General features: G+C 42.2%; 4 protein-coding genes across 7 annotated transcripts; 2 read left to right on the top strand and 2 right to left on the bottom strand.

Moving 5' to 3' along the window:
• Positions 1-38,620: 38,620 nt before the first annotated feature.
• abhd14a (abhydrolase domain containing 14A) lies at positions 38,621-47,381 on the bottom strand. The gene is made up of 5 exons (XM_023997129.2): positions 47,222-47,381; positions 46,547-46,829; positions 46,129-46,244; positions 45,335-45,570; positions 38,621-40,327 (listed from the first exon to the last, which is right to left on the bottom strand). The coding sequence occupies exons 2-5, from the start codon at positions 46,807-46,809 to the stop codon at positions 40,145-40,147; spliced, it is 798 nt and encodes a 265-aa protein (XP_023852897.1). The 5' UTR covers positions 46,810-46,829; positions 47,222-47,381; the 3' UTR covers positions 38,621-40,144.
• A 103-nt stretch (positions 47,382-47,484) lies between these two features.
• Positions 47,485-49,542, top strand: LOC111970736 (zinc finger protein 136). Of its 2 annotated transcripts, none has more exons than XM_070445735.1 (3): positions 47,485-47,861; positions 48,320-48,532; positions 48,649-49,542. In XM_070445735.1, the coding sequence occupies exons 2-3, from the start codon at positions 48,334-48,336 to the stop codon at positions 49,533-49,535; spliced, it is 1,086 nt and encodes a 361-aa protein (XP_070301836.1). In that variant the 5' UTR covers positions 47,485-47,861; positions 48,320-48,333; the 3' UTR covers positions 49,536-49,542. The 2 variants fall into 2 exon arrangements, with proteins under 2 accessions (XP_070301836.1, XP_023853272.1); XM_023997504.2 differs by having other exon boundaries at positions 47,489-47,850.
• Positions 49,542-53,154, top strand: LOC139028404 (zinc finger protein 3-like; the record flags this gene model as incomplete). Its single annotated transcript, XM_070445734.1, has 1 exon — positions 49,542-53,154. A coding segment is annotated over one exon (1,923 nt), but the record flags the coding sequence as incomplete, so codon positions are not given.
• Positions 53,155-56,438: 3,284 nt separating this feature from the next.
• On the bottom strand, positions 56,439-67,687 carry LOC111970414 (hyaluronidase-2). 3 transcript variants are annotated; one of them, XM_023997127.3, is made up of 4 exons: positions 67,535-67,687; positions 61,449-62,418; positions 58,856-58,945; positions 56,439-58,315 (listed from the first exon to the last, which is right to left on the bottom strand). In XM_023997127.3, the coding sequence occupies exons 2-4, from the start codon at positions 62,400-62,402 to the stop codon at positions 57,923-57,925; spliced, it is 1,437 nt and encodes a 478-aa protein (XP_023852895.1). In that variant the 5' UTR covers positions 62,403-62,418; positions 67,535-67,687; the 3' UTR covers positions 56,439-57,922. The 3 variants fall into 3 exon arrangements, with proteins under 3 accessions (XP_023852895.1, XP_023852894.1, XP_023852896.1); XM_023997126.1 differs by lacking the exon at positions 67,535-67,687 and adding an exon at positions 65,147-65,391; XM_023997128.3 differs by lacking the exon at positions 67,535-67,687 and adding an exon at positions 64,343-64,589.
• Between the last annotated feature and the right edge of the window lie 4,402 nt (positions 67,688-72,089).

Here is a 72,089-nt window from a genome sequence, read left to right as displayed (position 1 = left end):
TGTTAGAATTATATCTGTGAGTAAAACAGAACTCATTTGGCAGGCAAACTTCCAAACAGGAAGTGAAAATTCTGAAATGGGTCTCTGTGAAAGGCTTTGCCTATTCAATTGTCTTTTATTTATGGATCTGTATGCACTTCATACKCCTTCCACTAGATGTCAACAGGCAGTAGAACGTGGAATGAAGTGTCTAGCTTTTTCTGGGACCGGATGGGACTCGTTAGAGTGAGAGGTCTGCCATATTGGTAGTACCTGGCTACGCACTAGGGTTTGTCACATCGTTTTCTGCAATGCGTTAGGTAGACACGAAGAAATGCTCTGTCTGGGACGTTATTGGATTGATTTCTGAAAAACATCCTAAAGATGGATTATCAACTGAGTTTGACCAGTTTATTCGACTATTATTATGACTTTTTGAATTTTTCGTTCATGCGTAAAATCTTCATGGACACATGAGCTCCACTATGCTAGCCAAAGTTGCTAATTCGACAGAAGAAATGGACATTCTAAAACAAAACAAAGATTTATTGTGGAACTAGGACTCCTTGCACTGCATTCTGATGAAAGATCATCAAAGGTAAGGGAATATTTATGATGTTATTTCGTATTTTTGTGGACTCTTTGGACTCCAACATGGCGGAGAATGGCTGAGCTCTGTCTCAGATTATTGCATGCTGTGCTTTGTACTAAAGTTATTTTTTTAAATCTAACACAGCGGTTGCATTAAGAACCAGTGTATCTTTAATTATATATGCAACTTGTATTTTTCATAAAAGTTTTATGATGAGTATTTCTGTATTTCACGTTGCTCTCTGTAATTATTCTGGCTGTTTTGGTGCCATTTGTGACCATGGCTGCGTTGTAAAACCCAGATTTGTAGCTATAAATATGCACATTTTCGAACAAAACATAAATGTATTGTATAACATGATGTCATAAGACTGTCATCTGATGAAGTTGTTCAAAGGTTAGTGATGAATTTTATCTCTATTTGTGGGTTTTGTGAAAGCTATTGTGGGGTTTTATAAGATTTTACATGCTTAACTAACTAGCTAGTAGGGCTTTTATGCATTAAAGTTTGAATTTCTGACTCATGTGAACCTGCATTTTCCATTGTTCTCAGGCTTACCAGTGCTCAAGGCCTAACCATGGGGCCACAGCCTGAAATATGTGTGTGTATGCAACAATGTATCTGAGTGTAAGATATGAACAGCAGTGTGAAATGTGTGTGTGTTAAGAAGGGCGCTGTACTGTGTGACCGAAACTGTGCTAATCTTCGAGAGGCACAGGAGGGGTGTAGAGGGAGGGGGGTGAATCAGGAGACTGCTGACTATGGTGTACAATAGACAATAACAGATAAACTATACACACGAAGATCATCTGTGAGGTTCTGAATTATGCACTACAACCCAATACTATATGTGATTGTGATTGAATACTCAATGTGATTGAATATTAGCAACTGTTGGCCTGGGCGCCTGGGTGTCTGTGTGTGTGTGCTGGAAGTAACAGTTAGYCCCAGATAAGTGTGCTGGGAAGCTGTGGTTAGCCTTGAGCGAGAACAGTGGGCTTTGTATACAGGTGCAAATAGCTCAGACAATGTTGCAGAGCTGTCTGACCTCAGTCTCTGGGGTAAGGGAGCGTAATCTACACAGCAACAGCGCCGGGACTCCAAAGAGCGCAAAGGGGCTAGGACTAGCTGAAGCGCCAACACCGGCGATAGGCTGGGTGAGTCTAAACCACGCCCAGTCTCTACTCTGACAGGCCGGCTCGGAAGCGGGAACTATCTCTGTCATGAGTATATTATAATATCTTTGTCAGGAACAAGTCAGTTCCTTGTTCCACCCTGCGGGGTGGTGCAGTGAACCCGTATATACGAAAAATGCATTTGCCATTTATTAACTTTTGAATAAAACAATTATTTTAACCAAGTTCAGGTGTGCTATTGTTCCTATCTCAGTTGAACCTTCGCAGCCTTAACACTATCTTTGCGGTGAAAAAATGGCGTTGTGTGTTGTGCTATTGTGGTGAGCTAACATAAATATRTGTTGTGTTTTCGCTGTAAAACATTAAAAAAATTGGACATGTTGGCTGGATTCACAAGATGTTTATCTTTCATTTGCTGTATTGGACTTGTGATTTCATGAAATTATATTATATGATATTCCCTGTGGCACTAGGCTAGGCTATGCTAGTCAGCGTTTCTGATGAGGAGGATCCCGGATCCGGGAGGGGGGGTCGGTAGAGGTTTAATTAAAAAATAAGAGCGAGGCAGAGGTGACCCGGGCCTTTGACTCTATCTTGAAGGAAGGAGGAGCCCCCAAGAAAGTGCAGACTGATGGCGGAAAATAATTTTTTTATAATACTTTTCAGAAACTCATGAAGAAGCATAATATAGTACATTTTGCTACAGGTTCGGATTTGAAAGCTTCCGTTGTTGAACACTTTAACAGAACTCTGAAGGAGAGGATGTGGAGATATTTTACAGCTCACAACACGCATAGATATATCGATATAGTTCAAGATTTAGTAAAGGGGTACAACAACAGCTACCATCAGAGTATACGTATGAAGCCCTCGGAGGTCTCTTCTGAAAACTCTTTTCAAGTCTTTAAAAATCTGTATGGTTTGTTCCCCCTTCGCCGTAAGATTATTATTATTTTTAATTCATAGTGGGGGACTTGGTGCGTATATCAAAGTTGAGGGGGGTTTTCGGCAAAAAATATGAGCAAGGTAACAGCGATGAGTTGTTCACCGTTACCGAGTGTCTGCCGCGCATACCCCCGGTCTACAAGTTAAAAGATTATGACGGGGAGTTATAGAGGGATCTTTTTATGAGAAGGAATTACAGAAGGTACAGTTGGGTAAAGACAAAGTCTTTCACGTGGAGGAGATTTCTAATCCAAAAGAGAGAAAAGGTAAAAAATGGTTGGGGTCCGCTGGAAAAACTGGCCCCAAAAGTTCAACAGTTGGGTATTGGAGCACAATGTGGTGGAGGCATCGGGGGTTAACTTAAACAATCATGCATGATAAATACCACATCATCGCGTGTACACAGGTGTGCATCATGGAACACAGCGGCTTCTACCTGACCTCCCCCAGTAATGCGTCTGCACATATATATCGTAATAATCAGAGTTCGAATTATACAACCAATTTTCCAAAGCCTATAGAGTTATCAGAGGCGTGGAAGTAGGTCTCAGCGAGATTACATACCCCCATAGTTGTATATATCAAAGATAAGGACCGTGATTTTTATTGCAAAAAGTTATCGGAACCTGCGAAACTTATTAACTTCTACCGAGTCAGAAACCCGGATCCGGAGCACCCCCCACCACCCACAGTAAAAAAGCTGAATAGCATAGCTAGCATAGCGTCACAAGTAAATAGTAGCATCTAAATATCATTCAATCACAAGTCCAAGATACCAGATGAAAGATCACTTCTTGTGAATCCAGCAATCATTTTCTGATTTTTAAAATGTTTACAGGGAAGACACAATATGTAAATCTTATTAGCTACCACGTTAGCAAAAGACACAATTTTGTCTTTGTCCACCATTTTTTCTCTCCACCAGTAGCTATCACATTCGGCCAAATAAAGATATTGATAGCCACTAACCAGAAAAAAACCTCATCAGATGACAGTCTGATAACATATTTATGTGTATAGGATAGTTTTTGTTAGAAAATGTGCATATTTCAGGTAGAAATCATAGTTTACAATTGCACCCACCACACAACGCGACTAGAATAAATACAGAGAGCAACGTGTATTACCAATTTACGTCATCATAAAACATTTCATAAAAATAGACAAAGCATAGCAATGGAAAGACACATATCTTGTGAATTCAGACAATATTTCAGATTTTTCTAAGCGTTTTACAGCGAAAACACAATAAATCGTTATATTGCATACCACATGTGCAACGTTACCCAGCATGAATCAAAGCAAGGGAGCGATAACGTTATGATCACAAATATATTAATTTTTTTTTCACTAACCTTCTCAGAATTCTTCCGATGACACTCCTGTAACATCATATTACAAAATAAATATAGAGTTTGTTCGAAAATGTTGCATATTAGCCACAAAAAAACGTGGTTATACAATGAGAATAGTAGCAAAACTGGCCTGAAAATGTCGGCGCTATTTTTGAGAGTGATCTAGTCTAATCGATAGCTAATCATAAACTTACTAAAAAATACAGGGTTGACCAGGAATCGAAAGACAAATTAGTTCTTAATGCAATCGCTGACTTACATTTCAAAAATTATCCTTACTGTGCAATACGGGTCCGCCAAGCGAAGCTACACATAACAAAATGGCGATATATGCGTTTAAAAAAACAGAACAGCGATTTATTCATAAATAGTTCTTACTGTGAGCTGTTTCTTCCATCAGTATCTTGGGCAATGTATCCTTTCTCCGGTCTAATCGTCTTTTGGTCGAAAGATGTCCTCTTGTCCCGTCGAAATGGCCAATAACGTTCGGTATGTACAGGAAACGTGCCCAGCTCATGGAAGAGGGTCACAAATAAATGCCTCAAAATCGCACTAAACGGATATAAATTGCTATAAAACGGTTTAAATTAACTACCTTATGATGTTTTTAACACCTATAACAAGTAAAAACATGACCGGCGATATATTACTGGCTAAACCAAGGCTTGGAAAGGGGTCGGTCCGACGCCCTTCATGCGTCCAGCGCAGGATCCAAAAGAAAGCTACTTCCGGTCTTTTCTGTTTTATACGGGCCCTGATTGCGCAATCGACTCCATTCAAATTGTCACCACTTACTGACATCTAGAGGAAGGTGTAGGCAGTGTTTGTATCCTCATAGCATTCACAGGGACATTAAAACTGACCTGGGACCAGAGGCCAAGATTTCTGAAATCTCACTCCCTGTCAGGGAAAGTGCTGTAGATAGAGTTCTGTTCCACTCAGAGACATAATTCCAACGGTTATAGAAACTAGAGAGTGTTTTCTATCCAATAATAACAATAATATGCATATTGTACGAGCAAGAATTGACTACTAGGCAGTTTAATTTGTCAATGTCAAAGAAAATAAAGTGCTAACAGCACCCCCTATTGACAAAAGGTTATTAAGCTTAAAAAAGGGTTCTATAGAACCGTCGACAGGATCGTCTCAGAGTTGAATGAAATCCTAACCCTGAACAATATGGAAATATTCCTATTCTACAACCCTATCCATAAAAATATACAAATCTCAGGGGATGCTAACGGGGTATAAAGACCAGCGGTAATTTAGCCTACATGTTGGGGATGGGTCCCAATAAATGGACAAATGTGAAAGATAAATTATTCCCATTCCCTGCGGATATACATGCAGGATTTTACAACATATTTGTGTATACCGACATCATAACCTATCAAAGGGTCGGAGACACCTGTGTGCCCCTCCTGAGAACAGTTCATATAGACGGAAAGGATGGGGACATCGTCACTGTCAATTATGCCAAGCCACACTACGTACATGTCAGCAAGAAATATATTGAAAACATTCTGGTTGAGCTTAAAACGGATCAGAACGAAAACATTGAATTTACTTATGGTAAAACGATTGTAAAACTCCACTTTAGACCCACCAAAACCTCTCTACATATATAATATTTGTATTATATATATTTATAAACATAATACAAATAAAGGGTTATGGACCACCAACATCTCGACCCTAACCGCTATGTCTCATACTATGTGGATCAAGTTGGTAATGGACTACCCGGCTATTATGGATCACCGACAATGTATGGTTCGGGGATAGGCGGTATATTCCGTAACCTCTTTAGGATGGTTTTACCGTTTATGAAGAGAGGCCTCAGCATAGCCAAGCCACATTTAAAATCAGCGGCTAAAAATATAGTAAGTGAGGTTGTAGCCAATGCTATGACCAGAAGGGCGTCCCCAGATGCGGAGCATCAAGAAGGCTCGGGGCTTATGATGTTGTCTCGAAAACCAAAAAAGAGACCTCCGGGTATAAGGCGCAGGCCTGCCCCTAAAAAGCGGAGGTTAACGGTTAAAAGAACCTCAGTAAGTCAAAGACGGGGTAAAGTGAGGAGGTCTGGACCAAAAACGACAAAAAGAATACTCGGAAGTATTTTCTAAAAGAACAAGCAACATGTCTCTTTTACACCGCATGTCCTCTGAAGCTATAAAGACAGAACTCGATCTTTTCACGGCCCCCTTAACCCAACATTCAATAGATAGGTCCTGGTATGTGGAGATAGCCCCACTCTCGGCTATTAACGATAACAGTCCTATAGAATTTTTCATACCAGGCCACGGTGACAACTATCTGGACCTCAACAACACCTTGGTGCATTTGCGTCTAAAAGTGACCAAAAGAGATGGCACTAATATTGCAGGCGATGCCAAAGTGAGTCTCATTAATTATCCAGTGGCCACCATCTTCTCCCAAGTGGACGTGACTTTGGGTGAACGCCTAATCAGTCAAAGCAGTGCCACATACCCTTTTAGGGCCATCATGGAGTGTTTACTCAACTACTCCGAAGATACTCTCAAAACACAATTCAGCGCCAGGCTGTTTAGCAAGGATACTGCAGGAGTCTCTATGGAATCGACAGACCCTTCCACCGGTGCAAACAAAGGACTGGCGGCACGCGCTCGCTACTGCGCTGAATCTGGAGAGTTTCATTTGCTAGGCCCTATACACTCTGACAATTTACTCTTAAATTCGGTTGATTTAAGAKTAAAATTAACCAGGGCCAAGGATGAGTTTGCCTGATGTCTCCCCAAGACGGGGACTTTAGTTTGAAAGTGTTGGGGGCCACACCTTTTATTAAAAAAGTGTCTGTATCTCCGGCAGTTCGTCTGGGTCACTCACAGGCTTTGATGAAAGGAAATGCCCTTTACCCTCTCCAAAGAATTACCATGAAAACCTTTAGCATACCTGTGGGCAGTAGAATCTGCAGTCAAGAAAACCTATTTCTAGGCCCTTTACCTCGATACGTGGTTATAGGTCTGGTTGATCACGCCTCTAATACGGGCAGCTTAGATTAAAAAAAACTTTMATTTTCAACACTTCAATGCAGAGTATGTAGCTCTCTGTCAGGACGGACGTCAGGTCCCTGCTAAGGCTTTCCAACCACAATTTAATAACAACATATCTGTGCGAGAATTTTACAATCTATTCCTGGCTACAGGGCGGCATCTTAAAGATCTCTCTTTGCCTATTGACAGAAATGATTTTGCAGAGGGTTACACATTGTATGCTTTCAATTTATCACTTGATGATGACACATCAGGAAATCTGTCTGTGTTGTCCCAAGGTAACCTCAGGCTGGAAATGCGTTTCCGTACACCTTTAGCCTGTACAGTTAGCATGATTGTTTACGCATGCTCTGATTCAATCTTGGAAGTGAATGCCTGAAGACAGGTCTTAGTGGATTATTATTAAGGATCGTTGAGCAAAGACATGAATACCCAAGAGTTGGAAGGGCTCGATTGATTGGAAAACAATTTTGTGGAGTGTTGGCTTGTGATGAATTACCTATTGAGAAATGGCCGGAGCGGCCTGCCATGTTTATTGTCAATACCCATCCTAAACACATGCCTGGTGAACATTGCTAGCTATGACATTAGAAGAGGAAGGTGGAAGAAAAATCTCAACTTTTTTTGATTCCTATGGCTTTCCCCCGGTTTTTCACATTTCCCTAAATCTAATAAAGATTTTTTGACCAAAAAACGGTTCAAAAATATACTACAGCATCAAACAAGTGCAAGATAACCTTTCCACTACATGCGGTCAACACTGTGTATTCTACCTATGCCAAAGAGCCCGGGGAGTTTCTTTTGAAGATGTTATGTCTCTTTATAAGGATGATTTAAGAAGTAATGATAACGCTGTAGCGTGTTTTGTTAGAAAATATCAAAAGTGTTCAAATGTGTGTCCTTTAAGACCGTGTAATCAAGGCGTATGCTCACGTCAAAATGTTTCAAGAATGCACAAATGTTAAATTGCTTATTTTTTCAAAATAAAATGTATTGAATTTAAATCATAGTCAATTCAAAAGTCATTTCAAAAGTCTAACCACCCTGAGAGATCGGGATTAGGAAAAGGTCCTGAGACGTTCAGGGGGGTAAATGAGTTATCATCAACCCTTTCATATGGGGGTGTGGTCGTTGGAGCATCTTTAGGGGTGCTGTATCTCGTTGAAGGTTTTTGTTTTAAAGCTTGAATCTGTTGACGTAGCTTATAGTTGGGTACACCCGAGAGGGGAATGTTGAGGATTGCCAGGGTCTTAAGAAACTGACGCCAGCCGGGAGGCCTTCTGTCATCAGCAACCTTGTGGGCAGCCGTGGTACTTTTAAGCAAGTCAAGCATATGTGAACCCCTGACAACAGAGCCCTGAAGGATAAACTCTCCATAGTCGTTCCACGCAGCGAGCCCCTTGGAGTCTTTTATCTTGTTCATAATGTATTTAACATTCTTCCTGTTACGTAACGGAACATGTGTCAGCAGGTCATGCTTAACTTTATCTTCAACAGGCATTTGATCTTCAACAGACATATGATCTTCAACAGGTAAGATCGCAGGTACAGGCCTTACAGGGGCATGGCTCTCGCTAGGCTCGACATCTTTTAAAGGGCCCGGGAGGGAAAGTGTTAAATGGATGGTCTCTCTCTCCCCTTGTTTTACCAAGGCCAAATACCTTTGCATTAGGTTTGTGTATTTTTGRATCTTATCATAGGGGTTCAAGCCTTTTCGGTTCAAAATAGCCTTCATGGCCGTATCCAAATCTTTTTCCGCTGTTTGTCGGTTATTTTCAACCCCCACGTCTGGCAGCAATAAGGCTGGTGATGAAGGGCACAGCTATACTTAGTAAAGGTAGAAGAAAACCCCCAGACTGTTGTATGCTGTCTTTTCTTTTGAAGACTGGCCCTTTTATTGGCAAAGAGTTTGATCGCGGTCTTTTGTCTCTTTAATTTTTTCAATTGGGTCAGGGTGAGTGGAATGCGTCCTTTGAGAAGATTCAAAGCAATCTCACATAGGGATAATATGAGATCTGAAGAACAGCGACCCAAGATGGCCTTCCGTTCTTTAGCTGTAGACTCAACTAGGCTTCTCAAGAAGGGCAGGTTTCTTTTTAAACGCAGAGACATAGCGGTTACTTTTTAGGAATGTACGCAGCAGGCCACTCCCATGGGAACAGACCTGTTCATAGCCTCAGGTGTTCTGGAGTATTTGCTTTTAAATCCACGATTAAATAAGAAAATGGCGCTTTGGTAGCGTCCTCATAGCTCTCCATGAAGTAGGATTTCCTTCCCGGGTACATCTGCTGAGCTAGAGTGCTAATTTGCAGTTTGTCTCTAGGATTTTTGAACAAAACCATGTAATTGGCGTTCAAGCTAATGGTACGGCTATTTTTACCTTGGTGAAACACATTCTGGACCAAGTAAAGCACTGACAGGTTTCTATGATGAGTATATTGGGTAAAAGCTCGTGCAATTTCGGGGTGTTCGCTACCTGCAAATAGCATATAGTCCAAAACCAGCAGATTGTTTTTATGTGGTGGGAGAAGTTCATCATCAGACAGAGATTCCGGTATTCCTTCAACAAACCTGATTTTTATTGTCTTCAATAATTCATCATACAGAGGTTGATAACAGGAATAACACCATACAATATTGTCAGGCTTTTGAGATAACACATGTTCAGAATTCTCTAAAATACTTTTTCAAAAAAAGTTTTACCACTGTTTGAAGGGCCTGCAATTAAGGCCGAAAATGGTAGTTGTAAACGTGGGTCAAAATCATCGACAGCAGTCATTATATCTTAAAACCTCTTATGGCTGCAGTCCCGATATCGGGACTAATATGACAACAGCCAGTCCAAGTGCAGGGCGCCAAATTCAAAAAACAGAAATCTCATAATTAAAATTCCTCAGACATTCATGTGTCTTATATCATTTTAAAGGTAATCTTCTTGTTAATCACACCAAAGTGTCCGATTTCAAATAGGCTTTTCAGCGAAAGCACTACAAACGATTATGCTAGGTCACCACAAAACCAAAAATAATCACAGCCATTTTTCCCAGCTAAATATAGCTTCACAAAAACCAGAAGAGATAAAATGAATCACTAACCTTCCATTATTTTCATCAGATGACACTCATAGGACTTCATGTTACACAATACATGCATGTTTTGTTTGATTAAATTCATATTTATATCAAAAAATCTGAGTTTACATTGAGGCTACTAGATTCACTAATTGCAAAAACATCAAGACTTTGCATAGCCACATCGTTTCAACAGAAATACTCATCATAAATATAGATGATAATACGAGTTATACACATGTAATTATAGATATACCTCCCCTTAATTCAACCGCTATGTCAGATTTCCCAAAAACTTCACAGAAAAATAATTGCACGCTATAATCTGAGACGGCGCTCAAAAATAGCATACCACAGCTGCAAAGATGGCGTCACTATAAACAATAAAATACATGATAAATATTCCATTACCTTTGTTGATCTAGATCAGAAAGCACACCAGGAATCCCAGGTCCACAATAAATGTTTGTTTTGTTCGAAAAAATCCGTTATTTATGTCCAAATACCTTCTTTTGTTAGCGCGTCTGGTTTACATATCCAAACGCTAATTCTGGTCAGCGTTATATCGGACAAAAACTTCAAAATGTGATATTACCGGTCGAAGAAACATTTCAAACTAAGTACTGAATCAATCATTAGGATGTTTTTAACATATAGCTTCAATAAAGTTCCAACCAGAGTATTCCTTCTTGTCTGCGTGAGCAATGGAACGTCAGTGCCTTGCATGAAGAAAAGGCATGATCAGGGCATGGCTGCTTGATGGACACCTGACTGATTCTGCTCTCATTCTCTCCCACAACATCATAGAAGTCTCATTGGAATTTCTATTGATTGCTGACATCTAGTGGAACCCCTAGGCAGTGGGGTTATAACTCAATCAGTCATAACTCAATTGGATTTCTTAAGGGACTCTGGTGAATACAGACAAGCTCAGATTTCTGACTTCCTGTTTTGATTTCAACTCAGGATTTTGCCTGCCAATATGAGTTCTGTTAATCTCACAGACATCATTCAAACAGTTTTAGAAACGTTGGAGTGTATTCTATCCAATACTAATAATAATATGCAAATATTAGGAACTATGACTGAGGAGGAGGCCGTTTGAAATGGGCACCTTTCATCCAAGCTACTCAATACTGCCCGTGCAGCCATAAGAAGTTAAGCTTTAAGACACACTAGGGGGTCTTGTAGCATAAGTCAGTAGCCAAAGGGCAATGTGGTACCGTCAGGCAATAGCTGTCTCTTGTCATAGACTACCCTGAATATTTTAGTGAGTGGGGCGTTCCTTAGATGGAAGCCATTTTCATCCCGCACTATTTTTTTTATAGGAGCTCAAAATCTCCAAGTCACTATTCCTGTCTGTTACATTCCCCAGTTTTTGTGTTGTATTTGAGTGTGTGTGTTTCAGGAGATAGCTTCCTGAGTTCTCCCCAACCAGCTGATTGGTCGACTCAATGGCTAATTGATGATTGGAGAGCTGACCCCGCCCCCTCGTCAAGAAGCAGCTGACTCTAATCACTATTGCCACCTGAAGCTATAAAAGCCAGTGTTCTGTTCAGGAGAGAAATCATTAGAAAGAGATTAGAGAGAGAGAAGATTGAATATTTTGGAGAGATTAGAGAGAGAGAGAGATTTTTTGCTGGAGAATTAGATTGTGATATAGTGTTGGTTGTTTAACAGAAAGTGTGCTATGTAATTTGTTGTTGGTAGCAGCTTTGATATGTTCTGTGTTTGTTGCTTTGTCAAAGTTTCTTTAGTGGCCTGAGTTAGTTTACTCAGTTTTGTTGTAAAGTGTTTGTGAAATTGTTAATAATTATTCTGTTTCATTTGTTCCCAGGGGGGAAGGAGAAGGCACTTTGGGAGTGCTTAGGCAAGAGGCCYGCGGGCATACATATACCCGTAGTATATTCACTGTCTAGGCACACTAGGTAAGACCTGGGCGGACCACCCCCTGTATTTTGGTTAGGGCACCAGGTGGTGCTAAGATAGGTAAGTAGTGGGTAGGCAGGTTAGATAGGAGAGGGGGAAGCTTTGATATTTACTTTCTTTGCTTTGGTTCCGTCCAGCCCCTTTTCCCCATATTACCGTTTAAGGAAATAAATCCTAATAAATGGTCAATTCTGACTTGTCATCCTTACTCGCACCTACAGTCCATACCTCTTTCACTTCACAGGGAGTTGAGTTGTAGCAGGGAGTTGCGTTCCCTCTTCTCAGAGGCGTGCGTAACATAATGGGGGCTCATCCGGGATGAGCCTGACGGTACGTCCCGCTTATGCACGGACTATCGTCGAGTAAATGCAGTTACAAAGTCTGATTATTTTCCTCTACCTCGATTAGATGACTGCATTGATAGAATTGGCTCTGCTGCTTACGTTAGTAAGTTAGATTTGTTAAAAGGTTATTGGCAGGTGCCTCTGACCTCTAGAGCTTCTGACATATCGGCTTTTGTTACGCCTGATAACTTTGTACAATACACTGTGATGCCCTTTGGCATGTGTAATGCACCTGCTACTTTTCAGCGTCTAGTTAACATTGTGTTTGCAGATGTGCCAAATTGTACTGCATACCTTGATGATGTGGTGATACATTCGTCTACTTGGTCTGATCATCTCTCCACTTTGAAAAGTGTGTTTCAGCGGTTGGAGAATGCTTCTTTAACCCTCAATTTGGCCAAGTGTGAGTTTAGGAAGGCTACGGTGACTTACTTAGGGAAACAAGTGGGACGAGGTCAAGTGCGCCGAGTAACTGGCAAAGTGGAAGCAATTGTTGCTTTTCCTGCTCCCACGACTCGACGCCAGTTGCGCAGATTCCTAGGGATGGTAGGGTACTATCGTACATTCTGTAAGAATTTCTCGACGGTAGTAGCTCCCCTTTCATGTCTGCTTAGTCCCAAGGTACCATTTAGGTGGTCCAAGGACTGTAACCATGCTTTTGAGTCCGCTAAAGCGCTACTTTGTAGTGCCCCAGTGCTTGCCGCCCCCAACTTTGACAAACCTTTTAAGTTGGAGGTTGACGCTAGTATAGTGGGGGTGGGTGCGGTTCTCTTACAGGAAGATGAAGACGGAGTGGATCGGCCCGTCAGTTTCTTCTCCCGTAAGTTCAACTCGTGTCAGTCAAGGTACTCCACAATTGAACAAGAGACGCTAGCTTTATTGCTAGCCTTACAGTTCTTTGAAGTATATGTGGGATCCAGTGCCTTGCCTGTAATGGTCTTCACGGACCATAATCCTTTAGTGTTCTTGAAGCAAATGTACAATCAGAACCACCGCCTTATGCGGTGGGCTCTGATTGTATGAACCCCTCGACCAAGCGTGTGATTGATTCCAAGTTTACGAACCCCTCGACCAAGCGTGTGATTGATTCCAAGTTTACACGCGGGGCATTTTCATAGTTTTGAGTCACGCCTTTGGCTTTCAACACCACGTGATTGTCTTTAGTCCTAAAAGCATAGCTTTTGGGGCCACATGAGGACCATTCTGTGATATGGTCACCCTCTTCGAGTTCACTCGTTAAACCACCAAGATAGTTGCTAAGTGGGGGGGTCCAATCACCCGGTTTGCTTACATAGACCAGAGTCTGTGTCATGGTAAAGAACCCGCCTCTGAAGCTGTTCCATGAGGGTGTACAGTTCAAGTCGGCCATAGGCCGTGGTAAATGCTGCAAGAAACACATTTACATTACCAGGGGGTAGAACCCACTTTTTGTGTCGCCTCCATTGCACCAATGCAATGTCTTGACTCAAGAATGAAAAATTTGAAATTTCGTATTGGTCCGAAAAAACAAATTCCCCAAATTCTTCGGGGTCTTTAATGATCGACGTTGTTAGCATATTGCATCTCTGCGATAATTTCCCCCAAAGGGAGTTGAAGTACAATTTCGACACATTTCTTTTGGTTTTCTTGACCTCTATTCTGTCAGGGTCAAGAAGTATGCCTTCTCTGTTGTGATAGTCTTGAATGTACTTGTCTTTACTCTCTTGATCTGTGACCGATGCAGGATAGCCTGAAGCCATCTCCTTGCATCTCAAGAAGGTCTTGATGTACTCTTTAAAAATAGTGTCTGATTTCCTGGAAAAGTTCCACACTTCAAAGATTTTGGCCACATGATACCCCTTCTTTAGAGCCTTAGAGAATTCAACGGTGACCCATACACCGGTCAGGGCTCTTTCTTGATCTGAGTGATCACAAGGGTTTTCCTGGTTGTTTTCACTGCAGGTGTGACAAAGGGGAAAGCAAAGTTTTCCTTGAGGTCCCTTGTAAGGCAACACAGGTATAAACAAGCCCCTAGGAGGGTAGACAGTAGCTTTGATCAGACCAAAATAGTTTTGGGGTACGTCAAAGTCGCGGTGAATAATTTCCGGATGCCCCATAGGATAGCATGAGGAACTCATTACATGAGAATTAAGGAATGTAAAATCTACATATCCTATTGTCTCGTCGGGTTGAGCTACATACCGCAATGTCAAAGCATTGGTACGGTCTCCATACAAGGCCTGTCGTGGTTCCAGGGGTTCTGGTGTCCATAGTTGGAAAGGAAGGCTTGAACATGAGGATCAGACTTTTTGAGGGCTGTCCATTCGTGCTCCCACAAAACCACAACTTTTAACCCGTAAGTAGCCTGTAAAGAATTCAATTTGTCTTGAAACTCTTGGTACATTTCCCCCAAAGTCTTTGGGGTTAGGACACACATGGCCTGGGGCACAAAGCAAGATTTACAACCGTGGAAGAAACAACCGTTGTACTCATACACTGTCTCAACCCCGTCAATCTGTGTGTATCCATCTACATGGTAAGAGCCAAACGCCTTCTCCCCCCGATTCAAAGCATGTTGGATAAAAATGTCTTTATCCTGGGCCAAGTACTCCAACCATTGAATGGACCCACTAGAGTATGCCTTGAATTGTCGTCGGTAGTTGTCAGGCGCTGGGATAGCTATAGATGCTGGAGTTAGATAGTGTGTACGATAGGTTTTCATGCACGCCGATGCAATAGTTGTACAGCTCCAGGGGTCAATGCCCGCATCTCTGATTACCTCTTCTCTGAATCTGAGGCATCCTTCACGAAGTATAACCACATCATTGTCACAGTATGATTCCATCTCTTTATGGAAATCAAAAGTGCCATGTCTTACTGTCTCGTACCACGTCATGAATGCTCACGCTCTTTGGGAGACATTTGATCACACCCGTACATTTCGGGGCAGGGATAAGATTCTATATAATGTAGATTCTCCTCAGATGTGAAGAAGTGGGGGAACCATCCTTTCACAGAGTTTTCAAAACCCAAGGCCTCTGGCATTTGAGCCAATCTCATGGGTAAGAAGCTTAAGCTGTCAATGTATCTCTGTTTGAAGGCGGGGTCTACAAAACACAAGATTTTGCTCCCTTGAGCTATGACGTTGGGTGCAACGCCTTGCTGTATCAAGGGGTTCAGAAGAAGGTAGGAGTCATAGGCTCTAGCATTGTGCGCTATAAACGTGAAGTTTCTGTACTGGGGTTTTCTAAAGTGTTTCAGAAAGAGCAGTGCACAATTTGGTCCCTCGGCTGACCACTTTTCACCCTTGAAAGTCATGGTAGATACAAAAATAGGCAAGTGAACCCCTGATTGCTGATTTGTCTCAAAATCATAAAACACATATTTCTCTGAATGTTCATCTTCAGCCACGGGCTGAATGTAACACTCGTGTGGTACTTCTTGAACCACTTCAGCGTCTCTGCTTTTCAAAGGCCCTTTACAGATTGGGCAATGTAGGATTCCACACATGCGGTTTAGGGCTATCTATTTTAAGGTTGTAATTGCAATGGCATTTTGGACATTTCTTGTTAATGTCACAACTGCTTACAGATTTACAGGCCTTGGGGTGCCATGTTCCAATTTTGTGTTTTTCGTAACAGTAGGCCGAACGGCATGTCCTATGGCAATCCTCACAGGGTGTCAAGTTTAAGGGTTGCATTGGGCAATTTTTATCCAGACATACTGAACAGTTATAACGGCACAAGTGCCCCCCCATTCGGGTATAGCCGGTATGACATGATGGACACACATATGGTGCGCCTAAAAACGCTGTGATTTTAGTTACAGCATAGTAATGCTCGTTTTGCACATAAAAGTACAAAGTCTGAGGATGTGGTTCGGGGTTGTTTTGGAATTTCAAGAGAGCTGCATTCGCTCTACTGTGGTACAAAACCACAATCTTGATATTCAGAAAGTTTTCAAATTTGAATATGTCCGAGAAAGCCACAGCATCTTGTATACCGAGACCCACAGCAGTTTGGAGCTCTCAAGCCTTTTGTAACGCAGCTAGATCGGTACATCCAGGGCGGAGTAAAAGGGCCAGACCTATTGCAAAGCATAGCTTATTACCAGGATTGTGAACGTTTATGAGGTAGGCCCTTTTATTGCTTATGATTTCTGACTGCATGAGGCTATCGAGCTTCCTTCTCTTACCACCATGCACATTTGTGGCCTGCTGGAGGTCATTTTGCAGGGCTCTGGCAGTGCTCCTCCTTGCACAAAGGCGGAGGTAGCGGTCCTGCTGCTGGGTTGTTGTCCTCCTACGGCCTCCTCCACGTCTCCTGATGTACTGGCCTGTCTCCTGGTAGCGCCTCCATGCTCTGGACACTACGCTGACAGACACAGCAAACCTTCTTGCCACAGCTCGCATTGATGTGCCATCCTGGATGAGCTGCACTACCTGAGCCACTTGTGTGGGTTGTAGACTCTGTCTCATGCTACCACTAGAGTGAAAGCACCGCCAGCATTCAAAAGTGACCAAAACATCAGCCAGGAAGCATAGGAACTGAGAAGTGGTCTGTGGTCACCACCTGCAGAACCACTCCTTTATTGGGGGTGTCTTGCTAATTGCCTATAATTTCCACCTTTTGTCTATTCCATTTGCACAACAGCATGTGAAATTTATTGTCAATCAGTGTTGCTTCCTAAGTGGACAGTTTGATTTCACAGAAGTGTGATTGACTTGGAGTTACATTGTGTTGTTTAAGTGTTCCCTTTATTTTTTTGAGCAGTGTATATTATATATATATTTTTTTTTTTTCACGAACTCACCTTCAGAAAGCTCCATTAGGCGGGATTCCCAGATTATCTTTTTAACTGGTCAGTCCGATAACTATTCAGGGCTGCTGTCCTGCAGGTGTCTAGCTGCGCTAAAACGATGCGAACAGAGTGGACCGGTTGTCAATAGACTCGTTGAGAAGTTTGCGGCCTTGGCTCAAAAGTAGTGATAGTACGGAATGAGTTTACCGAGGCATGGGGGTGACGTTTTAATTTTTTTCGGGCGCCATCCTGTATGCGGTATATTTGATTACAAAGGTAGTGGTTTCAAACAACAGGATTGGGGTGTCGAGACAGTATTCCCCTTTTGATATTCTACAACCTCCGGGTTAACACCTAGATTCTGAGCTAAATTAGGATTTGAAAGACCTATGTTTTAATGAATCGTAAGTGTCCGTTTTTAAAAGACACCGACACACTTTATGGTTGGGGGGTAGGCATCTGTTTTGCAGGATATTGTAAACATGGGTTTCAAACGACCCCTGCATAGAGAGAGAGAGAGAGAGCATTGAGCGCAGATGAACGGGCATTTTTGAACACACACTCCTCCCCTTTTTTGTTTTTGTTTTTTGAAACACACACACACATACACGACAGCACACGCACGCACACACACACGCGCGCACATGGCTTTTCTCTTTTTTCTCCGGGACAGACCGGGGTGAGAGTGGAAAAACGAGAGAGTTCATTAAGTGGTGAGATACTGCTTTTAAAACCATTTTTATTTCATTCAAAAAATCAAGTACATACAGTTTATAGCCGTTCATAATTAATGTCGCCTTTTTACTATGCCTTTCTTACAGATAAAGGGCCTGGGTAACCATCCCCATTATCCGTGTCCAATTCCCCATCAAACTGCCTGGCTCTCTTGCACGGTCAATCAAAACTCCGGAAGTTTTCACTCCATGGGTATATAATCCGTCGGGCATTTAGATCCTGGGTGAGTCAAGGATAGCCGCGGCCAGCGCCGTAATTGTTCACGATTTTGGAAAAGAATGTCCAGTTTATTCATAAGTGTTATGAAAATGGGATAAGCCACCCATTTAAAACTAAACACAGGAATAAAAAAGTTGACATCCTTGCATGCTATGGAAGATACATGAGAATTGACAGACTTTGTCGCATTAGCACTATCAAATTGTTTACAGGCTAAAATTGTCACTTTGACGTCAGGGCTATAGGCCATTGAAGCGATTCTTAGGGCCTTCAGATCACTGCGTCCGCAGACCTATTCTTCCAAAGCATATCCGGGCACATTTGTACCATTCAGGGCATGTTCAATTTTACAGAGCGCTAGCCTAATCTTTAGCCATTCTCTCATCCGCAGAGCAGGAGAAAAACTCCCAGGTTTTGCCTGATAAAGTGGTTTGGGGCCACTGTCTGTGAATATCTTTACCATAGAATCCTCCGGTTGGAATATGTAAGACATATGTCCCTCACTCGTACCCAAAACTCCTTTAAAACATTCTGGGGCTTCACACAGAACTTCCTCGAGGCTTTGGTCACTGGGTTCATGACAAGACGAGCATAACATACCGAGAATTGGTCTAGGTGTAATTTTTGTTTTGTTTAATGTTCCGGGGTTTATCTTGTTTAGTCTTAGGCTTGTATTGTTCTGGGCTTTATAAGGCGTCTGCAAAGCCCAATACCCCAGGACATTCGTGTTTCATAGACAACAACCCTAAGGGCAATAAAATAGGGGGGGGCCTTACTCTTTGAAATGTTCATCCCCCCCACCCAGTTCAAAGAGGACCCTAGACATCAAGCATCATGACAACTTCAAAGACATTATATACATTTTTTCGCACTCATCCTAAGGCGTGAGAACAAGAACAGGATGCACATAATATAACCACATGGTCACTTTCCCGCCAGGATGTCCTGACCGGATGCCCAAATATGGGTGTGCACACGTCATCATGACATAGGGTCATAAATCAGACTTTTGATGTGCGACATCTACTTTATTCTCTCTTACCTCTTGGGAGAGCACAGCTCCCGAGGCGACCTCTGATGCATCCGTCTGAACAACGAACTAGCTCGCTCAGTCTGGTACCACCATCGGTACCACCATCGGGTTCAACGTGAGTCATGCCTTCCTAAGGGCGTCTAGCACTGCCTGTACCTGGGGTAAGTGGGATTCCCAATCTGGGCGGTAGATCCCCACGTCATCTAAACAGGCTGCTGCGTAAGCTCAGTGTGGTTTTAGGACCTTGTCCATTAGCCTTTGAAAGGTGGCTGGGGCGGCACGTTATGGGGCGATGGGGGGCCTTCAATTGATCGGCCTTCAATATGAGATCTTCAATGAGATTGTCGTCACTAGTTAACACATCCACTTAGTAATAAACCCTGCCCATTTGATATTATTTTAACCCTAGCCTCAACCACATTGCTAATCTTATGCCTAACCCTAACTTTATATTAAGACCAAAAAGCTTTCCATATACACAAAAAGCGTATTTTTTCTCAAATTTTGTGCACAAATGTATTTTGACGCCTGTTAGTGAGCATTAATAATTTGCCAAGATAATCTTTCCAGCTGACAGGTGTGGCATATCAAGAAGCTGATTAAAGGATCTCCGGGTCGAGAACGACCCGGAGGGCGAGGTGCAGGGCGATCCGGACGGAGACGGTGGAACTCCCGCAGCATTGAAGGGTCCAACACGTCCTCCACCGGAACCCAGCATCTCTCCTCCAGACCGTACCCCTCCCACTCCACGAGGTACTGAAGGCTCCTCGCCCGACGTCTCGAATCCAGTATGGATCGAACGGAGTACGCCGGGGCCCCCTCGGTGTCCAGAGGGGGCGGAGGAACCTCCCGCACCTCAGACTCCTGGAGCGGGCCAGTCACCACCAGCCTGAGGAGAGACACATGGAACGAGGGGTCAATACGGTAATCTGGGGGAAGTTGTAACCTGTAACTCACCTCATTCAGTCTCCTCAGGACTTTAAATGGCCCCACAAACCACAGACCCAGCTTCCGGCAGGGCAGGCGGAGGGGCAGGTTTCAGGTTGAGAGCCAGACCTGGTCCCCCGGTGCGAACACCGGGGCCTCACTGCAGTGATGGTCTGTGCCGGCTTTCTGGCGCAGTACGGCGCGCTGAAGGTGAACATGGGCGGCGTCCCATGTTTCCTTCGCGCACTGGAACCAGTCGTCCACCGCAGGAGCCTCGGTCTGACTCTGATGCCAAGGAGCCAGAAGCGGCTGATACCCCAGTACGCACTGGAAGGGGGAGAGGTTAGTGATGGAGTGGCGGAGCAAGTTCTGGGCCATCTCTGCCCAGGGCACGAACGCTGCCCACTGCCCCGGCCGGTCCTGGCAATAAGACCTCAGAAACCTACCCACATCCTGGTTTACTCTCTCCACCTGCCCAATACTCGCGGGGTGAAACCGCGAGGTAAGGCTGATCGAGACCCCAGACATTCCATGAACGCCCTCCAGACCCTTGAAGTGAACTGGGGACCCCGATCAGACACTACGTTCTCAGGCACCCTGTAGTGCCGAAAGACGTGTGTAAACAAGGCCTCGGCAGTCTGTAGGGCCGTAGGGAGACCGGACAGCGGGAGGAGACGGCAGGACATAGAGAAACAATCCACAACAACCAGGATCGTGGTGTTTCCCTGTGATGGGGGAAGATCGGTCAGGAAATCAATTGACAGGTGTGACCATGGCCGCTGTGGAACGGTTAAGGGGCCTTACACTGAGCGCACACCGAGCAGGAGGAAACATACACCCTCACATCCTTAGCCAAAGTGGGCCACCAGTACTTCCCACTCAGACAGCGCACCGTCCGACAGATGCCTGGATGACCAGAGGAGGGTGACGTGTGGGCCCAATAGATCAGCCGGTCACGGACAGCAGACGGTACGTACAGACGCCCAGCGGGACACTGGAGGGGAGCGGGTCTGCACGCAACGCCTGCTCAATGTCCGCGTCCAGCTCCCACACTACCGGCGCCACCAGGCAGGAGGCTGGGAGTATGGGGTTGGATCCATGGGCCGCTCCTCTGTGTCATACAGCCGGGACAGTGCGTCTGCCTTACAGTTCTGGGAACCTGGTCTGTAAGAAAGGGTGAAAACAAAACGGGTGAAAAACATGACCCACCTTGCCTGGCGAGGGTTCAGTCTCCTCGCCGCCCAGATGTACTCCAGATTGCGGTGGTCAGTCCAGATGAGAAAAGGGTGTTTAGCCCTCTCAAGCCAATGTCTCCACGCCTTCAAAGCCTTGACGACAGCCAACAGCTCCCGGTCCCCCACGTCATAGTTTTGCTCCACCGGGCTGAGCTTCTTCGAGAAGAAGGCACAGGGGCGGAGCTTCGGTGGCGTACCCGAGCGCTGAGAGAGCACGGCTCCTATCCCAGCCTCGGACGCGTCCACCTCCACTATGAATGCCAAAGAGGGATCCGGATGGGCCAGCACAGGAGCCGAGGTAAACAGAGCCCTCAGGTGACCAAAGGCCCTGTCCACCTCAGCCGACCACTGCAAACGTACCGGTCCCCCCTTCAGCAGTGAGGTAATGGGAGCCGCTACCTGACCAAAACCCAGAATAAACCTCCGGTAGTAATTGGCAAACCCTAGAAAACGCTGCACCTCCTTTACCGGGGTGGGAGTTGGCCAATTACGCACGGCTGAGATGCTGTCACTCACCATCTCCACCCCTGAGGTGGAAATGCGGTACCCTAGGAAGGAGACGGACTGTTGAAAGAACAGACATTTCTCAGTTTTGGCGTACAGGTCATGCTCCAACAGTCGATCAAGCACCTTGCGCACCAGGGACACATGCTCGGCGCGTGTAGCGGAGTATATCAGAATGTCATCAATATACACCACTACACCCTGCCCATGCAGGTACCTGAAAATCTCATCTACAAAGGCTTGGAAGACTGATGGAGCATTCATCAACCCGTACGGCATGCGAGGTACTCATGCATGCGAGGTACTCGACCCTGAGGTCGTACTGAACGCCGTCTGACAGTGGGGTCATGACAAGCTAACCAGGGTAGGCCTAGCACCACGGGAAACGCAGGAGTCAATGAGAAAGAGACTGATTCTCTCCGTGTGACCCACCTGCGTCACCATGCCCAGAGGAGCGGTGGCCACCCTAATCAACCCTGACCCTAATGGTCGACTATCTAAGGTGTGAACTGGGAAGGGCGTAGCCACAGGAATTATGGGGATCCCTAAACTATGGGCAAATGATCTGTCAATAAAATTCCCAGCCGCGCCTGAATCGACGAGCGCCTTATGCTGGGAATGCGGGGAAAACTCAGGAAAAGTRACRAACAAAAACAYGTGTGCAACAGAGGGCTCTGGGTGAGAATGGTGCCTTCTCACCTGGGGTGATGCCAGAGTGCCCTGCCTGCTGCCTCGACCCCCAGAGGAACCAACCCGGCACCGACCGGCAGTGTGACCTCGGCGGCCACAGATGGTGCACGAGACGGAACCTCCTCCGGTCTCCCTGAGCGCAGTACCTCCCAACTGCATGGGCATCGGAGCGGTGGTGCTGGGGGATGGAACCAACAGACCCCGCTCTGAACGTCCGCGGGTGGCCAGCAGGTTATCCAGCTGAATGGACAGGTCCACCAGCTGGTCGAAGGTAAGGGTGGTGTCCCTGCAGGCCAACTCTCGACGGACATCCTCGCGCAAACTGCAGCGATAGTGGTCTATCAGGGCCCTGTCGTTCCATCCCGCTCCGGAGGCCAGGGTCCAAAAGTCCAAAGCGAACTCCTGTGCGCTCCTCGTCCCCTGGCGCAGGTGGAAAAGACATTCACCTCGCGCTCTGCCCTCGGGCGGGTGGCCCATCACCGCATCTTCTTCCACCCACACGGCGATGGCACACTCCAGGGCTTTCCCCGAGCGGCATGAGACGAGGGTGGACACCCTCTCACGGCCCGAAGGAGCCGGGTGGACGTTGCCAGGTATAAATCCAACTGCAGCAGGAAACCCTGGCAGCGGGAAGCCGTCCCATCGTACACTTCATGTCCTGAAACACTTCATGTCCTGCGTCCCTCGTGCGTAAATGTTGCCCTCTGCATCTTGCATCTGGGCTACTGAACGTTGACCAGGTCTTTATCTGGTAAACAGGCACACAGTCAGTGTGTGAGTTGAGCAGGATGGTTTTCAGAGCAGGGTTGGTCTCCTCCCAGGTCATGATAGACACAACTCTGCTGGGGCAGACCTATGGACAGGTGTGAAGAGGACAGAGACAGAGGGAGGAGTTGACATGTGAACTCCAATGTGTGAAGGGTTGAATGTCGAAGCGGGGAACACCTAAACACACACACTTGGTCTCCTCCCAGGTCATGATAGACACAACTCTGCTGGGGCAGACCTATGGACAGGTGTGAAGAGGACAGAGACAGAGGGAGGAGTTGACATGTGAACTCCAATGTGTGAAGGGTTGAATGTCGAAGCGGGGAACACCTAACCACACACACACCTCAATTTTATTAATGGAAAGCCCAAGCTCTTCTGCTATTCTATCCAGGAAAATCAGAGCAGCATCTGTAAAGAGATAAACACAACCCAAGGGCCAAGACTGTTACACTATTACAAGGGTTATAGTAGTCTCAAACAGAAAACCATTAACCTCTTTGGGCTGCAGGGGCAGTATTGAGTAGCCTGGATAAAAGGTGCCCATTTCAAACGGCCTCGTACTCTATTCTTGCTCGTACAATATGCATATTATTATTACTATTGGATAGAAAACACTCTCTAGTTTCTAAAACCGTTTGAATTATATCTGTGAGTAAAACAGAACTCATTTTGCAGCAAACTTCCTGACAGGAAGTGGAAAATCTGAAATCGATGCTCTSTTCTAGGGSCTGCCTATAAAKGTCCTTGATATTTATTAGAATACATGCACTTCATACGTCTTCCACTAGATGTCGACAGGCAGTGAGAGAAGAAATTGAGTGTATAACTTGATCTGGGGTCGAATAAAAGCTTTTTGTATGACGTGTCACCAGTTTCCTGTTTTCTGGAGAGCGCGTGAAGGGACCTGGTTTTGCCTTCTGATAAGCTGTCGTTATAGASGACTAATATCTCCGGCTTTGATTTTATTTGATACATGTGACAATATCATCGTAAAGTATGTTTTTTCAATATAGTTTTATTAGATTATTTAAATTTTTTCGGGACGTTAGGCGTGTTGCTTTGTCTGCGTATGTTCAGGAAGGAGAGCTTCGCGCCACTTTGCTAGCTTTCCATGCTAATTGACTGGAGAAGAGGACATTCTAAATCCAAACAACGATTGTTCTGGACAAAGGACCCCCTGTACAACATTCTGATGGAAGATCABCAAAAGTAGGACCCATTTTAGGATGCTATTTCATATATCTGTCGAACATGTTGTACTAGTAGTTTGCGCCCAGATTTTGGGCACCTTCTCGCTATAACTAAGCTGGATGTCGTAATGAAGTTATTTTTAGAATTCTAACATGGCGATTGCATTAAGAACTAGTGTATCTATCATTTCCTATACAACATGTATTTTTTAGTAATGTTTATGAATAGTTATTTGGTCAGAATATGTGAGTGTCAGAAAAATATCCGGACGTTGTGGGAAAAAGATGCTACGTTAGCACAATGTATAACCACTGATTTCAGCTCTAAATATGCACATTTTCGAACAAAACATAAGTGTATGTATAACCTGATGTTATAGAACTGTCATCTGATGAAGCTTATCAAGGTTAGTCAAATTATATATCTTTTGCTGGTTTGTTACGATCGCTAACTTTTGCTGCTTGTAAATGGCTTGTGTTTCTGGCTATTGTGGTAAGCTAATATAATGCTATATTGTGTTTTCGCTGTAAAACACTTAAGAAATCGGAAATATTGACTGGAATCACAAGATGCCTGTCTTTCATTTGCTATACACCATGTATTTTTCAGAAATGTTTTATGATGAGTATTTAGGTATTTGACGTTGGTGTCTGTAATTACTCTGGCTGCTTCGGTCCTATTTGTGACGGTAGGTGTGATGGTAGCTGCAATGTAAAACTGATTTATACCTCAAATATGCACATTTTTCGAACAAAACATAGATTTATTATATAACATGTTATAAGACTGTCATCTGATGAAGTTGTTTGTTGGTTAGTTTGGTTGGTTCTTGGTTAGTTAGGTTGGCTTTGTGCATGCTACCTGTGCTGTGAAATGTCTGTCCATTTTTGTATTTGGTGGCTAACATAAATATATGTGGTGTTTTCGCTGTAAAACATTTTAAGAATCGGACATGTTGGCTGGATTCACAAGATGTTTATCTTTCATATGCTGTATTGGACTTGTTAATGTGTGAAAGTTAAATATTTCAAAAAWATATATTTTGAATTTCGCGCCCTGCACTTGAAGTGGCTGTTGTCATATTGTGCCCGGCTTCGGGCTTGCAGCCCAAAGAAGTTTTAATACATACAGTGGGGAGAACAAGTATTTGATACACTGCCRATTTTGCAGGTTTTCCTACTTACAAAGCATGTAGAGGTCTGTAATTTATCATATGTACACTTCAACTGTGAGAGACGGAATCTAAAACAAAAATCCAGAAAATCACATTGTATGATTTTTAAGTAATTCATTTTGGTACTTCACATTACCAAAACATTACCTCATCCAATGGCTTATATCAATTGTCAATTCTAGATACTCCCATCTCAAATACACCCCCTCTTCTCCCCACTCCTGGAGAAGCTCACTAAGGGGAGTGAACCTCTAGGTCATATACTATGAAAGATAAGTTCAACATCAGAGGGGTGGTATAATGGTTCCAGACAATGCCATACTCCTCCCCCCAATGGGAAAAGGAGGGTATGACTGGAGTACAGACATAGTGGAGCCCTTCACATGGTTTCACAGATATATTCACCTATGAAAGACAATGTTCAAACCTTATTTATCTATGTTACCTAACTAATTCTGATTCAGCTACGACAGGTGTCATTTGGAACTCAGACAAAGGTTAAAAAGGTGCATAGCGCTAATAAATGTCATACACTACCGTTCAAAAGTTTGGGGTTACTTAGAAATGTCCTTGTTTTTGAAAGAAAAGCACATTTTTCATCCATTAAAATAACATCAAATTGATCCGAAATACAGTAACTAATCCAAGTTTATTATTTTAAAAGGCTAATTGATCATTAGAAAACCCTTTTGCAATTATGTTAGCACAGCTGAAAACTGTTGTTCTAATTAAAGAAGCAATAAAACTGGCCTTCTTTAGACTAGTTGATYATCTGGAGCATCAGCGTGTGTGGGTTCAATTACAGGCTCAAAATGGCCAGAAACAAAGAACTTTCTTCTGAAACTCGTCAGTCTATTCTATTCTGAGAAATGAAAGCTATTCTATATGAGAAATTGCCAAGAAACTGAAGATCTCGTACAACACTGTGTACTACTCCCTTCACAGAACAGCGCAAACTGGCTTTAACCAGAATAGAAAGAGGAGTGGGAGGCCCTGATGCACAACTGAGCAAGAGGAAAAGTACATCAGAGTGTCTAGTCTGAGAAACAGACGCCTCACAAGTCCTCAACTGGCAGCTTCATTAAATAGTRCCCGCAAAACACCAGTCTCAACGTCAACAGCGAAGACTCCAGGATGTTGGCCTTCTAGGAATAGTTGCAAAGAAAAAGCCATATGTCAGAATGGCCAATAAAAAGAAAAGATGGGCAAAAGAACACAGACACTGGACATAGAAACTCTGCCTAGAAGGCCAGCAGCCCGGAGTCCCCTCTTCACGGCAACACAGACATTATTATTATTTTTTCAAGCGGCCGACGCAATTTTCGAGTGTCTGCCCCAGATAGTTTTCTTAGAGACGATGAAAAGAATTACCAAGATGTCCTTGATCAGATTGAGGAGTATGTAGACTATATTTACTGTGTTGATAAAGCAAATCTGGTTTGTTTGAAAATAAGGGCTTTTTGTTGATAATGAGTTGATAACGTATTGTCGAAAGCACGACAGCAATATTATTTCCTGTGTCGATAGGGGAGTAGGCTAGCGTACAATAATAATGTAATTTGATGTGCTAGTATTATTTTCTTCATGGTGAATTAAATTGTAAATTAAAATATACACAGGTGGTACTGTAGGATATATACATATTTTACATTGTAATACACAAAGTAGATGTCCTAACCGACTTTCCAAAACTATAGTTTGTTAACAAGAAATGTGTGGAGTGGTTGAAAAATTAGTTTTAACTCGTTTTTACTCCAACCTAAGTGTATGTAAACTTCCGACTTCAACTCTATATTGCAATGGTGGTTGCGTGGTTTTCTGTAAAAAACAACAACATTGGCCGTATGTTATCCCGTGTGCGTATATATACTTGGATGTGTAGTGTCAGTGTTGGTTGCTGCTATGTCATCCCTAAGTTTGCTGATCTTGCCAATGAAAAAGTCATTAAAGTAGTTGGTAATATCAGTTGGCTTTGTGATGAATGAGCCATCTGATTCAATTAATGATCCAAAATGTTATCCAAAATGTAATTGAAGGTGCCTCAAAGCTGTTTACTATCATTCTTTATATAATGTATCTTTGTTTCATAGTATAGTTTATTTTTATTTAGTTTAGTCACATGATTTCTTAATTTGCAGTATGTTTGCCAATCAGTTGGGCTGACAGACTTATTTGCCATACCTTTTGCCTCATCCCTCTCAACCATACAATTTTTAAATTCCTCGTCAATCCAAGGGGATTTAACAGTTTTTACAGGCATTTTCTTAATGGGTGCATGTTTATTAGTAGCTGGAATAAGCAATTTCATAAATGTGTCAAGTGCACCTGGTTGCTCCTCATTACACACTGTAGACCAGCAAATATTCTTTACATCATCAACATATGATTCACTACAAAACATATGAATCACTACAAAAGAAGTATATACAATGTTCAGTAAACAGTTGCGGCTTCCGTCCGTACAGCAGACAATACAGTGGTTGCTCAACTAAAAGTTTTGAGATTATGCTGCGGGATTTAGAGGTAATTTGTGGTTTAGTACGGAACCCTGCGTCACTACTTCATTGCTCCAGACCAGCGCAAGGGGGAGTTAGAGCACTGATTAGGCTTTTGGGTCCCAAGGTGCTTCTTTTTTTGTTTCTACTCGTCAGTATTACTTACTAAAACTGGTGTTACACTAAGGTTTTTATTTTAAGAGTAACTAAAATGTTAAATTATATTCCATGATATTCTTAAAATATATGTGTTGACTGAATTTAAGCAAGTGATGTCTGCTAAATAATCAAGTTGATGGCGCAGTCAAATAGCCGCGGCACCTACATAAAGCTGAGGGACTCACTCATTCATGACTTTGGATCAAAATAAGTACCAACATTCTTCCTGATAGTCTTTAATAAAGAAATGTTTAGGTTATCCTGACCTGGACACCATGTATTATAATAGCCCATTATGGGCAGGACAATAGACTCTTGCCAACACCTCTTTGTATTTTGATACTTTGTGCAAGGCAATTGATCAGCATAAAACATTTTGTGGATGGGTCCTCCTGAGGGCGCAGCGGTCCAAGAGACTGCATCGTAGTGCAAACTGTGGTGCTACAGATGCTGTTTCGATACCCGTGCCTACCGGGAGACCCATGAGGCGACGGTGGGCTTTTGGTTTCTCTTCCTTTAAAAACAGAAATAAATAATTCTAAATAACAAACTTGCTTTATTTACACATTAGTAAGAATGTCTCACCCCATGTTCAAGAATGGCCTTTTTCCTCGCTCACTTTAGGTTATTTGAAAATGAAATCATCTCCAAAATATCGTTATTTTTTAAACAAAGCGATTCTTATTATTAATAATTAATTGAGAATTATATAAAAGCCCCTTAGATATTCTCACAGATCAGATTTGCCCTAACAAAAAATCCTTCAATTCTCCAAATCTAATTTTTGGTGGAGAGTCACATCATTGAAAACATTTTTTTTGATATACTGTAGGCCTACCGTTGGCGACATGAGTCTCACTAGTGTTGAGTAATGTGCTGTTAAAAGTGGTGTAGGCGATAAGAGAATTTTGTTCTCCGGGTTCATAACCCAATTTAAATATATTACTCAGTCTGCAAACCAGAATTTGTAAGATCCTGGTCGAATGAAACAGACGGAGGCCCAGCTAAATAGTCAAAAAGGTTTATTCACGGGAACGTTCCCGTGAATACAAAACAAAACAATTAATTTTATACTGACTTCTCACGCCCACACATTCACACAACCATACGCACACACATACACATACACACATACACACACACAAACAGACGCACACACATGTCCTGCTACCCAGCCGACAGAGATTAGTGACCTTGTCCTTGAGACGTGCTCCCCGTTCTCTCCCAAATCTCTAGTCAGGTCGGCACCAAGCTCAGACAGTCTGTGTTTATAATACCATACAGTCATATTGTCTTTACCCTAATTCTGACTAGGACTACACATTTAGCAGTAGCTAATGGGGATCCATAATAAATACAAAATACATGATGTCTTCTATTACCAACCACCCTCCAACTTTTCATAACATCATCTACAACCACTGTTATTGTCATGTTGTCATTATCTGCTGAGAAAGTTATTGATCTATCATACTGGGCACATAATGTGAGATAGCTAAAAACACTACCACTGCAAACACTCAGAACAAAAAGAGCAGCAGGGCCTGGACTTTGCAGTCTCCCTCTTCGAGTCCCCCTTCCGAGACTGACTGCCTGTTGAGAACAAGTGACAGGCAGAACCTCCCACCCACACAGCACCCACCTCTTTTCTATTCCACACGTCATAATTCAGTATTTCAGTCTATGATTGCCATGTGAGTGTACCAAAAAAATATCAACGTTTATATATTTAAATCTTAAAAATTGCCAGGTTGGTTTTCACAGCTGTTTCACAAGGTGTTCATTATTGTAAATTGTAACGTATCCCTTGATGGTATTTGTTAGTTCAACATTATTCATTGTATCCTAGGACCTACAGTAAATATATATTCAACCACAAGGGTGCACTAATGAGCTCTGATTTTTTTTCAATCATAATAGAGGACTACGATAAGATAAGAGACGGCCAACTTAAAATAACAACAATCCAGACAAACCAATGTATGAATCAAATGTATTTGCATATGAATGGAGTGGAAATTAGCTGACTTTGTGATCTGTAAGGTAAGTAACATTAATGTGTGTGGGGATGGTCGAAACAATTTCTTTGGTGTATTACCGCGATACCTGTTTATTCATAAAAGCAGAATAGCACTTTGATAATCGGCTGATGTAAAAAGGGCGTTATAAATCAATTTGATTGAAGATAGTAAATATCATTATCACAATGGTTAGCCTGTGCAAATTAATAGGAAAACATTAAAAGCTTATTAATAGGACTACATTTAGCCTAATTGGGAACAAATATAACATGGGAAAAAGTCAAAGGATCCTAGTCAGGCTATTGTTTGTCAAATCCAGATTAAATATAGGTCTTCATGTGTATCAAATCTGCAGGCTAAATCATTGACAAATATAGCTAAAATGTTCAGGTTTCATCAAGATCTGTGATCAAAACAGGTTAGGGTGTTTTCGGTTCCGTTTAGATCATTGTGAGATCATTGTGAGACAAAACTGCACCCTTTAGAGTGGCCTTTTATTGTCCGCAGCATAAGGTGCACCTGTGTAACGATCATGCTGTTTAATCAGCTTCTTGATATGCCTCAACTGGAATGCACTGCAACCGAACTGCACTGAAATGAATAGCCTGATTCAATGCCATTCTCCTGAATAAAAAAGTGTTCCTGTTAAGCTGTTTGGTCTATGGATAGACCCAATACCACAGGAGGTTGGTGGCACCTTGAGTGGGGAGGACGGGCTCGTGGTAATGGCTGGAGTGGAATAGGTGGAATGGTGTCAAATGCATCAAACGGGTCATGTTTCGGAGGATGCATGACTCGACCTTCGCCTCTCCCGAGCCCATTGCAGCAATGAGACAAGGTCGTAATCACAGAATTGGGGAGAAAAAAAGAGGTAAAAAAATTTCAATATAAAGTTAATGTTTTCATAAGCCTATAGGTCTACCAAGAAACCATGTTGAGGCTGGGCAAGACCTTCGATAGACTAGTAGACTATGCAGAAATAATAGTGTCGTTAATCATTGTTATAGCCTAGATCGTTTTATATAATCTAGACCATTGTGTTTTCCAAGGCTAAGCAAACAAGGGGTAGCATATGCTTTTTGCCCATCTCTATAACAAGTGTTAGGCCTATATCCTCACATACCTCAATTCAAGGCCTGCTTTTAACCATAAGACATTTCCACAGAAATGTATAGTCTAAGGATTGCATGGTGACAGTGATTGTGTCTGTTAAACCAGTAAACTGGGAACTCTGGGAAAGAATCTGTGATTTTCAGGCAAGAGAAAGATGCCCAGTAGTCTTGAACACATTGAAGTCGGAAGTCAGAGATTGCCTAGTTCCGAGTTGTTTTGAACGTGCCACTAGAGACCTAGGCTACCTCTTATTTCTGAATAGGGCTACCTCCAACAAAGAAGCCCTTGTGTCCGTATTGATTGGAGAAATAGGCATATCTACACTGTAATGGTGGCTGCAATATTAACTAGCCTAATAATTGTTGTATTGAGGTGATATGCCTATTTTAGCTAATCGACAAATGAAATTGATTAGATTACTCTGGCAATTAAAAATAWTTTTTTACTAAATCAAGTACATGTGGACGTCATGTAGACGTTTGTAAGATGTTCATTGTGACACATTTAATAATAAACTTAACCGACACTTAAACTAACACGTGACGCGTGTACACAACGTGAAAAAATGATGTACACGTAGATGTCATGTAGACGTTTTTAATAAACCTACACGCAAACTGACACGATACCCGAAGTGAACACTATGTCTACATGATGTGTACATGTCACGTGAAATGAACGTGATGTGAACGCGTCAGCAGTTTGATCCCTCAGAAAAAAACTTGTCTCAATTGACAGCCCATGTTAATTCATGGTGGTAATTTATGGAGCTAGGAAGACGTTAGGTGTCTTGGTGAGAGGTATCAGTAGCTTCACGAGGCTTAATTCTGGCATGAATCACCCCCCATACTCAAACCCCTGCGGCCTTCCCCACCACTCACTCACTCAGCAACAGCCTGCTTCACTGCCTGATAGTCAGCAGCAGGTCGCAGTGAAATATATATATTTTTAAGGGTCTGCTGACTTGGAACAGAGTACGTATGACCATGTTAGAGCCACATATTTCCCTCAGGTTACACAGACCCACAAAGAATACAAATATTATTTTTTTTGTAATAAACTCCCATATCTATTGGGTGAAATACCACAGTTTGCAATCACAGCAGAAAGATTGGTGACCTGTTGCCATAAGAAAAGGGCAACCAGTGAAGAAGAAACACAATTGTAAATACAACCCATATTTATGTTTATTTATTTTCCCTTTTGTACTTTCACTATTTGCACATCATTACAACACTGTATATAGACATAATATGACATTTGAAATGTCTTTATTCTTTTGGAACTTTTGGAAGTGTAATGTTTACTGTTTTTTTATTGTTTATTTCACTTTTGTTTATTATCTATTTCACTTGCTTTGGCAATGTAAACATGTTTCCCATACCAATAAAGCCAAATCAAATCAAATTGTATTGGTCACATACACATGGTTAGCAGATGTTATTGGGAGTGTAGCGAAATGCTTGTTCTTCTAGTTTCGACAGTGCAGTAATATCTAACAAGTAATCGAACAATTCCACAACAACTACCTAATACACACAAATCTAAGTAAAGAGATGGAATAAGAATATATACATATAAATATATGGATGAGCAATGGCAGAGCGGCATAGACAAGATGCAATAGATGGTATAAAATACAGTATATACATATGAGATGAGTAATGCAAGATATATAAACATTATTAGTGACTAGTGATTTATTAAAGTGGCCAATGATTTCAAGTCTGTATGTAGGCAGCAGCCTCTCTGTGTTAGTGATGGCTGTTTAACAGTCTGATGGCCTTGAGATAGAAGCTGTTTTTCAGTCTCTCTGTCCCAGCTTTGATGCACCTGTACTGACCTCGCCTTCTGGATGGTAGCGGGGTGAACAGGCAGTGGCTTGATACGTATATAATGACCGAGATGGTAATTTCTCATGATTCGCTGACCTCAGGAGAGGAAGCAGCAGGAGAGAGAGAAAAGAGCGGTTAAATTCGACAACCACCTAAAAGGAAGCGATTCCCAAACCTTCCAKAACAAAGACATCACCTACAGAGAGATGAACCTGGAGAGGAGTCCCCTAAGCAAGCTCGTCCAGGGCTCTGTTCACAAACAGACCCCACAGAGCCCCAGGACAGCAACACAATTAGCTTCTTATGGCTGCAGGGGCAGTATTGAGTAGCTTGGATGAAAGGTGCACAGAGGTGCCCATATTAAACGGCCTGCTCCTTAGTCCCAGTTGCTAATATATGCATATTATTATTCATATTGGATAGGAAACACTCTGAAGTTTCTAAAACTGTTTGAATTGTGTCTGTGAGTATAATAGAACTCATATGGCAGGCAAAAACCTGAGAAGTTCCACTTCCTGTTTGAATTGTTTCTGAGGTGTCAGAACCATGCTCTCAATTGAAATGACAGCGAGGTATAGATGAGTTTTCACTTCCTACGGCTTCCACTAGATGTCAATAGTCAACAGAAATTTGTCTGATGACTCTAATGTGAAGGGGGGCCGAAGGAGACAGGAATGAGTAATCACTTCCACGGGCTGATCACGCATTCACCATGCGCCTTCACATGAGTAAGACGTCCGTTCCATCGCTCTTCTGAAGTCAATATAATTCTCCGGTTGGAATGTTATTCAAGATGTATGTTAACAACATTCTAAAGATTGATTCAGTACATCGTTTGACATGTTTCTACTGACTGTTACGGAACTTTTGGACATTTCGTCACGTTATAGTGGAAGCGCTTTCTGACTTTAGAATTGTTTACCGAAGGCGCGAACCAAAGTAGCTAATTGGACATAAATAACGGACATTATCGAACAAATCAAGCATTTATTGTGGACCTGGGATTCCTAGGACTGCATTCTGATAAAGTTCATCAAAGGTAAGGAAACATTTATCATGTATTTTCTGGTTTCTGTTGACTCCAACATGGCGGCTAATTTGGCTATTGTTCTGAGCTCCGTCTCAGATTATTGCATGATTTGCTTTTTCCGTAAAGTTTTTTTGAACTCTGACACAGCGGTTGCATTAAGGAGAGGTATATCTATAATTACATGTGTATAACTTGTATTATCATCTACATTTATGATGAGTATTTCTGTTGAAACGATGTGGCTATGCACTATCACTGGATGTTTTTGGAACTAGTGAATCTAACGCGCCAATGTAAACACTGATTTTTTGTTATAAATATGAACTTTATCAAACAAAACATGCATGTATTGTGTAACATGAAGTCCTATGAGTGTCATCTGATGAAGATAATCAAAGGTTAGTGATTCATTTTATCTCTATTTCTGCTTTTTCTGACTGCTATCTTTCGCTGGATAAATGGCTGTGCCTGTAACATAATTCAGTTTTAGTGCTTTCGCTGAAAAGCATATTTGAAATCGTACACTTTGGTGGGATTAACAACAAGAATACCTTTAAAATGATATAAGACACATGCATGTTTGAGGAATATTAATTATGAGATTTCTGTTTTTTAAATTTGGCGCCCTGCACTTTATCTGGCTGCTGTCATATCGATCCCGGTAGCGGGATGCAGCCATAAGAAGTTAGACCCAACCAAATCATGAGAAAACAAAAAGATAATTACTTGACACATTGAAAAGAATTAACAAAAACGGACCCTCCACCTCCAAATCGATCCCGCTCCATAGTACAGGTCTCGGTGTAACGCTCATTCCTTTGACGATAAACGTGAATCCGACCATCACCCCTGGTGAGACAAAACCACGACTCGTCAGTGAAGAGCACTTTTTGCCAGTCCTGTCTGCCTGCCTTACAACAGGCCTACAAGCCCTCAGTCCAGCCTCTCTCAGCCTATTGCGGACAGTCTGAGCATTGATGGAGGGATTGTGCGTTCCTGGTGTAACTGGGGCAGTTGTTGTTGCCATCCTGTACCTGTCCCGCAGGTGTGATGTTCAGATGTACCGATTCTGTGCAGGTGTTGTTACACGTGGTCTGCCACAGAGGACGATCAACTGTCCGTCCTGTCTCCCTGTAGCGCTGTATTAGGTGTCTCACAGTACGGACATTGCAATTTATTGCCCTGTCACCATCTGCAGTCCTCATGCCTCCTTGCAGCATGCCTAAGGCACGTTCACGCAGATGAGCAGGGAACATGGGCATCTTTCTTTTGGTGTTTTTCAGAGTCAGTAGAAAGGCCTCTTTAGTGTCCTAAGTTTTCATAACTGTGACCTTAATTGCCTACCGTCTGTAAGCTGTTAGTGTCTTAACGACCGTTCCACAGGTAAATGTTCATTAATTGTTAATGGTTCATTGAACAAGCATGGGAAACAGTGTTTAAACCCTTTGCAATGAAGATCTGTGAAGTTATTTGGATATTTACAAATTATCTTTGAAAGACAAGGGTCCTGAAAAAGGGACGTTTCTTTTTTTGCCCAGTTTACATAATGACATTTGAAATGTCTTTGTAGCTCCCTCCAGTAACCACGAGCACAACTGTTCCTTGATTTTAACTGGCGGCTTTATTCTGTAGATTTAGTCAGAATTATCACCTTCCGTGAGAACTATAAAGTAAATGAAAATACAGTTAAGCACACTCTTACAACCTCCTTATCTTATGAGTGACTTATTAGCTTGGTATAACTCTGAAGTGCTTACATACATAAACAGTTTTGCCGGCGCTATAACAGTATCAGATTAAACACATGAATAAAGGAAAAATACCTCATTGGCTGCTTATTACAGAAGGGAGGAAATCAAACTTCACACTTATTATTCCTGGCATGAATTCACACTTCATTCTTAATTATTATAACTTTATCATCCTATCATACATGCTTCAACCTTTACGAACTACACCCGATGACATGAAAACTTAGCTAACACAGCGCGGGATTGCCTTCCCTCCAAAAGTGTGTTGCTACAATAAGGATCCCCGTTACAACAGTTATTAGCTACGTAGTTCCGCTTGTCTTATCATTTCCCCCGCACAGCGAACACGTAAACAATTCAAACAAAAAACAACGACATAACCTGTAAGTCTAACTGTCAGTTACAATCTTTATTATTTTGGAACTTCTGTGAGTGTAATGTTTACTGTTCATTTTTATTGTTTATTTCACTTTTGTGTATTATCTACTTCACTTGCTTTGGCAATATTAACATACGTTTCCCATGCCAATAAAGCCCTTGAAAATAGAGGCGAGATCACGTGGGACCATTCTAGCCAATGAGAAGGCAGGTATCGTGTCTCCCTGAAGAAGGCAGTGATGCCGAAATAAATTACTGGGAGTTTATATATGGAGTGTGCGACTCTCTTTATTTTTATAGTTTATTCGCCGTTGGTCAGCACCTCCACACAAAATATGTTTTCTGGGTGTGCGCCAGCTTGTTTTTTTTATTTTGGTATCGTGTGACCAACAGGCACAACTCCGATATAAAATATTTTTTCTCCAAGTTGCCGGTTTGCCACGTGTGTATTTATATCATGCATTCGTAACAACCTAAACATCACGAAATGTATTTTCAATCAAATAAGCCTCACGTAACAAATAAGATGATCAAATTCCAAACTCGCATTGACCTCCATACAAAAACGACTTGCTTGGTGGGCGAAAATACAAGCAAAAACACCACTTACTTAAAAACCTCTACGGACMCCCCATCCCGGATCCGGGATCATCCTCATCAAAAAAGCTGACTAGCATAGCCTAGCCTAGCGCCACAGGGATATCATATAATATAATTTCATGAAATCACAAGTCCAATACAGCAAATGAAAGACAAACATCTTGTGAATCCAGCCAACATTTCAGATTTCTAAAATGTTTTACAGCGAAAACACAATATATATTTATGTTAGCTCACCACAATAGCCAAACACACAACGCCATTTTTTCACCGCAAACATAGCTTTCACAAAACCCACAAATAGAGATAAAATTAATCACTAACCTTTGAACAATTTCATCAGATGACAGTCTTATAACATCATGTTATACAATACATTTATGTTTTGTTCGTAAATGTGCATATTTATAGCTACAAATCCTGGTTTTACATTGGTGCCATGATCATAAATGGCACCAAAACAGCCAGAATAATTACAGAGAGCAACGTGAAATACATAAATACTCATCATAAAACATTTATGAAAAATACATGTTGTACAGCAAATGAAAGATACACTTGTTCTTAATGCAACCGCTGTGTTAGATTTTTAAAAATAACTTTAGTACAAAGCACAGCATGCAATAATCTGAGACAGTGCCCAGGCATTCTCCGCCATGTTGGAGCCAACATTTTCCACAAAAATACGAAATAACATCATAAATATTCTCTTTGATGATCTTCCATCAGAATGCAGTGCAAGGAGTCCTAGTTCCACAATAAATCGTTGTTTTGTTTTAGAATGTCCATTTCTTCTGTCGAATTAGCAACTTTGGCTAGCATGGTGGAGCGCACATGTCCATGAACGCTTGGCGCATGGAACGAAAAATTCCAAAAGTCATAATAAAAGTCGAATAAACTGGTCAAACTCAGTTGAAAATCCATCTTTATGATGTTTTTCTCATATGTATCAAATAACGTCCAAGACGGAGCATTTTGTCGTGTCTACCTAACGCATTGCAGAAAATAATATGGTGCTCCCAAGTGCGCAGCAAAATACTGCCAATATGGCGGGACCTGTCACTCCAAAAGCTCTCATTCGGTCTCACATCAAGCTAGACACCCCATTCAACATTCTACTGCCTGTTGACATCTAGTGGAAGGCATATGAAGTGCATACAGATCCATAAATATAAGGCAATTGAATAGGCAAGGTCTTACAGAGACCCATTTTCAGAATTTTCACTTCCTGTTTGGAAGTTTGCTGCCAAATGAGTTCTGTTTTACTCACAGATATAATTCAAACAGTTATAGAAACTTCAGAGTGTTTTCTATCCAATAGTAATAATAATATGCATATCGTATGATCTAGAACAGAGGCCGTTTAATTTGGGCACGATTTTTCCCCAAAGTGAAAACAGCGCCCCATATTAACAAGAGGTTTTAAAGAGACCGAGTTACACCTCTCGCTTCTCCTCTTCCTCTCTGCTTGGAACATTCGGCACAAAGGATGTGCAATCGATCTCCAAATCATACATTTTTCTCCGACCAGTACAGTCTTTGTATATTTGCTTCACTGAGTATTTGTTGTAAATAGACAATAACTAAATACAGAACATATTTTCTGCAGTCTTTATTAAAGGAACTTAAGCGCAATAACAGCACAACTCAAAATACCTTTCATGATTGTTTAAGCCATTTAACTTGAGGCTTTAATTTATTGTCCGATGAAACAAAATCACCTAATATGTACAAACTCATAATAACTTAAAATAGTGGTCATCCTCATAACATAGAAATGTAACGGAGTGTACTTTTCTGGTTGCAACAGCTTTCTCATTTAGTAAATACCTTAATCATGATTCCCCCCCCCCCCGCACACACACACGTACTTCAGCAAGAAATTCAGAATGAACGTGAACATGCTTTAACAGGGAGCTGAAGTCTTATAAATAAATATCTTAATGTTATTGTTAGTCTTTATCCAAGTTTCTGTACCAGGAGATACAGCTGTGAATTGGCAACCATTGATTCTGTCTCCTCAACAAAAAAAACACACACTAATCTCACAATTTTCACAGGTAATTTCTCTAAACAGGGTCGTTCGTATTCACTATGAACCAAACAGAAGCAAAAGGGATGAAACAGGAAGGGACTACCTGAACTTTTCCAATAAGAAACACTTGTTTTTGTTTTCCGTTACAAAACACTTTGCTACAGTGTGCACGAATGAATACGACCCTGGTACTATCGCCTTAGATCTCCTTTAACCTCTTCAATCTCAACTCAACTAACTGATGTTGATCTTCATCATGGAACCAATAATGATGCCTGTAGAAAAAAAGTCAAGTCTTTGCTTCTAGTCGTTGAATTTGCATATATTCTGTTCTACATGCTCAACTCAAAGAGTAAACTTCTTTTAGAGTTGCTCTCGATTTGATGGGATGTCAACAAAAGCATCGCAATGTAAGCCACTCTACCAGGGTGGCTAAGGGCCTGGGGTAAGCCACTCTACCAGGGTGGCTAGGGGCCTGGGGTAAGCCACTCTACCAGGGTGGCTAAGGGCCTGGGGTAAGCCACTCTACCAGGGGTGGCTAGGGGCCTGGGTAAGCCACTCTACCAGGGTGGCTAAGGCCTGGGGTAAGCCACTCTACCAGGGTGGCTTAAGGGCCTGGAGTAAGCCACTCTACCAGGGTGGCTAAGGGCCTGGGGTAAGCCATCTGCCAGGGTTGGCTAAGGGCCTGGGGTAAGCCACTCTACCAGGGTGGCTAAGGGCCTGGGGTAAGCCACTAACAGGGTGGCTAAGGGCCTGGAGTAAGCCACTCTACCAGGGTGGCTAAGGGCTGGAGTAACCACTCTACAAGGGTGGCTAAGGGCCTGGGGTAAGCCACTCTACCAGGGTGGCTAAGGGCCTGGGGTAAGCCACTCTACCAGGGTGGCTAAGGGCCTGGGGTAAGCCACTCTAACCAGGGTGGCTAGGGGGCCCGGGGTAATTTGTAATATCAAAAGCAGCCTTTGCCCTATTATCCCAGAGGTCTACTTTCCCTTTGTCTTATTTGTGTATAATTTCTCCACTTCCACGCAAACACAATCCTGTTCATCTCTTCTTTCCTTCCCTCTATCTATCTTCCTCCTCCCCCTCTCACTCCAGTTTGCTGAGAAAGTCCAACAGTGCTTGGTGGAACTCCCAAGGTTTGTCCATGTAGCAGGCATGGCGCGCCCCCTCCATCTTCAGGACTGAGTGGTGTGGGAGCTGCATGAGATTCTTGTGGGACTGGGCCCCCAGGTTGGTGTCCAGCGCTCCAAACACAATCAGAGTAGGAGTCTAAACAGGGACATAGGAGCAAGCAAGGATCAGGAAACAATACATCTGTTCAGGGCTGCAAAATTCTGGCCACTTTCCCAACATTTTCTAGAACTCCAGGTTGGATGATTCCTGGAATCAGGATGGAATAAGAAAGAAAATCGGAAACCCTCCAATCAGGAAAGTTTCCAGAATTTTGCAACCCTACATTAGTGTTTTACTGTAAATTTGTGGACAGTATTACTACTCAGATTAAAGTAAAAATACATTTCAAAGGCTGTTCTTAACGTCTAAAAACAGATTCTGTCATTTGTGCAAATACATTACCGATATACAGTGGGGCAAAAAAGTATTTAGTCAGCCACCAATTGTGCAAGTTCTCCCACTTAAAACGATGAGAGAGGCCTGTAATTTTCGTCATAGGTACACTTCAACTATGACAGACAAAATGAGAAAAAGAAATCCAGAAAATCACATTGTAGGATTTTTAATGAATTTATTTGCAAATTATGGTGGAAAATAAGTATTTGGTCACCTACAAACAAGCAAGATTTCTCGCTCTCACAGACCTGTAACTTCTTCTTTAAGAGGCTCCTCTGTCCTCCACTCGTTCACCTGTATAATGGGCAAAACCTGTTTAACTTGTTATCGAATAAAAAGACACCTGTCCCAAACCTCAACAGTCACACTCCAAACTCCGACTATGGGCCAAGGACCAAAGAGCTGTCAAAAGGACACCAGAAACAAAATTGTAGACCTGCACCAGGCTGGAAGACTGAATCTGCAATAGGTAAGCAGCTTGGTTTGAAGAAATCAACTGTGGGAGCAATTATTAGGAAATGGAAGACATAAAGACCACTGATAATCTCCCTCGATCTGGGCTCCACGCAAGATCTCACCCCTTGGGGTCAAAATTATCACAAGAACGGTGAGCAAAAATCCCAGAACCACACGGGGGACCTAGTGAATGACATGCAGAGAGCTGGGACCAAAGTAACAAAGCCTACATCAGTAACACACTACGCCACCAGGGACTCAATCCTGCAGTGCCAACTGTCCCCTGCTTAAGCCAGTACATGTCCAGGCCCGTCTGAAGTTTGCTAGAGAGCATTTGGATGATCCAGAAGAAGATTGGAGATGTCATATGGTCAGATGAAACCAAATATAACTTTTGGTAAAACTCAACTCGTCGTGTTTGGAGGACAAAGAATGCTGAGTTGCATCCAAAGAACACCATACCTACTGTGAAGCATGGGGTGGAAACATCATGCTTTGGGGCTGTTTTTCTGCAAAGGGACCAGGACGACTGATCCGTGTAAAGGAAAGAATGAATGGGGCCATGTATCTTGAGATTTTGAGTGAAAACCTCCTCCATCAGCAAGGGCATTGAAGATGAACGTGGCTGGGTCTTTCAGCATGACAATGATCCAAACACACCGCCCGGGCAACGAAGAGTGGCTTCGTAAGAAGCATTTCAAGGTCCTGGAGTGCTTAGCCAGTCTCCAGATCTCAACCTCATAGAAAATCTTTGGAGGAGTTGAAAGTCCGTGTTGCCCAGCAACAGCCCCAAAACATCACTGCTCTAGAGGAGATCTGCATGGAGGAATGGGCCAAAATACCAGCAACAGTGTGTGAAAACCGTGAAGACTTACAGAAAACGTTTGACCTCTGTCATTGCCAACAAAGGTATATAACAAAGTATTGAGATAAACTTTTGTTATTGACCAAATACTTATTCCTCCATAATTTGCAAATAAATTCATTAAAATCCTACAATGTGATTTCTGGATTTTTTTCTCATTTTGTCTGTCATAGTTGAAGTGTACCTATGATGAAAATTACAGGCCTCTCTCATCTTTTTAAGTGGAGAACTTGCACAATTGCTGCACTAAATACTTTTTGCCCCACTGTAGGTCACTACCAAATACCTAGGTGTCTGGTAGACTGTAACTTCAACTTCCAGACTCACATTAAGCATCTCCAATCCAAAATTAAATCTAGAATCGGCTTCCAATTTCGCAACAAAGCATCCTTCACTCATGCTGCCAAACATACCCTCGTAAAACTGACCATCCTACCGATCCTCGACTTCGGCAATGTCATTTACAAAATAGCCTCCAACACTCTACTCAACAAATTGGATGCAGTCTATCACAGTGCCATCCGTTTTGTCACCAAAGCCCCTTATACCACCCACCACTGCAACCTGTACACTCTCGTTGGCTGGCCCTCGCTTCATACTCGTCACCAAACCCACTGGCTCCAGGTCATCTACAGGTCTCTGCTAGGTAAAGCCCCGCCTTATCGCAGCTCACTGGTCACCAAAGCAGCACCCACCCGCAGCACGCACTCCAGCAGGTATATCTCACTGGTCACCCCCAAAGCCAATTCTTCCTTTGGCCGCCTTTCCTTCCAGTTCTCTGCTGCCTATGACTGGAACGAACTGCAAAAATCACTGAAGCTGGAGACTCACATCTCCCTCACTAGCTTAAACACCACCAGCTGTCAGAGCAGCTCACAGATCACTGCACCTGTACATAGCCCATCTGTAAATAGCCCATCCAACTACCTCATCCCCATACTGTATTTATTTATCTTGCTCCTTTGCACCACAGTATCTCTACTTGCACATTCATCTTCTGCACATCTACCATTCCAGTGTTTAATTGCTATATTGTAGATACTTTGCCACCATGGCCTATTTATTGCCTTACCTCCCTTATCCTACCTCATTTGCATACACTCTATATAGACTTTTTCTACTGTATTATTGACTGTATGTTTGTTTATTCCATATGTAACTCTGTGTTGTATGTGTCGAACTGCTTTGCTTTATCTTGGCCAAGTCGTATTTAACTAGTCTACCTGGTTAAATAAAGGTGAAAAAAAAATTACAAAATATTCTGCTCCCTGGTGGTTATTTTGCATGTCTGCACAACATTCAAAACCAGTCAGGGACATTTTTTATGTAAACAAAACCTGTAAATATCCTTATCAGAAAAATTTCGCTGATTTATTACTGATAGAGGCTCTGAGTAATTGAATTTAATTGTGAATAGAGTTAAAACACACCAACTATGATTGTGTGTGAGCCCAGATAACCTTAAACCAATCACGGACTTCCACTGATCTTAGACGACAAGACCTGCTGTTATTGGTGTATTTCTCTTGCCAAGAGAACCATTTAGCTGTGCCCAAGACCATTATGTCAGATACTAACTAGTTAAGAGTGACTATATACAGTAACCCTTACAAAGTAAACAAAATGTACAGTGCCTTCAGAAAGTATTCAGACCCCTTGACCTGTTCCACATTTTTTTTGTTACAGCCGAATTTAAAATGGATTAAATATAGATTTTTTGGGGGTCACTCATTACCCCATAATGTCAAAGTGGAATTATGTTTTTCTTTTTACAAATTAATAAAAAATAAAAAGCTGAAATGTCTTGAGTCAATTAGTATTCAACCCCTTTGTTATGGCAAGTTTAAATAAATTCAGGGGTAAAATGGGCTTAACAAGTCACATAATAAGTTGTATGAACTCACTCTGTGTGCAATAATAGTTTTTAACATGATTTTTGAATGACTACCTCAACTCTGTACCCCACACATACAATTATCTGTAAGGTCCCTCAGTGAATTTAAAACACAGATTCAACCACAAAGGCGAGGGAGGTTTTCCAATGCCTTGCAAAGAAGGGCACGGCACCTATTGGTAGATGGGTAAAAAAAAAAAGAATATCCCTTTGAACATGGTGATGTTATTGATTACACTTTGAATGGTATATCAATACACCCAGTCACACTAAGGATACAGTCATCCTTCCTAACTCAGTTGCCCGGAGATGAAGGAAAGCTCAGAAATTTCACCATGACGCCAATGGTGACTTAAAAATAGTTAGAGTTTAATGGCTTTGATAGGAGAAAAACTGAGGATGGATCAACAACAATGTAGTTACTCCACAATACTAACCTAGTTGACAGAGGGAAAAGAAGAAAGCCTTTACAGAATACAAAATATTCCAAAACATACATCCTCTTTGCAACAAGGCAATAAAGTAATACAGCAAAAAATGTGGCAAAAATATTTCACTTTTTGTCCTGACTACAAAGTGTTAAGTTTGTGGCAAATCCAATACAACACATTACTGAGTTCCACTCTCCATATTTTCAAGCATAGTGGTGGCTGCATCATGTTATAAGTATGCTTGTAATCATTAAGGACTGGGGAGTTTTTAGGATAAAAAATAAATGGGAATGGAGCTAAGCACAGGTAAAATCCTAGAGGAAAACCTAGATCAGTCTGCTTTCCACCAGACACTGGGAGATTAATTCACCTTTCAGCAGAACAATAACCTAAAACACAAGGCCAAATCTACACTGGAGTTGCTTACCAGGAGGAGAGTGGCCAGTTTTGACTTAAATATACTTGTAAATCCATGGCAAGACCTGAAAATGGATGTCTAGCAATGATCAACAACCAATTTGACAGAGCTTGAATAATTTTTTTTTTTAATAATGGGAAAATATTGCACAATCCATGTGTGAAAAGCTATTAAGAGACTTATCCTGAACAACTCACAGCTGTAATCGCTGTCAATGGTGCTTCAACAAAGTATTGACTCAGGGGTGTGAATACTTATGTAAATTACATATTTATGTATTTAATTTTCAATAAATTAGTACAAATTTCAAAAATATGTTTTCACTTTGGTTTATTGTGTGTAGATGGGTGAGAAAAAATATATTTAATCAATTTTGAATTCAGGCTGTAACAACAAAATGTGGAATAGGTCAAGGGGTATGAATACTTTCTGAAGGCACTGTATGGCTTCAAGTAATCATTGCCATCTTTACGGTGGCATTTTCGCACTGCTTCCGCTGCTACTACTAGAAGCGTCCCACTGGAAGCTGGTTCACACCCCAAAAAAGTATCTAGTTCCACACAAAATTTCATCCAGTTCTTTGCTTTTATTAGGTTTATGTATCAGATTGAAACTCCCAACCACCCAGAATTACAGCTCTCACCTGGATGCCCTGGTACTGCTGAGGGGTGTAGCTGCGGGTTCCTACTGGGGCTATGGGGATGAAGCCGTGCAGCTGGGCACTGTGTTTCATGAGGAAGGGGATGGAGTAGTGGCCGCTCATAGAGGGGCTGAGCAGCACCGCTGTCCTCACGCCCAAAGCCTCCATAAACCTCCCCAGAAGGTCCACCCGATGCTGGTCTGTCTTCACAGCATCCGAGTCTGGAGAGTTCCCAAATCCTGGAGGGAGAAAAGAGAGCGAGAGAGAAGAGAAATAACTGAAAAAGCATTGTAAAATACCTTCTCCATCCCATTTTGGCATTTTGTGTGGGTGTAAAAAAAACATTTGTAGAATTCAATGAGAACCAAGGAACCTAACTTGATATGTATGTAAGTTCAGTAATTATAGTGTTCCCTTCCAACTCCTTCACGCTGCCATTCCCAACAGTCGGGTCAGTGATGCTGTGCTACACAGTGAACAACACCGTGCAGCACATTAAACCACAGTTAAAGCTGAAATCTGCAGTAACATTTGTTATTGTTTCGTTGTTGAAACAGAGAAGAGCATCCAGCATCGTGGTTAAAAAAATCATTACATACTGTTCTATCGTACGTGCAATGATGTCTGAGGGAAAAAACAGTGTTGGTTGTTTGAAGTAACTTCTTTTTTGTTGTAAAATCCCAAACAGATGTGGCAGTTTCACCATTAAGGATTCCAGCTTTAAGTGGGCTTCAACTGCATTTCAGCCAGTTAAACAACATAACATCCTCAGGCTTGAATGTTATTGTAGCTCGAACCTGGTAGGTCCACAGCCAAGGCCTGGTATCCGTTTGTGGCCAGCAAGGCCAGGGTGCCCAGTTCCTCCCAGGTTTTGGAAGAGAAAGCTTGGCCATGGAGAAGGACCACTTGCAGCCTGTATAGGAAAGACAACCAGGTGTTTAAGTCACTATTTATTTCAGTCCTCCCTCACTACTGTAACGGCAATCCAGTGACTAACAATTGCACAGGGTAACCATAATTATTGAGTAACTACAGTGCTTATGCATCAACACATCTTTAGTTAAATCTGTTTACATGGGCTTGGGTTCTCTGCAATTCTTACTTTAAGCAGTTTCCAAATAAGAGGTTGCTGGGCTAGGCTAATTTGTATGAGGAGAGAGTTCAGTGTGTGGATGTCTGACCATTTTTATTGCTGCTGGAGGTGACTACCCTCACCTGGGCAGTATCTGCCTACCAGATCCATCGACCGGCAAAGCTTCCCTGAAGAAGAGTGGAGGGTCCCCGGGTAGCTGCCCTGTGCGTACGGACACGTTGATGGCAGGAGGCGGAGGAGGAGAGACAGCCACCAGGCCCATCCTCTGGACATCCAGCGAAGGCTCCATGCTGCCCTGACGAATGGACGGCAGTAGCAGGTACAACAGAACAGTGGCCAGCAACACCAGGCCCAGCACAACAAGACGGTTACGTAGAAAATTCATTTTAGCCAAAGATGGTTGATCTGGAGAGAATAACAGAGAATCGGGATTTAGTAAGATGTCCATAGGTCGTTTCTGATATACTAAAATATCCATAAAGAGGTGAGTATTTGCCTGTGGAGTACTCTATAATTAATGCTTCTATGACACTTGTATAATTTTGATGATTATGTTTAAAGCACTGAACATTATTATGATAACGTTAGTGGCTAGTAGTGCTGAACTGAATGGCAGCGAAGGTAGGACACGAAATAGTTCCAGTGTCAATACACCCATCCAGGTGAAATTAAGCTAACGTTGTTAGCTACCTAGGTAACTAGCTAGCTAGCATGCATGATTTAAGCCTTCATCACGACAGTCATTCGTCCTGTGACACAAATTTCATATCTAACATAAAAATTATTTGAAAATATACCTCATGGATAGCTGGGTAACCGCAGTTGATGTTAGTCTATGACAGTTGCGAATGGATGCGTAGTGAAATCCTTTGCTATTTGCAGTGGCAGATATAAAGTGTGTTTCACATAAATAATTCCGGAAAATAACTATTACTATGCGTTGTTTTCATTCCAAGACAAATCCAGGTACTTGTAAAACATATACAATTAATGTAGCTCAGTATCAATTATGGAATAATGAACTACTAATTAACTATGACATCTACAAGATATTATAATGAAACGTTTTTCATTTAGATCAAATCTATCCATTAAATTGTTGTTTCTAATCGAACACATTTGTGGGCTGCACAACAATATGGCGGGGTAAAAGCCAGGTTATGACTAGACGGGATGCAGCTTTTGTCAAATTAACATCATATTTGACTTTTCGCAGCAAGTTATGATAATTTACGAAACAGGTTAAGAGAATGAACGTAGCAGGTTAGGATAATTGTGTTAAGTTTATGACAAGAGTTATGGTTAGTGTTAGTAAAATGCAAAATAAATCAACTTTTGATGTTAATTTGACCAAAGCTGGATACCTTCTAGTCTTGACCGGGTAACCACGGCAGAAAAAGAACGGAGTGACTCGATGTTGTTTTAGGTTTGTATCTGGTAAATTTGTGAATTTATTAGGCATAGCTATCGTGCTTTCTGTCTCTCTGCGGAAGTTTGTTATTTAGATGATTAGATGGTTCCTCATCCTGAAAGTAGTCTATGGTAGAAAACCGAATCCATGGTTCGGTTTTTTTCCGCCAACATCCGCTAACTTTACCCACAGCTAGCTAGCTAACAGTCAATGGAAGTGATATCAACCGTGCAATGTAATTAATTTGTATCTCAAAATAATATTAAAGTAACTTCAAACCAAATAATTGAGTTAGTTTGGCCTTGACAGCGTTCAACTTTGAGATCCTCTAATAATATGCATTCTGCTTTGTTTCTCAATTGAAAAGTGCACGTCTTGTGTGCCTATCAACAATGAGAAGGGATTCTTTATCTAACATATTTAGAAAGATGTTTGTAGATTTATTTTTTGTGTGTTTGTGTGCTTCTTTGGTGATACGTCTCAGAATAAGACGATAACATGGAGTCCATTGATTTGGAGAGGGAGGACCCTTCTAGCTCACTATCTGGATATGCCAATGGAGAGATAATGACCCTGGAGATCACAGACGTCTCTCCAGACTTGCTTGTTCTCGAGGTAAAAGACAACCTACCTGAAAGTAACCATGGCAGCCTAGACATGGAGATGGATGCTGACTTTCATAATGATGATGGGCATGGTAAGAAAAGAACAAGGGTATTGGTTTGTGGGTTAGGCTAACTTGTTATTAACTGGGTTAACTGTGAGGTCAAAATAATTTAAATGTTGTACTTGTTGCCTCTGTCTTTTGTAAAGGTTTTGCGAATGTGGAACTCCAGTTCTTTCCATGTGATGCCTGCGAAGCCTCCTTCACTAGCGAACCAGAGCTGGAGCAGCACTTCATAAGCTCTCATTCAATATGTGATGTAGCAAGTGAGAGAGGAAGACCAAAAGCCAAGTCAATGGAAACAGGTGTCTCACCCCTGCACACCTGCATGACTTGTGGGAAGGTGTTCAAATACCTAACTTCATTTCGAAAACATGAGGAAACTCATATCAAAGCCCTGTACACCTGCAAGACTTGTGGGAAGGAGTTTAAATACCTAACTTCATTCACAAAGCACCAGGCCACTCACATTGTACCAAGACTGAGAGGAAATGGAAAGTCAATCATAGCAGTAGGCTTAAATGTCAATCAGAAAGTGAAAGGCCTTCACACCTGCAGGCACTGTGGTAAGGGGTTCAAATACCTAACTTCTTTCATAAAGCATGAGAAGACACACAGGATAACCAAAAAAAGCAGAAAAAAACAGAGGAACCCTTCAAGTTCTGAGATTATTGTACGTCTTGAAGGCAATAGGAAAGATGCCACAGAAACTTGTGTAAGGGCCATCAAGAAAAACAGGAAGAACAGCGACGATACTGAGGATCAGGATGCATGTATTCTAATATCTTCTGATGATGAACTAGCCAACACTGCAGAGCAGCAAACGCCTGACTCTAACCATTCTCCTCCTTTTCCTTCTGACTCTAACCATTCTCCTCCTTTTCCTTCTGACTCTAACCATTCTCCTCCTTTTCCTTCTGACTCTAACCGTTCTCCTTTTCCTTCTGACTCTAACCGTTCTCCTCCTTTTCCTTCTGACTCTAACCGTTCTCCTCCTTTTCCTTCTGACTCTAACCGTTCTCCTCCCCCTTTCTGACTCTAAACCGTTTCTCCTTTTCCGCCTGACTCTAACCGTTCTCCTCCTTTTCCGCCTGACTCTAACCGTTCTCCTCCTTTTCCGCCTGACTCTAACCGTTCTCCTTTTCYGCCTGACTCTAACCGTTCTCCTCCTTTTCCTTCTGACTCTAACCGTTCTCCTCCTTTTCCGCCTGACTCTAAACGTTCTCCTCCGTTTCCTTGTCTGGACTGTGGGAAGGTTTTTAAGTTTTTCAAATCTTACCAAAAACACCAGAAAAGACATGCTTGGGCACAGGGCAAAAGTGAAATAGTGCCTCCTAAACAGGAGCACGGAGCGCAAGTGAAACAACAGATTAGATGTCCAGTTTGTGGTAGAGCATTCAACAAGCTTAAAGCTTGCACCAAACACGAGAAAATGTATCATCGGGAAAATAACTTGCGTAAAAACACATTTGCTTTAACGTGCTGTGAATGTGATCGTCATTTTGAAAAGGCAGATATTTTCCAAAAGCATAAGTGCTTCCACCTGCGTAAGCATGTAAAGGCTTTCATAGAGGCAAGTAGGGTGAGCCAACAGGGGGATATTTTCTATTGTCAACTCTGTGTCCTAAAGCTTGCCAGTGGACTGGAGTTTGAGAATCATGCCAGGGAAATGCACCCAGACCAATACCGCAAAACCCTAAAAGCAGTAGGCAATGTCAGGACATGTATCATTAAAGACACCTTGAAAGGCTTGCCGACACAAAGGGATCTGGAGGCAACTGAAATAGACTTAAACACTGTAAGAGAGACAGAGGAAGATGTATCGAGACAATTTATTTGCAAAGATTGTGGGGACTGTTTCATATATCATGTTTCGTTTAATTTTTGTGGAAAATGTTTAAAGGATCGCAAAGACTCTAGGAGAATTCGGGAGAGCAACGTAAAAGCCTCCAAGCTGCATCACTGTAAAGAATGTGGCCTTGACTTTGGCCGAAAGGATCACCTAAAGCGCCACAGCTGTTCTCATTCTGGCAGTTCCTTTATCTGTTTTGATTGTGGCGTTGGATTCAGGGATCCAGGAGAGTTGCGGACGCATGAAAAGACTCATCAGGTGAGAAACCACGTCTGCCAACTGTGTGAGAAGCGATGTGTACATCAAAAGGAACTGATGTTGCATCATGAAGTTTATCATCCAGGACCAGATGGTTATACATGCCACCAGTGTGGCAAGAAATTTAGTACTGGGGAAAAGCTGGGAAAACACAGAATGATCCATTCAGACAAAACTCCCCATGTTTGTTCATGTTGCGGTACAAAGTTCAAGAGGCGAGAACATTTGAGACGGCATGAGAACCTGCACACCAATGAGAAACCTCACCTTAGTCATTGTTATGGAGATACATTTGGGCGACAGGAGGACTTAAAGACCCACCTCGGTAAAATGCACACAATGTTGAGGAGTTATCTTTGTAAGGCTTGTGGGACAACGTTCAAGGACCATAACTCTCTCCGAAGACATAGATATCACACTCACACAAAGGCAGGCAAGGTGTTCCAATGTGAGAAGTGTGGCCTAAGCTTCAGCCGGGCGGATCATCTGAAGCACCACAAGTACACACATTCTACTGAAAGGCCCTTCTCATGCTCAATGTGTTACAAAGTATTCCACATGGCAGAAAACCTCAAGAAGCATGAGCGAAATCATAGAAACAAGTGGTTGGAGTACCTCAACACCCGCCGCCACAATAACACACCCAAGCAGGAGAGCCATGTTTCTGAGAGCTCCAAGTGGAAACTGGGCTGGTCTGAAGCATCTGCCCTACTAAAGCTCATCCAGAGCCACTCCAAGCAGCAACATCATACCTGCTATGTTTGTAAAAATACTTTCAGAGGGCTTTACTATCTGAAAAGACACCGTCTACTAAACTGTCTTGGACAAAGGAGTAAAATTATGGATTCATTCTGATATGGAACTGTTCAATAACTCACTTTGGTGTTGATAATATGGGAGATTTAGAAGAGAAATGTAATTTAATTTTGTAGAACTTGTTGTATATTTGTATATAGTGAGCTGTGGTTTGGTATCTTGTATTGTCTGGTTATTTAAATGTTATTATAGACCCTCATAGCCATCACACCAGAGCCAGTGTTGCCAATATTAGACTGCTGTGCTATAGTAGGATTACATTAGGCACAGACGTCAGTTCAACATCTATTTTACATTTTTGTAAACTAACGTGAATTCAAAATGAAATCAACAAAACATTTCACCATGACATTGGATTTAGGTTCCAAGTTGGGTGAAAAAAATCCTGTACGTTGATTACTTTTTGCAAATATGATAATTTTTCCACGTAGATTCAACGTCGTCACCTTGTTTCCACGTCATTTCAACAAAGACATCTGTTGATTCAACCAGTTTTTGCCCAGTGGGATTGCTGGGGGAAAAAATCTCTTTTAAACTAGTACAGAAGAATGGAATGGTATACCAAACCTTATAAAATCCATCCCTACACTAGTGTTTTAAGAAACCTTAAGAGGAAATAAATGGTTTATGGGCAAAATGCTTTAAAACTACACAAGCTAAAAGAAAGATAATTGTATCAATGAACATTACTTGGTCATCTATTTTATTCCTTTTACTGTTTCCTCCCTATTGATGAGATGTATTTAAGATGTTATAATTAAGCAATAAAGCCCGACGAGGTGTTGTATATTGCCAAACTACCACGGCTAACGGCTGTTCTTAGGCGCAACACGGCGTGCCTTGATACAGCCCTTAGCCCTGGTATATTGGCCATATAAAGCAAACTCCTGATGTGCCTTAATTATATTATAAACTGGTTACCAATGTAATTAGAACAGTAAACAAGTAATTATGCATCATACCTGTGGTATATTTAAGCAATAAGGCCCGAGGGGGTGTGATATAGGGCCAACATACCACGGCCAAGGGCTGTTCTTATGCACGACGCAACGCGGAGTTCCTGGATACAGTCCTTAGCTGTTGTATATTGGCAATATGCCACAAACCCCTGAGGTTACCAACATAATTACAATAGTAAAGAAGTAATTATGGGTCATATCCGTGGTATATTTAAGCAATAAGGCACCTCAGGGGTTTGTGGCATATGGCCAATATACCAGGGCTAAGGGCTGTATCCAGGCATGCCACGATGCGCCTAAGAAAAGCCCGTAGTCGTAGTATATTGGCCATATACCACCCCCATCTGGCCTTATTGCTTAAATATACCACGGCTTTCAGCCAGTCAACATCCAGGACACAAACTACCCGGTTTATAATCTTGTGTATATTTTGTTTTTGTGTATTCAAGGGGACCACAATGGAAATACGTTTTCAAATTTGTGGTTGTATTGTGTTTAAAATGGTCAAGTTGTATCATGCATTTTAACAATGACAATTATAAAATCAAACAATGAATTTTGTTATCTTGTTTCCTGTATCGAATGCCCACTGAAGAATGTCTATAGGACCAGGCATACATATTCAAATATCCTTCAACATTTTGTTATTGAAGCAGTTAGGAAGCTTGCATGCATACTTTATAGTATATTCATACTCTTACCTCTTTTGTAACATTTTGGAAATGAAACAGATGTAGATGACCAATAAAACAAAGAGATGGTGTAATAAAAAAACACTCTAAACTTTTTGTTCCAAAGTGTCCACATGGAGTGATCACAGAGCATCATTGTGGTCCAGGCTTGTATAATGACAGATTAGAGGATGGTATTATGTGCATCTCTCACCATCCACACCTGGCGTTTCACAATGCCTTGGTTTTCTTCTCTTACATTTAACTCGTATTTATTTACGACGGCTTCTCTTTCTAAACAATTCATACCATACAGTATACTCTCACATATACAAAAAAGCCTGTATAAGAAGGCAACGTTCACTGAAAAAGGTCAGAAGTATGGATGAACTGCTTAGCATCTGACCGTAAGGCGCTACAGAGGGTAGTGCGTACGGCCCAGTACATCACTGGGGCCAAGCTTCCTGCCATCCAGGACCTATATAATAGGCGGGTCAGAGGAAAGCCCATTAAATTGTCAGAGACTCCAGTCACCCAAGTCGTAGACTGTTTTCTCTGCTACCGCACAGCAAGCTGTACCGGAGCGCCAAGTCTAGGACCAAAAGGCTCCTCAGCAGCTTCTACCCCCAAGCCATAAGACTGCTGAACAATTAATMAAATGGCCACTGGACTATTTACATTGATTCCCCCCTCCATTTGTTTTGTACACTGCTGCCAAATACATTTAAACTCAGTTTTTCACAATTCCTGACATTTAATCTTTGTAAAAATTCCCTGTCTTAGGTCAAATAGGATCACTACTTTATTTTAAGAATGAAATGTCCGAATAATAGTAGAGAGAATGATTTATTTCAGCTTTTATTTATTTCATCACATTTCCAGTGGGTCAGAAGTTTACATAAACTCAAGTAGTATTTGGTAGCATTGCCTTTAAATTGTTTAACTTGGGTCAAACGTTTTAGSTAGCCTCCCATAAGCTTCCCACAATAAGTTGGGTGAATTTTGGCCCATTCCTCCTGACAGAGCTGGAGTAACTGAGTCAGGTTTGCAGGCCTCCTTGCTCGGACCCGCTTTTTCAGTTCTGCCCACAAACTATAGGATTGAGGTCATTCCTTTTTGATGGCCACTCCAATACCTTGACTTTGTTGTCCTTAAGCCATTTTGCCACAACTTTGGGTCATTGTCCATTTGGAAGACCCATTTGCGACCAAGCTTTAACTTCCTGACTGATGTTTTGAGATGTTGCTTCAATATATCCACATCATTTTCCTGCCTCATGACGCCATCTATTTTGTGAAGTGCACCAGTCCCTCCTTCAGCAAAGCACCCCTACAACAGGATGCTGCCACCCCCGTGCTTCACGGTTGGGATGGTGTTCTTCGGCTTGCAAGCCTCCCCCTTTTTCCTCCAAACATAACGATGGTCATTATGGCCAAACAGTTCTATTTTTGTTTCATCAGACCAGAGGACATTTCTCCAAAAAGTACGATCTTTGTCTCCATGTGCAGTTGCAAACCGTAGTCTGGATTTTTTATGGCTGTTTTGGAGCATTGGCTTTTTCCTTGCTGAGCGGCATTTAATGTTATGTCGATGTAGGACACGTTTTACTGTGGATGTAGATACTTTTGTACCTGTTTCCTCCAGCATCTTCACAAGGTCCTTTGCTGTTGTTCTGGGATTGATTTGCACTTTTCGCACCAAAGTATGTTCATCTCTAGGAGACGGAACACGTCTCCTTCCTGAGCGGTATGACGGCTGCGTAGTCCCATGGTGTTTATACTTGCGTACTATTGTTTGTACAGATGAACGTGGTACCTTCAGGCGTTTGGAAATTGCTCCCAATGATGAACCAGACTTGTGGAGGTCTACAATTTTTTTCTGAGGTCTTGGCTGATTTCTTTTGATTTTCCCATGATGTCAAGCAAAGAGGCACGGAGTTTGAAGGTAGGCCTTGAAATACATCCACAGGTACACCTCCAATTGACTCAAATGATGAAAATTAGCCTATCAGAAGCTTCTAAAGCCATGACATCATTTTCTGGAATTTTCAAAGCTGTTTAAAGGGACAGTCAACTTAGTGTATGTAAACTTCTGACCCACTGGAATTGTGATACAGTGAATTAAAAGTAAAATAATCTGTCTGTAAACAATTGTTGGAAAAATGACTTGTGTCATGCACAAAGTAGATGTCCTAACCGACTTGCCAAAACTATAGTTTGTTAATTAACAAGAAATTTGGAGTGGTTGAAAAACGAGTTTTAATGACTCCAATCTAAGTGTATGTAAACTTCCGACTTCAACTGTACATTAACAAATTACCTCAACTAACCTGTACCCCCACACACTGACTCGGTCGGTACCAGTACCMCCTGTATATAGCCTTGTTATTTTGTTACTTTTAATTATTTTTTATATATTTTTTTACTTTAGTTTATTTGGTTAATATTTTCTTAACTCTTCTTGAACTGCACTGTTGGTTAAGGGCTTGTAAGTAAGCATGTCACATGTATTCGGCACGTGACAAATAGTTTGATTTGATTGACATTTTCCTATCAATCTAAAAATGTTATAAAGGTCCTGTGAATTGGCTAAGATGTTATAGGGCTTTAGTAACATGTTTGTTAATGATTGTTTACCTACCAACTACAGTAACAGCAGTCTTGCATTCAGTCTATTGATTTATGGAATTCACATCTTGGCCACACATAGCCTTTAATAGTCCAACTGTACACGCATCAATAGTATTACACGTGCCAAAAGATTTGGATGCTGTTGAATGAGTGAACAGCACTACCCTTCCTCCTGGAGGGTTGGAACTGGAAGATTGGGGGGGCTCGAAGTCTGGTTTTAGTTATAAAACAAGGCTTTCTCTGTACTCCTAGCACAATAATATTGCTTTTGGCACCATGAGATTACCCCCCTTATACATGGAAGAGATCCCCAAAAATGGAGGGGAAAAAGAGGAAAAGTGAAATGTTGGCAAGACACAGAGGTAGGTGACTCAGGACAGCAAGTTACCAAGGTGCAAAGGCCTTCACGTGAAAACCTTACCAGACACGTTGCAGCCTGCTCCCCGGGCGCCTATGAGGCGATGACGTGGACGTCGATTAAGGCAGTCCCCTGCACTTTTCTGATTGAGGGGTTGGGTGAATGCATCCAGTTGTGCAACTGATTAAGTATCGCCTTTTCCCTTATTTTTCTAATGCCATTAAATCCAACTAAATGTGTCACTGTACTGACCATGAATGGTTAAAAGATGCTTTTCCAAAATGTCAAACTGCTCACTGTGTTTGCAACACGTGGAATGTGATTGTGAACTCTGACCCACCATGATGTTAATAACGGCAGCACAACAGCTCCAAGATACAAATTCAGTGAGAGCCTTCTCATATTTCAAGTTTAATGTAATAAAAAGAAACGACTAATTACAATTACATCCAATGCACATGTAGGAGAGTAAATGAGAAGCATGTTTGGGACATAAATAAGAGCAGTGAAAACGACAGACCCTCACTGAGGCCCCTGGAGGCCCCCTGAAGAAGCCTACGAGAGGACAAAGCCATTTTCTAAGGAATTTGGTTTCAGGCAACAGAAGGCAGAATAGAGTAAAGACAAAATGAGCAAAAGTGCTTTCAGCTTTGGTTTACAATCCTCACAAAACATCAACACAGAAAATGTAGATGCACCAGAATAAGAATCATGACAATAAGGATGATGACCACAGACACGTTAGGCCAAACACACTCGTTGGACAGGCACAACGCACTGTCATCTGTGCAGATGAGTGGTGTGTTAACAAATGTCAAACAACATGTTGTGGACTACAAACATTTCTTACACATTCTTAGATTAGTCGTTTCTTGTTGATGTGACTGAGGTGCTGAAGTGTTGCAAAAGCAGTCCGCGTGTGACACAGACAGCTATGTAGATGAAATGAGTTCCTTGCCACAATGCTAAGCTTTACTGAAGGTCATGAATTTTCAAATGAAGCAGTCTTTTCCAAATATTCCAGTTATTTTCCACAGCAACATTAGAGGCATAAAAAAAATTAGACCATAGAAAAAGAGACCATTACAAAAAGGTGCTGAAAATTGCTGTTGATTTTCCTCGCCGTATCTGCAGTTGGACCAGATCAGAATTGGGTGAGGGTGTAGCCGTCTAGCCGAGAGGTAGGACTACCCAAGCACAGCACAGGTCTCTTTGGACAGAATCTTCACAGTGGCAGTCTCTTCGTAGAAAAGTAGCGTTCTTGTGTGATGCGTTAGCTCCTCTGTTGTTGAAGATTCAACTCTCTCATAAGTTTCAACATGAGTAAAAAGAGAGGCACATTCTAACAAACTACAGTCTAACTAGTAACCCCAGTACACTTCTAACTAATGACAGTTCACTTAGACACACACAAACTCAATAATACAGCTGGTTAGCATTCATACACCTTGCAGGCATCTTAGTTCTAGTTATGGCTGTTAGCTACAGATGTCTTCCAGCTCTGGTGAAGGGAGGGATAGATCACTACAGTATGGACCTTCATTTCTGCCACACCTGCAGCGCACCCACTCACTAATAACATCAAGTCAAAATAGAAGGCCTGTTGTTTTGCCCACTTGAAATGCTGTCCCTTTCGCTTGTGTGGGTAACTGGAGGGTACTGAGGGGTATCTTCAGTCCCCTCCTTCCTTCATCGTGTTGAGAAGCAGGCACTCCCATGTCCTCTCCTCCATGGATCAGTCCCACAGAGCAGCTAGTGCCCATCCCTGACCAGGAAGCCCCCTGAGCACCAGTAGAGGCCAGGACTAGAACCAGGACCAAGGTGTGGTGGTGGTGGCTTCCCCCATATTGCACGGTGTCAGCGCCTGCTCCTCCCAGCCTCAGTGGCGCACAGTGAGAAGCCCCAGAGGGAGCAGCAGAGTCAGCACAGACCAGACTTTCCAGACAGGGGCAGCACCACTCTTCCCCAGCTCTCCCTGGGCACAGCCCTCGCCCTTGTACCCACTGTAGCACTGGCACTGGAAGTGTTGACGGTACCCAGCCAGCTCCCCCTGGCTTAGTTGCCCAGTCACCTTCAGCCTCCCCCCCTGGCTGCTGATGCTGTGGGTGAGGGGGCTGAGGTGCAGGTAGGCATCAGTGTCTGAGTGTTTGCGGAGGCAGCGGCCATGGAAGCCGCACAACTTCTGACTGCACAGTTCTGCTGCTGTGGAGACATTGAATAGGTACCGGCCCAGTGGACCGCGGAGGTACTCACTCAGACTGGAGCAGCTGGCCTGGAGAGAGAGACACACAAACAGCGACACACACATATACCCACAGAGTGAGACAGAGGCACAGACTCAGAATGGAAATGAGAAACTCAGACAAAAATAAAGTTGGGAATTGGACGTCAAGTGTGATACGGGGCAAACAGAGACACCAACACATGTTAGCATTTAATGTGGATAGACAGGAAATAGTCATTACATAGTAGCTACAGAGGGGAACACCAGACTGATGACTCAAACTAGGCATAATCTATGAATGATCAAATAGGTGTGTCCCCCAAATGGCAACCTATTCTCTACAGGGCCCTGGTCAAAAGTAGTGCACTACGTAGGGAATAGGGTGCCGTTTGGGAAACACCCCAATTTGAACATTCATAGATTATGCATAGTTTGAGTCATTATGTTGGGAACAGGGAATCTTCAGGGAGAACACTCCCATTGTTGCAGCCGTAAGTATGTTACAGAGGGGAACACCAGACAGAGGACTCAAACTAGGCTATGCATAATATTGAATGATTAAACAGCTTGAGTGATGAGAACACTCACATTGCTGCTGGCGTAGGTATGGTCTCCCCAGATGATGACCCCAGATGCTCCCAGGGCTACACTCTCCCCAATAGTGGACACCAGGTCTGTCTGCACACACACAATCACACACACAAGTTCAGTATGGAAGTTGGCAGCCCATTATGAACATACTAGCCATGTTTGAGATCGACTACATTGCAGTCGGCGACGACCCGTCAAATCATAATGAGTTGTCATCATGACGTCAGGTGATTTGTAGTTCAGTCAGTCTGCAGTGGCTGACTACAGTGACATTAACTGTAATCGATCTGAAACACATGCACCACCCTCTATGAACAGGAACACACACATCATTTAATCATTTCTTTAACACTGACCAGCTGAGCTGACCCACACCCTTTACACTTCATGTAGATGACGTCACATTATATGGAAAAGATGGTGATTCAGAAAAGAATGTCAGAGGAACTGACACATATCTCTTTACTCCCTGGTTTAAACACAGATGTGTCACTCTCCCACGCACATCCTTTCACTCCGACACATCCTTATGGAGGCTTCAGACACACTCAAAGTAAGAAATGAAGCATGATACAATATATAGGCTAACCATGATCTCTCGTTCATTCAGAATAATCCTACAAACACACCTTCTGTCTCTCCCTCTCTCCTCCAGTGTGTCTGTGTGAAGAGTGGTCCAGTGGGAAAGTAAACACTGATACCCAGGCTGCCTGACAGCAATTTATTCATCCACACACACACAACAAACCTCACAGCACACACATTAGAACCAACCTCTCCAACCGCACCACTTCAGCACACACACAACCAACCTCTCATTTAAATCTATTCTGTCAGTAATCTATTTCCAATTGTCTCTTGACTCACTACTACAGTGAATTTGTCTAACTCCCCTCATCTATCCCTTGGTGAAACAGCTGCAGGAAATGTAATGAAAACTGCTGACAGAAATGGGAACCAGCGAACAAACGTCACTCTTCAGACGAGCAGTGGAGTTTTTCCACAGGGTTTTCAACAGAGTGGTTGAACAGTACATTCACACGCACGCACACRAAATTAACTTGAACTTGGGGACAGTCTGTCTTCCTGCATGCATTTGTCCTAAACAGAACAAAACTGGACAGTAAAGAGCGAAGGGAATTATTTAGACTAGGCTAATGGCTCTACTATGGCCCAATCAATTCATTCATGACTCTGGTGTGGGTAAGAATCAGTTGCTGCTTGAGATACAGTATTTTGTGCGCAATCAATGGGTGTGTGTGTGTACTCCAGATTAGTGCATGTGCGTGTTATTGGAAAGTTCGCCAAGGGTAATTATATTTGGTGTAGAAACCGCAGAGAGACATATTTAGGTTTCTGGGGAAACACAGGCAACTCTGTTGCTGGACATGCGAAGCCTGGTCATGTAGGAGTGTGTGTGGACATGTAAATGTTCTATATTTAGCCCTGACATATTAGCCTGGCTTTCTTTAACACAATACGATCCAGACAACAAAGCATTCAGATCCTCATGGGCCGGTTTCCCAGACACAAGTTAAAGGGATACTTTGGGATTTTTGTCAATGAGGCCCTTTATCTACTCCCCAGAGTCAGATGAACTTGTGGATACCATTTGTTTGTCTCTGTGTCTAGTATGAAGGAAATTAGAGGTAGTTTTGTGAGCCAATGCTAACTAGTGTTAGCACAATGACTGTAAGTCTATGAGTATCTACTAGCATGAGTAATTAACAACCTACTTCAAACTGCACGGAGAGACATAAAAATGGCATCCACGAGTTCATCAGACTCTAGGGAAGTAGATAAAGGGCTCTATTTCCAAAATCCTGAAGTATCCCTTTAAGCTTAGTCCTGAAATAAATACCATGGTCAATAGAGAATCTTCATTGAGAACGCTTTTAAGACCAGGACTAGGCTTAATCTGTGTCTGTAAAACCACCAGCCCTATATTTTTAGGCCCTGGTTAGAGTAACACTTGCCTTGTAAGACCAGAGGGGACTGACAGACTATAGTATGTCACTCAGACCGCACTCTTGGTTAACATGTTAAAACGTGATTTGTTGAACACTTTTTTGGTTACTACATGATTCCATATGTGTTATTTTTACTATTTTCTACATTGTAGAATAATAGTGAAGACATAAAAACTATGAAATAACACATATGGAATCATGTAGTAACCAAAAAATTGTTCAACAAATCAAAATATATAGCAAAGGGTTGCTATTTRAAAAATCTCAAATATAAAATATATTTTGATTTGTTTAACACTTTTTTGGTTATTCTACAATGTCGGAAATAGTAAAAATAAAGACAAACCCTTGAATGAGTAGGTATTCTAAAACTTTTGACCGGTAGTGTACATCAGGGTTAATTCAGTCTCACACACACACACTTTCGACAAAAAAATAACAGTTGTGGTAAGAGGCAGCTGAGAATTTCAAAGCTATAGTGTGTCTGATTGATTTCTTACCGGAATAACAAAATCAGAGATATCAGGTCTCTGCATAGCACAAGTTATGGTCATGATGAGTAGACTAATCATATCTACAGTATAGGGACAGAATCAGGCCTATAACATGGGCCCTCTCACCTCAGTCAGCGGAGTCAGCTCGTTGGCATAAGTAGGCCGGGTATAGACAAAAACAGGCCGTGCCAGCCCGTCACCCGCCGATGCCAGACGCATCCCCTCCTTCACCCGGTTGCGGACAAACTGCCGCCCAAACATGGTGGAGCGCAGCACTGTGCTCATGTAGACAGATGGGAATAGGGCCGTGCTCTCAGTCCATAGCCAGGTCAGCTGGTCATTGCGGGCCACCTCCACGTCAGGGCAGCGGCCAGTGTAGTTCTCCAGGCCGCTCCGGTAGTCATGGTTGTAGCAGTCTGGAAACAGGTAGAACCCCCACAGCTGGTTGGGCCGCAGGCTCTTGGCCAGCCGCAAGGTCTCCAGCATGAATTTCCGGGCAGACAGCTCAAACTCCTGCTGGGCCACTTTCCCCACGCGCTCCAGGGGCCACTCCAGGTTTTTGTTGGCCACCAGTTGCCGGGATTGGTTCCGGTATACGTCCTTGACGTCCCAGTTGCGGATCCACAGCGGACGCCACTCCTCCCAATCGATGACGGCAAGGCCTTTGGCGTTTGGTTCACTTATGTACTTGTGAACACCTTCGGGCATCTTCTCGTAGTGCTGCGTGAGGCTGGCGGCCTGTGGGAGCCCACCGTTCACTGCGGTGCCGTCCCGCTCATAATACGGATACAGCCCTAACCGGTCCTTATAGAAGATGGTGAGGTTTTGTCTGACAAAGCCCTCGTTGGGCGACGCCACAATCTGGAACTGCTCCAGTGGGAAACGCACACCGTGCCGGGGGCGGCAGTCCTCTGTCGGGGCATTCCAGGCGAGGAGCAAAGGCTTCTGGGAGAACATGGGCCATCTAGTGGGCTTCAGTTCTTCAGCTCCGAGGACATTCCAGGGAGTGAGCAGAGCCAGGAGCAGCAGCCAGGGCAGCTGGCCAGTCAGGGCCAGGAGAGAGTGAGGCGCTACCCCCATGGCCACCTTCTCTGCCCTGGAAGAGAGACACAATGTCAATGTAGCTCTTTACAATCACAGCCTAGGAAATGAGTCTCTCCAGTTACTCAGTTTCTCTGTAGACTATATAATTTGGCAGTGATACGAGCTATTTTTACTGAATGAAATGGCATGTTTACTTAATATACATTTCTCCAGGTGCCCTCACAAACCATTTCTAACTGTGGTATGTAATAATACGCCTTGAGCAAGAGTGTGTGTGTTTTCAACTTCAAATCAACATTAACTTCCTTTCACAACACTGATTGGCACACATATGGTGGGAGATTGCCAACCATTATGACAGGGCTAGCTTGTAGGATATCTCTGAAATTTAAGAGAGTATCTTGGTACTACTCTTCATACTAACATTGTTGGAAGGTCATGTAGCACTGCAGTAAAAAACACAAACAAAAGACAGACACAAAACTGTCTGACAATGCATGGAGAGATAATATATTATTTCCAGGGTTGGGTAGGTAACTTTCTAAATATAATCCGTTACAGTTACTAGTTACCTGTCCAAAATTGTAATCAGTAACGTAACTTTTGGATTACCCAAACTCAGTCATGTAATCTGATTACATTCAGTTACTTTTAGATTACTTCCCCCTTAAAACACATTAGAAGAAGACAAAAATGTATGTTACCAATTGAACGACATCTATTTCAGGATAAATCAATGTTAAAGTTAACACAGCTGGCCATATATGGATGTAAAATGTTACTTTATGGGTTGGTTATGTAGGCTTCTTCTAACCCATCGCTTTCTACTACATATAAAAATAATATGAGTCAATTATATCTTTACATTAAAAACCAAAGTCTATCAGAAWTCCAGTCATTCCAATAAATGTTATACCCCTTGATCTTCAAGAATAGGTATTGGAAATATGGAATTATAGATTAGACAAATAGTTTTACCTGAGCATAACCCCAAAACTAAGGACTTATTAGCCTGCCCTACTCTGTTGTTTATGATTTTGTTGTCATGGAGGACTGATTGGGCTCATTGATTCCAGTTCAAAAATAAATGCTGCACTCATGGAATGGCATGCTTTGAGCACTACTGAAAAGTGCTATTTACATGTGAAAAATGAATGCCATATGCTGCATTTGCTACAGGTCTATTGTTGACCTTTTTGTTGGTGACACTTTTTGATATCTTGATAATATGCAGCTGTTTAATGGGCAAATCCACAGATGAAACAATAACAAAATTGTCAGCCCGCCTCTGTTTTGGTAAAAAGCTGAGGGATGGGCCTGGAGAAATGTAACCACTCTCAGATTAATAGACAGAGCTACAGATGGAAGGACTGACCATCCACGATATCAAAAGTATTGTTTTAACCATGTTATGAGGCTATACAGTGTTTGTTCACATTTACAAACATTTGAGAAAAACAAGATTATATTTTAGGTTCTCATGGAGTGTAACAGTTGAACTAAGCTCATGAGTCATTATAAATTATATTCTTCAAGAATTAAATGGATATATATATATAATCTATAAGTCAAAAATGTATGTAGCAACTACAGATTGCCACTTTAAGTCTATCAAAAGTGTGCGAGTTTGAGCATGTGTCCATTAGGCCTATGGATTTTTATTTTATCAGCATGAATTTGATTGAGCAATAAAAGCCCCACTTTTATTCCATAGGCCGCTGTTGCAAGAGCGTATTTTTCACTGGATGTGCACCGGTTTCAAAAACAATGATTGCTAAACTTAAACTTCTTGAATTCAACCATTATTGGGTTCAAATACACATTTAGATTTGTGAACAGCCATGCACAACAACCACAATCCGTAAGGAGCAAATAACTAAATGAGAGCAGTGTGATTCACATCAATGCGCTATGTAGATATCAATAATAAATGATATCCGTATCACCGTAGACTACACCACTGCTGTCATCCTCACCTCCAAGCGTTTGTTCAAATTCGATAATCTTTGGATGCCGACAGTAGTCGCACCATTGTAAGACATAGCTTGGACTGTAGCCTTCAAAAGCCTATTCCTGCGCTTTTCCCGCGATCGATCAAACACATTTTGTGTGTCATCATAGTGGTCTCTGATTTGTGGTCAGACTCGCTCAGGTGGAACAAATTGTATTTTTTTTTCAATGCTGATTTGAATGTCATTGAGAAAACAAGTCTAAAATATGTTTTTCGCTAACATCCTTTCTGAATTTAAAAGTAACACTTGAAGTAATCATCTAGTTTTTCAAAAGTATCTGTAATCTGATCACAATATTTTTGCTGGTCATGTAACGAATTAGCTACCGTTTTTGTAATCCTTTACATGTAACGGATTACACCCCAACCCTGATTATTTCTGTAGACCAAAACATACTGATGACTGCATTTTACCCTGTTTTTCGTGTTTCTGCTGGCCTCGAAACGAATCGAACAATACACTCAAATGTATAACCAAACCAGCTCACCAGTTTCAGACAATGTGAATGATTATCATTACTCGCTAATTCGTTAATCAAATAAGTAATTATATGCATACCAAATTCCACAAACTAGTACGAATACGCGATGTAGTTGAACACGCGCACACCGTTAGCACGAGCTAGTTTCAGTCCTTGCATTTACTCATTACATTGTAGCCAAATACAATAACTGAAATTGAATGATACAGTTGCGAACTGTGCAATAATGTTACACTACTTGCTACTGTAGCAACACAAGTTTCACTAGTTGACCAAGGGAATCTGACCTGTAGCAGACGACTAGATCAGGACAGCGGTTTATTCCACTAGTGTGGTTTCAAACAAAAAACGACATAGAAGAATCTGCCGACATCTTGGTATACATATCTCCTCATGGTGGAAATGTTCCACCAGTCTTCTTGCTAATAACATATTATAATCAATACATTTTTCGTGAAAATCCCATCTTCCCAACAACGCATCGCGCCCAGTTCCAAGCAGAGAAACGATGCGCTACGAGTTTAGAACTGCTCGTTCCATTCTACGGGAAAGGGGGGATACGTTCAGAAATTGACGTCAATGTTTAGGTCACTTCGTCTTGATGAGGAGTAATACATATGTCATTGGACTAATTAATGTCAATATATATTTATGTGTATGTTAAAGCCATACTAATGTATTTGTAGCGTTTTTGGTTTGACGTTTGTTTACGATTACTCCCTTTAAATGTCAATAGTGGCTTAGTCTTCCAATTTCGCTGAGGGGTAGGATATCACGCCAGAATGTGTTCTTTAAATTAAGATAGTCACATGTAGGAACCAATCCAATTAATTATGTTTATGTAGGTTTAGATAGCAGAGATGTGGGTGACTGGCACTGCTTGAGTTGAACTACTGAAAGACTAGCTAGTCTATAAATACCACGTGTTACAGGAGTGTGGATGTCCACTTTAAAACGAGCACATCCTACTTTTAGACTATGTGTTTGTTATAATTCAGTCATCTTAATGTAGTCCTTACTGATACTTTTCAGTAATTGAAAAGCTGTGACCATACTCTTTGACATCTTTCAGGAAACTGAAATAAAGCATACAGCAAAAAAGCTTAAAGCTGTCTAACTACATCCAMGCATCTGCAGTTCACCCTCTAGAAAGCATGATGTCCGCTGACCATGTGCTGTGGACATAGCTGCTGTTCCTGTGAAAGTTGGGAGCGACCATTGACTCTCCATGCTGACTCACCTGGCAGGGTCAAACTTATGAAGGGGAAAGCGTCTCTCATGGCTGCTGACCAAGCAGGTTAAGACCTACAGCAGGAATTTCTCGCTCTCTTTCTCACTCTGTTTGCTTGTTCGCAGATGTAATTTCAGTACAGGGAACACAGAAGACCAGACCATTTTAAGTCAACTAGGATACCTTAAAGTAACGTATCATGTAAACAGGGCCTGCCTGCTTTACATCAGTGCAAGGTGTATATGCCTGTAGTCTGGTCTATCTCCATTGAATGTCCATGGTTTAAAGCCTTCCCCTCTCTCTAAGCCCTGTGGAGCTGGCAGTAATCAGGAATTGCTACTAACACACACCTGGAGGTAAACTACAGTAGTAGTGACGCCACCGTGCTTCTACCTCTTCATTGCTTAATTGCTCTTTGGGGTTTTAGGCTGGGTTTCTGTTTAACCACTTTGTGACAACTGTGGATGTAAAAGGGGCTTTATAAATACATTTGATTGTATATAGCCTCGTTATTCTTATTGTGTTACTTTTTATTATTACTTTTATTTTAGTCTACTTGGTAAATATTTTCTTAACTCCTCTTGAACTGCACTTATGGTTAAGGACTTGTAAGTACGCATTTCACGGTAAAGTCTACACTTGTTGTATTCGGCGCATGTGACAAATAAAGTTTGATTTWATTTGGTTGAATGATTGACCACAGTAGAGTGCATTTACCGCAATGCAATCAGTGCCTTAGTATGCCACCCACACACAACTAGGCAACTACAGGCACAGATGTGTGGTGCTTTGAAGTCTGGCCTAGGGTCCACTGTTGTGAAATCCAGACAGGAATCTACTTGACAGGAACAAATCATTCAGCAAACCAGAGGGGATTTTACAGAATGTTTTTTGAAAGGAGGGCAGTGCAGTGCAGAGAAGAATGACAAAGATGTTGTGGAAATGTGTTTTGTAGTTTGAAGTAGTTAACGAAGGAAGAAACTCTAGCGGGGAAGTTTAGGGGTGGATTTGTTTTATGCTACACTCCCTAATTGATAGCATGCTAACAAAACTCACAACTTTTAGACAAGAATCGCCCATGCATAGACTACACACACACGAAACAACTATGAAAAAGCTGAAAACACATGAAAATAAATGTTAGAGTAAATTGGAATATTATCAAATTAAAATGACTTAACACACTGAGGCCTGTGTGTGATATGTTTAGACATTTTACAAAAGGCATCAATGTGATGTGCCTCCTGTCATAGCAGACTATGAGAAACGGTGTCTGAAATGCAAACTGGTAATCAACCTTGGGTAATTGATTCAGGAGTAGGGCACATTACTTTTAGATGATGGATACATGCATAGTAAGAAATGGAGTAAAAAAAAAGGAATGCAGACAAATAGTGATAGTCAATTGTTGAATAAATCGGTCTCTGAAGTTTTTCCCACTTACCCAACAGAGGCTAGAGTCCTTTTCCTTGCAAATCCACTGAAGAGGACTGGATGTGTTGTACAGACCAGTTTCTTTCCTCCCTATAATGTTGGCTAAAGTGTCCTGGGTCCCCTGCATGACAATCCCTTGAGTGTGTCAGTAGTTAAATGCAGAGATCCAGCCTTACATCTTATTCAACCTCTGACAGACCCACCTCTGTCCCGCCCATGCAACCATGCCAAAATAGACATCAGGCTCATGAACTCAATAAAATATAACTCACCACTCTCACCAGGTTAGGTTAGTTAGACTTAGGGCTCAAACAAACCAGAAGGTACTTCCTTCCCTCTCATGGCTCATAAGAGTCAATTCCCCTATTCCTTAATTTAATGGTAACTGACAGGTTGTTGGATCAGGTATTATACTAGGTATCAATTCTGAGGCATAAAGATTACTTATTTTACAAGACTAATTATTAGAAGACAATCCCCAAATGCCCAACCCTACAAAAATCCTGTGTGTGTGTGTGTGTGTGTGTGTGTGTGTGTGTGTGTGTGTGTGGGGAGTGAGAGAGAGGTAAGGCACATGTTAGGTTTAGTGTTGAGCCAGGGGTTTCTTTGTTTTTGTCACTGATCATCTGACTGCAGTACGACCTCAAGCGTCTCCCATTGTCGCAGCTATTGTCCAGCTCAGGGTATAAAGTTCATTCTAACCCTGTATTGGGGGAAGGGTATGTCTGGGTCACACACACACACACGCGCACACACACACACACACACACACACACACACACCACAACACACACCACAACACACACACACACACACACACACACACACAACAACACACACCACACACCACACACACACACACACACACACACACACACACACACACACACACACACACACACACACACACACATATAACACGATAACGCTTGGGGCTAGTGTAAAAAGTCTCCGGCAACCCATCATTTTTAGTCTAATCAGCACTGTAAATGCTGTTGAAAGTACACTCAAATGATCATGAATGTACATTCTGTTCTTTGCTTTGGGTATTTTGGGTGACTGTTGACACAAAAGACCTCTGTGGTAGGAACATTGCCACTTTGTGCTGCATTGTGTTGAGCCCTATATAATAGACACTTTCTCATTGCGTGATAGACCCTGTCCTTAGTGTGTCCCTGTATAGGCAGAAACAAAAGCTGCTTTTATACGCTGGGCAAAAGCAAGGTCATAGATCAAAGCCAATAACAGTCACTAAACTAAGAAGCTAAGCTTGTGAATAATCTTCAGTGCCAGTTAGTGGGGTTGGTGCTGAAGTGAGATGGATAAGGGTAAAATTAGGGTAATAATCACGGTATTAACTATGTTAACTATAATCATCAAGTTCTGACCTTCATCAGGTTACTTAGTCTGAAATATATGTAGGGTTTAGCAGGAACTTTGTACTAGTCTCGTGCTACCAGACATCACACGATATTCTAGTTTGTTTCTATGGATAAACATAGAACGACTGGAGTCAAGGCTATCTTGGTACAGACTTTCAGCTTGTGTTATGAATGTGTAGCTACTGCTAGTGATGGTAGTAATTATCCCTTTCCTTGCCACCATCATACGTCACATTACATAACTATAGGATAGAACTGGGAAGAGCCTCTGGATGCCTCCAATCAAAATGGTTTGCATTCCACTCATGCACAATGTAACAGTTTAGAATTCCCAAATCTGAAGAGGTAACGCGAGACGAGACAGGGCCAGTTCAAAGACTCCTGTCTGACTGTCCAGCAGGGAGAATGTCACCTTTGACCCTGCATTAATCTACATCCCCATAAAACCACAGGTCTGTTAGGACATACGAGATGGCCAGGGATAACAGAAAAGCCACACGAGGTTGTGGAAAATGGCTCCTTGAATCAATGGCTTTCCAAATAGCTTCTAGTCTTTCTTTGGCTTTTGTTTTCTTTCCTATCCTTTGGCTTTTCTGATGTGTTTACATTTGTTTACAGTTTGTTTGGCTCCAGTCCCACCCACAAACATGTTTCATGGTAATTCGCTAATTGGAACATTACGCAAAATTCTTTGAAATGACAATTACAATAAGTACTATGCAAAACATTCTGAAGTGAGCGCCTCGCTATATGACAGCCAGGGACAGAAAAAATAATAGTTCCCTTCTCGGAAGTGTGATGCTAGAAAGAGCTATTCTTCTACTAATACTTGTTCTTTCCCTAAACTGAAAGAAAAATGTCCTCCGCGGGGAATGGGCATTGAGTTTCCTCATAATTACTCTGAGACTGCCACAATAAGGCCTACAATATGTRAAATACAAACAATATGCTCGTATAAAATCCAACGTGAACAAATAAGACACTCATTATCCCTTTTCTTTGGACTCAAAGAGAATTTGGGGTTTCTTGAAAGCCACAAAGAAAGATTATGAAGTTCAGAACACAACCTACCAAAAACTTTCCATCTCACCTGTGCATAGCACTTCACCAAACCTCTGAAATATTATTGTAGCTTTGTGGAAAAGTACAGAGATAAAAAACTATTAACCGTTGTTTAATCTCCCTCCTTTGACGCAGTGCACACAGCGACTCACCACAGAGTTTTTTGTAGGCTGAAAAGACAGGAACAAAACCTTGTATAAAAGCAATAAAGTGAAGTGGACCATGACACAGCATTCTTTTATCCTCTAAGCAGACAATAACACAGACTTCTTTGCAGGACAAACAAACACACTCAACATACACTTTCAGATGGGCAAAGAACAGGATGATCAAATCAAATTTATTTATATAGCCCTTCTTACATCAGCTGATATATCAAAGTGCTGTACAGAAACCCAGCCTAAAACCCCAAACAGCAAGCAATGCAGGTGTAGAAGCACGGTGGCTAGGAAAAACTCCCTAGAAAGGCCAAAACCTAGGAAGAAACCTAGAGAGGAACCAGGCTATGAGGGGTGGCCAGTCCTCTTCTGGCTGTGCCGGGTGGAGATTATAACAGAACATGGCCAAGATGTTCAATATGTTCAATAAATGACCAGCATGGTCAAATAATAATAAATCACAGCATAGTTTGTCGAGGGGGGCAACAACTCAGCACCTCAGGGTAAATGTCAGTTGGCTTTTCATAGCCGATCATTGAGAGTATCTCTTCCCGTCCTGCTGTCTTCTAGAGAGTTGAAAAAAGCAGGTCTGGGAACAGGTCAGCACGTCGGTGAACAGTCAGGGATTCAAGCCGCAGGCAGAACAGTTGAAAACTGGAAAGCAGCACGCACGCCAAGGTGGACGGGGACAGCAAGGAGTTCATCATGCCAGGTCAGTCCTGAGGCATGGTCCTAGGGCTCAGGCCTCTCCGAGAGAAAGAAAGAAAAAAAAGAAACGAGAGAAGAGAGAGAAAGAGAGAATTAGATGAGAGCATACTTAAATTCACACAGGACACCGGATAAGACGAGGAGAAAATATCCAGAATTAACAGACTTAAAACTCACCCCCGACACATAAATACTGGAGCAAATGTGGAGCTGAGACGGAGGGGTCAGGAGACCACTGTGGCCACCATCGATGAATACCGCCGCTAACAGGGCCACAACAGGCAGGATATAACCCCACCCATTTGCAAAGCACAGCCCCCACACCACAGAGGGATTATCCAACCACCAACTTACCATCCTGAGACACAGGCGAGTATAGCCCACAAAGATCTCCGCACGGCACAACCCAAGGGGGGGCCCAACCCAGACAGGAAGACACGAGTCAGCGACTCAACCCACTCAAGTGACGCACCCTCCTAGGACGGCATGGAAGAGCACAGTAAGCAGTGACTCAGCCCGTGTAATGGGTTAGATGCAGAGAATCCCAGTGAGAGAGGGGAACGGCCAGGCAGAGACAGCAAGGGCGGTTCGTTGCTCCAGAGCCTTTCCGTTCACCTTCACACTTTGGGCCAGACTACACTCAATCATATGACCTAACTGAAGAGATGAGTCTTCAGTAAAAGACTTAAAGGTTGAGACCGAGTCTGCGTCTCTCACAAGGTAGGCAGACCATTCCATAAAATTGGAGCTCTATAGGAGAAAGCCCTGCCTCCAGCTGTTTGCTTTGAAATTCTAGGGACAATTAGGAGGCCTGCGTCTTGTGACCGTGGCGTACGTGTAGGTATGTACGGCAGGTCCAAATCGAAAAGATAGGTAGGAGCAAGCCCATGTAATGCTTTGTAGGTTAGCAGTAAAACCTTGACAGGAAGCCAGTGTAGGGAGGCTAGCACTGGAGTAATATGATCAAATTTTTTGGTTCTAGTCAGGATTCTAGCAGCCGTATTTAGCACTAACTGAAGTTTATTTAGTGCTTTATCCGGGTAGCCAGAAAGTAGAGCATTGCAGTAGTCTAACCTAGAAGTAACAAAAGCATGGATAAATTTTTCTGCTGATTTTTTAACAGAAAGTTTCGATTTTTGCAATGTTACGTAGATGGAAAAAGCTGTCCTTGAAACAGTCTTGATATGTTCGTCAGAAGAGAGATCAGGGTCCAGAGTAAACGCCGAGGTCCTTCACAGTTTTAATCTTCTCAAAG

This window comes from Salvelinus sp. IW2-2015, linkage group LG11 (genome assembly GCF_002910315.2).
Source record: "Salvelinus sp. IW2-2015 linkage group LG11, ASM291031v2, whole genome shotgun sequence".
NCBI lineage: Eukaryota > Metazoa > Chordata > Actinopteri > Salmoniformes > Salmonidae > Salvelinus > Salvelinus sp. IW2-2015.
This window is presented reverse-complemented; position numbering and strand designations above follow the sequence as displayed.

Coding starts and splice junctions, on each gene's coding strand:
- abhd14a (XM_023997129.2), bottom strand. CDS start 46,809: ATGAATTTTCTACGTAACCGTCTTGTTGTGCTGGGCCTGGTGTTGCTG. Junction 46,245..46,546: donor GGTAGGCAGATACTGCCCAG/GTGAGGGTAGTC, acceptor TTTCCTATACAG/GCTGCAAGTGGTCCTTCTCC. Junction 45,571..46,128: donor CTTGGCTGTGGACCTACCAG/GTTCGAGCTACA, acceptor TTCTCCCTCCAG/GATTTGGGAACTCTCCAGAC.
- LOC111970736 (XM_070445735.1), top strand. CDS start 48,334: ATGGAGTCCATTGATTTGGAGAGGGAGGACCCTTCTAGCTCACTATCT. Junction 48,533..48,648: donor TCATAATGATGATGGGCATG/GTAAGAAAAGAA, acceptor TCTTTTGTAAAG/GTTTTGCGAATGTGGAACTC.
- LOC111970414 (XM_023997127.3), bottom strand. CDS start 62,402: ATGGGGGTAGCGCCTCACTCTCTCCTGGCCCTGACTGGCCAGCTGCCC. Junction 58,946..61,448: donor AGCTGACTCCGCTGACTGAG/GTGAGAGGGCCC, acceptor GTGTGTGTGCAG/ACAGACCTGGTGTCCACTAT. Junction 58,316..58,855: donor ATACCTACGCCAGCAGCAAT/GTGAGTGTTCTC, acceptor CTCTCTCTCCAG/GCCAGCTGCTCCAGTCTGAG.